General features: G+C 36.3%; 2 protein-coding genes and 1 long non-coding RNA gene across 8 annotated transcripts; 2 read left to right on the forward strand and 1 right to left on the reverse strand.

Moving 5' to 3' along the window:
* The first annotated feature begins 5,564 nt into the window (after nt 1–5,564).
* mtm1 (myotubularin 1) lies at nt 5,565–36,327 on the forward strand. 2 transcript variants are annotated; one of them, XM_030162076.1, is made up of 16 exons: nt 5,565–5,643; nt 18,309–18,390; nt 19,901–19,973; nt 21,824–21,918; nt 23,252–23,362; nt 24,341–24,442; nt 24,814–24,897; nt 24,987–25,136; nt 27,135–27,320; nt 28,679–28,861; nt 28,955–29,110; nt 31,064–31,111; nt 31,218–31,310; nt 33,508–33,621; nt 33,712–33,888; nt 35,432–36,327. In XM_030162076.1, the coding sequence occupies exons 2-16, from the start codon at nt 18,334–18,336 to the stop codon at nt 35,624–35,626; spliced, it is 1,824 nt and encodes a 607-aa protein (XP_030017936.1). In that variant the 5' UTR covers nt 5,565–5,643; nt 18,309–18,333; the 3' UTR covers nt 35,627–36,327. The 2 variants fall into 2 exon arrangements, with proteins under 2 accessions (XP_030017936.1, XP_030017937.1); XM_030162077.1 differs by having other exon boundaries at nt 35,435–36,327.
* A 13,909-nt stretch (nt 36,328–50,236) lies between these two features.
* Nucleotides 50,237–69,602, forward strand: mtmr1a (myotubularin related protein 1a). 5 transcript variants are annotated; one of them, XM_030162069.1, is made up of 20 exons: nt 50,237–50,556; nt 52,691–52,796; nt 52,872–52,895; nt 55,539–55,562; nt 56,076–56,135; nt 57,868–57,955; nt 59,201–59,295; nt 59,734–59,841; nt 60,986–61,084; nt 61,177–61,260; nt 62,022–62,171; nt 63,694–63,882; nt 63,965–64,150; nt 65,476–65,634; nt 65,723–65,770; nt 66,580–66,672; nt 67,464–67,577; nt 67,663–67,706; nt 68,285–68,417; nt 68,937–69,602. In XM_030162069.1, exons 1-20 carry the CDS (start codon nt 50,459–50,461, stop codon nt 69,096–69,098), a joined length of 2,064 nt encoding a protein of 687 aa, XP_030017929.1. In that variant the 5' UTR covers nt 50,237–50,458; the 3' UTR covers nt 69,099–69,602. The 5 variants fall into 5 exon arrangements, with proteins under 5 accessions (XP_030017929.1, XP_030017927.1, XP_030017925.1 ...); XM_030162067.1 differs by lacking the exon at nt 56,076–56,135; XM_030162065.1 differs by lacking the exons at nt 52,872–52,895; nt 55,539–55,562 and having other exon boundaries at nt 56,073–56,135.
* Nucleotides 69,283–70,516, reverse strand: LOC115438473 (uncharacterized). The gene is made up of 2 exons (XR_003938070.1): nt 70,284–70,516; nt 69,283–69,595 (listed from the first exon to the last, which is right to left on the reverse strand). It is a non-coding gene; the product is annotated as an uncharacterized LOC115438473 (long non-coding RNA).
* Nucleotides 70,517–72,089: the final 1,573 nt, after the last annotated feature.

The following is a 72,089-nucleotide window of genomic DNA, read 5'->3' on the forward strand; positions in this document are numbered from 1 at the left end:
CAGCACTGACATGGCCACAGCGGAATTAATTAAAAAAGCCATTTATTCCATGTGTTTTCACCCAGCTCCCATCACAGAGTACCAGACGATTGCACTTTATTACAAATATTGCACTATTGTCATACAGGGGTTGGACAAAATAATGGAAACACCTTAAAAAAATCAACAAAATATAATTTAATATGGTGTAGGTCCGCCTTTTGCGGCAATTACAGCCTCAATTCTCCGAGGTATTGATTCATACAACTTGTGAATTGTTTCCAAAGGAATTTTAAGCCATTCTTCAGTTAGAATACCCTCCAACTCTTTTTGAGACGATGGCGGTGGAAATCGACGTCTTACTTGAATCTCTAAAACTGACCATAAATGCTCAATAATGTTGAGGTCTGGGGACTGTGCCGGCCATACGAGATGCTCAACTTCATTAGAATGTTCCTCATGCCATTCTTTAACAATTCTAGCTGTATGGATTGGGGCATTATCATCTTGAGGTGAAGGTGTTTCCATTATTTTGTCCAACCCCTGTACATGCTGCTGGGTTCAATCAAGCAGTAACACATGGACACATTTGGTGTTCAGCAGTCTCTATCATGTAATCAGAGTAACTTATATGCATGTATTATACATATTCAAGAAGGTATTTATAAGCACTTTAACATTATGGATAACAAAATTTGGAGAGATACAATTTTTAGGTGAAAAATGTCAAATTACTGCTCAGTAACACGTCAACTTGAAACGGACATCAATTTTTTAAGCTTTACACAAACATTCAAAACATGTTCTGGACAGAAGTTGATATCAAGTAAGACAAAACCTTTTAGATATTATGTTCAACTACACTGAAAATAAATTTTGGAGAAAAATATGGAAAAGTCTGTGTTTTATTGATGTGAGAATGTGGTAACATGTGGACAGGTTGCTATAGTAATGCTTTGACGACTCTTCATTGTATGCATCACCCAAAATGTTCACTTACGTTTTAAAACGACAAAGCAGATTTAATCACAATGCTTTATTTAATGTATTTAATACTAACACAGTGGTATTTACAACTTGTGGTGGTCCATACTGATATAGGTAAATTACAGAGAAAAAGTAATTTCTCGGTAACAGTTGAAATATGACCGGTGTGTGAATTCACAAACTTCATCATTCACAATTTTAATTTCTTAAAGTAATAGACAGTTTTTTATCTTTTTGTTGATTTAATGCAGCTTAGCAGAAGGTTTGGAACTTCTCCTGTACTGTGTAAGTGGTATTTTAACAAGGATAACAGTTCCATAAAATAGAGATCTTTAGCTAAAGCTGAGCCCACTTGATAGATAATGTGTGCAAACATACTTTTTTTTATGTTGATGTTCACTTTTGCTTGATCAGACCCTGCTGTTACTGTCATATCTGATGCTGTTCTGATCCTTTTTTCACCTCATAACCGTTACTGATTGTACTACTGCTGCTGTTGTACATAGGTTTATATATATACTTTATATTCTATTAAAGTTTATTCATTATACACAGGAAATCATTCCTGCCCGTGGCCATTAAAAACTGTTTAACATCACATTATAACCACATAATTATAATTACACACAACAATATTTTTACACACTTATTATGTATATTTCTTTAATTATCATATTGATAATATATTGTCTCAAACATATTGTACAAATTGTGGTTCTAATTTTATGTTTTAATATCATCCTGAGACCCAGGAAAGTGAAAGTTTTTGGCTTTTTTTTTTTTTTTTTTTACATTAAACAAATATCTTGATTAGAAACTGTATAATCCAACAGTTTTTTCAGATACATTTTTTAAAGTTATTTTCATTTATTTATTTATTAGTGGAATGTCCTTTGCAATGGACAGCATTTTTTAAGTGAAACTGTTAAAATGTTGTGCCCTACAGAGGACAAAATGCATTGCTGGATCTCAGGAGGTTAAGTATTTATTTATTTACATACTTTTTTTTTTCTGTTGTATTCATCATTTCTTTCCGGATACTTTTTTATTATACTTGAGCGACTTTAACACCCAAAAATTCCCTGTTGGGATTAATAAAGTATTCTGATTCCACCTATTTATTCTTATTCTGTTTTTACCTCCTTTAAAAAAAAAAAAAAAAAAAAAAAGTTTGCATGGCTTTTTAATGACAAGGTGAGAAAGAAGCAATATCTTAATTCTCGGTATGTTTTATGCATCTGGTGATTTGACAAAATAAAAAATCTTTGAATCTTTGAATCTTAAAGGGCCTCATGTCATACATTCACTGATGCTGGGGTGCAATTTAAATCCGAACTAAGGTAACATGAAGCTCCAGACTGTCACACTATCGACTCATGTGGGGTTGATTTACAGATACAAAGCACTTTATACACAGAAAAATGTAATATCATCTGCATCAGAGTACCATGAGGGCACTACTGTCCTCTACTGGTAACACTGGAAACTACAGCTGATTGAAGCAGCAACTGTTCTACTATAAAAGTTAATTAAATTTTGCATCATATCACTTTTTCCAGCTTAGGAACTCCTATATTTTGAGCAGGTAATAAACAAAAAAACATCAAAGAAAGTTACAGTGATGTTTTTTCACTTGATTGCCTCCTCTTCACCCACAACACACCCTCAGAATATTGTGGATTTAAATTAGTTTCAGTTATTTTAGTTACAGCAGGTGATCTTAGGCTGCCAACATTCCAACAAATGCAGCCCCAAATAAAAAAAAAAAAAGTCAAATATAAATTAAAAAAACAAAGATTTTAATGCATTGTAGACAGCATGAACAAAATATACTTTCTGTTTTGTCTGGTCAGCTTCATTCTATTTGTAAATGCACATCCATTCCTAACATTCAGGCTGCAACAAGTGGAGTTTATACTAATAATGAGATGAAATAATGAAGTTACAATGCGATTTTTAACAGGTGATGTGAACAGATGATTGTAATCCCCATTTAGTGCAAAAGCATCCAAGAATGGTTTAGTACTTTAGGAGCAAATATGAGTAAATGATCATTAGTTTGACAACAGATGTGTGAGGAAATCATTGTAATGTTTAAAAACAATATGCCTTATAATTTTCCATATTGTCCAAACTATTTCCTATTTGGAGTTGGAAATGGGTGAATTATAAAAGAATATTTCATTTTAGTTGATAAATTTATACATAGAGCATTCTTATACATAGAGCAGATTTCAATTTGTTCAATTTGTCAACGAATCACTTAGCAACAAAATGTAAACTAATACCAGACATTCAATAATATAAAGAATTTGAGCAGTTTTATGGATTTATTTATTTATCTATCACATATGGATGCATCTACTGTTTTCTATTTCTGTTTTAAAAGCATGAAAAGATGGTGCTGTTTTAGAAAACTGACATTTTCAAAACAGGCTCATTACTTTAATACATTTGAGGGAAATTATCCATTATTATAGTTTGTGTCACTGCAAACCTTCACAATATCAAGACAGACTTCAACCTAAATGGATGACACAAAAAAACACTGAGATCCCTTGGTGAGATTGTTGTAAAAGTGTAAAACACATCCAACACAAAAAATATAAAAACAAAAAAAACAAACATTAAAAAACTGGAAAGGGGCTAACGATTTAACCAGATGAAACAACAGTAACACACTGGGTATTCTTTAAAAATATGGGACTTTTTATTCAAAAAGCGAAAAGTATGTAAAAGTTGGTGTGGTCTTTTGCTGATATTGGAAACTGATGTACACAATGGAGTAATTTTCCTTATTTTCATTCAATATTTTTTATTTGAAGTTTGTTTAACCCATAAGGACCCAAACATCCACTGTCGACCAAAAGCATCTACTGATCTAAACTGTTGATCCATGAATCCTATCAATACATGTAAATAATTGGTGTAAAATACAGTTTGTCACCCTTTCATGGTCATCAGATATGACCCATTTGGATGTTCAGAAGCTCCGTAGTTACCGTGGAAACACTGTGATCTTCTACAAGATTGATTCACCAGTAAAACCCATGGAGTTGGATCAATGACAGTGGATAGAAATGGTTGGTTTATATTCAGTTCATGATATATTTTACTGAAAATGTCACTTTTTTTTTTTTTTTTTTTTTTTTTTTTTAATTTTCTCTGTTTTTAATGTAATAACCCTTAATTTAATCTGAGCTTTTCTGAACATCTACATAATCAGTCAATTAAACATAGAAAAATGGATGATTTTCACTGGGAAAAAAGGCAAAATTCAGAGGATAAAATTATAATACATGGTGATAAATCACTTAGGAAAGGTTAAATAGAGAGAAAATTTAATTTGAGAACTGCCACAAAAGTCACACTGGGTCCTTATGGGTTAATAGTCTTCACATTCTAAAAATAGTACATGAATTGCAGTTCACTTTGCACATAAACACATCATTAGCCTCATAGTATATTTGCCAAAGTCATATTTTTGGCTGAAGAAATATGTAACTTTTGTCATTCTTACTCTGAAAATACTCTACACTTATTCTTTTTATGTGAACATTCTTCTAATTTCTGGTCTAAAATTGAAAACTATATCATATCTAAAAGTAACATCCCAAAATGTAATTACATATTTTAAACATGATTTTCACAATTGAGAATTTGTTGTAAATTTGTTCATCTTATTTGGAAAATTTCATATACATCAAAACAAATATACTAAAACACACCCAAATTTTAAAATCTTCCAATTGGAATTTGAAAATTATATTATAATCTTTAGAATTTATCTATAAAAAAGAAAAAAAACAAAAAAAGCTCTAACACCTTGGCTGTTTATAAACAGTTCTTTAATATTGACTTAACTCTCTGTTGCATTTATTTATTTATATTTGTCAGATTTGTTATTTTTTATTTATTTATTTACTTTAAAAAAAATAAAAATAAAAAATACTATTTGTATATTATGCTTTGTATCTTTAAATCTATCCATTATTTTTCTTAAACTTATATGTTCAAATGTTTTTTCCCTTTTGACATCTTGTTGTTTGTTTAAATTTTTGTACTGTATATTCAAATGTTTTCAATAAAGTTGGAAAAAAAGAATAGAATAGAATAGAATAGTCTTTATTGTCATTGTAACATGAAACATGTACAAAGGAATTAAAAAGTGTTCACCAGTCAGTGCATAATAAAAACAACTACAACAACACAGGCACAAACATCACAATAGTAAATAAATAATTATAAATAAAGAAAAAAAAAAAAGAAAAAAGAAAGTTTTAATCTTCCAAAAAAAAAAAAAAAAAAAAAAAAGTCATATTTTTGGCTAAATTGTAATATCTACATAAAATTAATCAGTAGTATTAGGAGAGTAAAGTTAAGCCTGAATCTTATCATTTTTGTTGTAGTAGTATCTATGACTGTACTAAAGAAAAGTGTGTGGACTTTGCCTCCACTTTCCCCCCATAAATCTTATCTTTTGGTAGTATAATTTAAAAAAAAAACAAAAACAAAAACAAAAAAAAAACTACATTTCCCAGCATCCTTTGTGAGCTCCAGTTTGACAACCAGCCAATCCGCGCCATGACAGCCCGGCACGTGACGTAGAGTAAGTTCCTGCTGTGGTTTGAGGGAAACAGATCGACATTCAACCACGGGAGTAAACGCACTTTGCGGGTAAGTTAAAACATTTGACCGCGATGAGGCTACTTGAGTTCATCTTAAATGTCTTTCGGAGGGTTTTACTCACGGTTCCTGTGCAAACCGGGGGACAATTCGCCCACATTTCGGCCGTTAATAAGCGGTTCTACCGTCTAGGCCTCCGCTATTTCCTGGTGCAACTCCACAGCTGTGCCCATTGGAATGGCCAAGTTGGAAAAGTTCAGTTTGGGGCTTATAGGGCAGCTTTTGTTGTTCTCAGCTTCGTTTGGAGCCCTTAAGTGTAGCTACTCGGACTCCTCTAACACAAACACTACACCGGTTTGGACGGAGTATATACTGCCGGTAGCATAAGGCGACCATTTGGCTTTGTGTTCATGCCTCAGAGCTGAATGCCCACACCGCAAACTTCTCCATAGCTGTCAGTGTTGGCGGTGGAAAATACCAAACCACACTGGAGAACCGAGTGTGTTGTGTTAACTGCTATCACTGAAACATCCCACAGTCTATTTTCATGCGCTAAACCTACTGTACATGGTCTACTGTCCGTGTATTTGGCAGATGTGTGGCATATTCTGTGCTGTCAGTCTTTATTTACAGTATTGGACAGGAAACTATTTTAGAGGTAGTTCTGTAGCAAGTGTGTTTTAGAGTATATATACTAAACTTAATGTCAACCTGGTTACTAACCCACTGTTGTGTTTTAGTCTGGTTTTTGTCTTCTTGTAATGTATGCAAAGCTGCTGAATACTTGAATTTCCCTTGAGATCAATAAAGTATCTATCTATCTATCTATCTATCTATCTATCTATCTATCTATCTATCTATCTATCTATCTATCTATCTATCTATCTAGTTTCATTTCGTTTGTTTATTTAGACGGGGACAATGCAGATTATACATTAACCTTAAACTAGTGCTAATTTCCACCTGTAGTCCCTGGACAGGCTGATGTTATCATTAAAAAAACAGACATTAATAAAAACTAAAACATAAAAAATGCATATTTATAACTCCTTTTGTATATCATTAAAAAAACAGACATTAATATTAATAAAAACTAAAACATTAAAAAACAGTTTTAAAAAAATGCATATTTAAAACGCCATCTGTATAAAATATTCATTCACATCCAATCATTCACTCTTATTCATCCCACTGCAGTCTGTCACACACACTCTGAGCATGTTTACATTACATTACATTATGCCTTGGTTTGGTTTGAGAGTAGCTGTTTTTTCACCATGCAGGAGAATGTGTGATAGTTTATAATTGTTAGTAGTTCTGTTGGTAATGTGTTCCACTGTCACATTGCCACACATGAGAATGCTGAATTTGCAAATATTGTTTTGTGTCTTGGAATCCTGCACTCTCCGCGTGCTGTTGATCGAGTAGTATCTATCTATCTATCTATCTATCTATCTATCTATCTATCTATCTATCTATCTATCTATCTATCTATCTATCTATCTATCTACCTACCTACCTACCTACCTACCTACCTACCTACCTACCTACCTACCTACCTACCTACCTACCTGGTCTAAGTAGGGGTGTGTATTGGCAAGAATCTGGCGATACCATACAAATCACGATACTAGGACTAGGGCTGAACGATATGGACAAAATTTCATATCTCGATATTCGTGCCAGATATCTCAATATCAATATGATACGATATGACTATGGGTTTGGTGAAAACCAAGCATTTTTCAGAAAAATACAAACATCATAATACAAAACAATGTGGAAAGTGCAGTTTTATTTATAGGAACTCACTGCCAGTCATCAACATTAACATAAAGTACGAATAAATGAAATTTGTTGTGACTTCCAGAGCTGTACATGCAGGGCGAGCGCGGGGGAAATCTATATCGTTTATATCGTTGCTTTTTCGATATCAATATCTTGAATGTTCATATCTAGATATCGATACGATAACGATATATCTTTCAGCCCTAACTAGGTCCATGATACAATATATCGCGATATCCTTCTGAGACCCAGCAATGCATTTTTGTCCTCTGTAGGGGACAAAACTTTCACAGCTTTGTTGAAAAAAAAAAAAAAAAACAACCAAAAAACAAAAACACTGAATTCAACATGTCCCAATACTTTTGTCTATATACTGGATGACTTAGGTAATAACACTACGAGGCTAACGATATGTTTTAAGACATTTCAACATGTACAAACCTACTGTAGCTGTTGGGTTGTTCCATTCTTGTGAAGTAGGAATTATGTTTTGATTGTTGTTCCCAGCTGAATAGATTGCAGTGCTCATAAATGAAAATATTAATCTGAGTTATCACTGTCCACTGCAAAGGACATTCCATAAAATTTTTTAAAAATGCTTCTGAAAAAACTGGTGCATCATGTTGTTTCCTATAAAGGCAATTATTTAATGTTAAAAAAAAAAAAAAAAAAAAAAAAAAAAAGCCAGAACCTGTACTTTCCTGGGTCTCAGGAGGATATATCACGATACTGTTAACAAGGCAATATTTATTGCTTGTTTTGTTTCTTCTTCTAAGAGAATATTTCCTGGAAAAATTTAATTCTACTCAGAAATATGCACAAATATTAGACACACTTTTATTTTCGTTCAGAAGAGGATTTAAAACCATATCACAAAACTTTCCTTTGTAAAAACAAAAAAAAACCCCCAAAAAACCAAAATTGAATCACAAGCACAAAACACACACAAATAAACAAAATTATATTTTACATACATTACAGTTTAAGATCCAGCTCAAATGTTCATATTCTATTAGTTGTGAATAGAATGCATAGTGGACAGTCCGTGAATCATCTAATATCATAACATTATTTTAATGCAAGGAGCTAACATCTGCCTCTCTCAGACAGTAAAAAGTGATTTTAGGATGATTGAAATAACCATTATTTAACAAAACAGTGTTATCAGTTTTAAAAAAAACTACATGCATGACCTGCAATATCACAATACTTCTGTTTCACTACAAACAACAGCAAAATACCATGTGAATATAGAAATAAAAGAGCTTGCAGGATTCTCCAAAAAATATACACATAAAAAAACAAAACATGAACCTCCGTCATCTGCATTTAAATAAATACTTAAAAATATCGATGTAGTATCGTGAAATGAAATATCGCGATATATTGCGGAAGCGATATTTTCTTACATCCCTGAGTCTAAGTGGACGTGCTTTGTTGTAATGCTGTTTATCATTGGATCATACTATTTTGTGTCTGCAGCTCATGTACAGGTCACTGGGTCAGGGTTGGATTTAACAAAGTGTAGTTTGTGTGTTTTGGCCTTGAGATCTGGTGCTTTTCTCTGCACGATTATGAAGGTGAAGGGTGCATGTGTTGTGCTTGGCTGTCAACATTTTGCAGACTGTTGCTGCTTTGAGTTACTGCACCCAATCACTGTATTGGAACCACATCTGCAGGGCCTAGCTATACCACTGACAGATTTATAGTTGTCATGTACTAGATTTAGGCTATGGCAGCTGCAATGGAGTACTTGGATTATTGCTGAGTTTAATGGTTTTGTCCATGAAATGTCCACAACCATGCCTTTCATTCAACTATTTCTCCTGCTGCTAAACCTTCTACTTTTTCATTTTGAGAGCTGATGGCCGTACTAATAGAAACCAGGGCTGTCAACATCAGGACATTTTGGTTTACAATTTTTTTTTTAGTAACCCATAGAGACCCAAACACAAACCATCTACAGATATAAACTGTTTAATACTTGTTAATCCACTAATCCTAACAATCCATGTAAATAATTGGTATAAAATACAGTTTGGCATCTTTTTATGGTCATCAGATATGACCCATTTGGATGTTCAGAGGCTCCGTAGTTACCGTGGAAACACTGTCATCTTCTACAACATTGATTCACCAGTAAAACCCATGGAGTTGGATCAGTGACAGTGAATCGATACACTGGGTTTATGTTCAGTAAGCAATACCTGTGCTGGAGAAGTAAGTTTTTCTTAATTTTTCTTTGTTTTGATAAAATTAGCTTTGAATTTACTTTGAGTTTTCATTAACATCTACATGATCTGTGAATTAAATATGGAACATACATGATTTACACACAAAAAAAATGCAAAATTCAGAGGATAATATTATATTTTAAAAAAGTGAAGATAAATCAGTTAAGAAAGGTAGAATGAGAGAAAAATTTGTTTGGGAACTGACGCAAAAGTAGCACTGGGTCTTTATGGGTTAATAGCCATTTTTTGTTAAATCTGTGTACAACCCCAATTCTAGTGAAGTTAGGATGTTGTGTAAAACAAATAAAAACCGAATACAATGATTGAATTGAATACATTACTATTAGCTACAAGATATTAAATGTTCAGGCTGATACACTTCTTTTCTTTTCTTTTCTCTTTTTTTTTTTTTTTTTTTGCAAATATTCACTTAATTTGAATTTGATACCTGCAACACTATCCTATGGTTACCACTGTATTTCATTACCTTTCTTTTTAACAACCCTCAGTAAGCATTTGGGAACTGAGGACACTAATTGCTGAAGCTTTGTAGGTGGAATTCTTTGCCATTCTTGCTTGATGTACCTCTTCAGTTGCTCAACAGTCCAGAGTCTGCATATATTGCTTTTCATAATGTGCGACACATTTTTAGTGGGGCAGGTCTGGATTGCAGGCAGATTGCCAGTCTAGGACCCACACTCTTTTACTACAAAGCCACGCTGTCTTCACATGATTTCCAAAAACAATTTGACATGTGGGCTTGTCAGACCACAGCAACAGCATTTCTACTCTGCGTCAGTCCGTCTCAGATGAGCTTTGGCCCAGAGAAGCTGGTGGAGTTTCTGGGTATTGTTGGCATATGTCTTTTGCTTTGCATGATAGAGTTTTAACTCGTACTTGTAGAGGTAGAGACGAACTGTGTTAACTGACAACGGTCTTCCGAAGTACTCTTGAGCCCAGGGGCTAATATCCTTAACAGAATGTCGTCTGTTTTAATGCATTGCCGCCTGAGGGATCCAAGGTCAAGGGCAGTGTAGGTTTTCATCATTTCCTCTTAAGTGTAAAGTCTTCTCTGAATCTTTGGATGATATTATGGACTGTAGATGATAAGATCCATAAATTCCTTGCGATTGTACATTGAGAAACATTGTTCTTAATCTTTTGGATCATTTACTCACACAGTTGTTCACAAAGTGGTGAGTTATGCCCCATTCTTGCATGTGAATGACTGAGCCTTTTGGGGATACTCCTTTAATGCCCAAATACAGCCTATTCACAATGGACTGATGGAATGTTCCAAACAGGTGTTTTTAGAATAGAATAGAACGTCTTTATTGTCATCGTACAGGTACAACAAAATTAAAAAAGTGCAATCATCCTAGGTGCTATAAAAAAGTATAAATAATGTATATAAAAGGGTATAAAAACTAAAATATAAAAGAAAAACCCTGACGGCATAAATATCTAAAAAAAAGAAAAGAAAAAAAAGCAGCATAAAAAAATGCTAGTAGAAGTATAAAGGACACATAAAACATCATCATATACTCTGGACAACATTCAGCATTCCACACAATTAATTAATGTCCAGCAGTATTCAGTGCAATTATGTCCCTGGGATAAAAACTGTTTTTTAGACGGTTTGTGCTTTGAGCATTCCATAACTTTCCAAGTCTTTTGTTGCCCCTGTCCCAGTTTTTTTGGAATGTGTTGCAGGCATTGAATTCAATATGAGTGAAAATTTCCTAAAAGAGACAAAGTTTATCAGTTTGAAAATTAAATATCTTGTCTTTGTAATGTATTCAATTGAATATGTCTGTTTTTATTTACGTTTTAAACAACGTTCCAGCTTCACTGAAATTGGAGTCGTAATAGAAGTTAAAAAAAAATTCATGCTTTCCTGCAAATTTCTAAACTCAATTCTTACAAGTGTTAAACTGACGAACATGTGCAATTGATATGATTTAAACAGTCACAAGAATTTGTCTCCTGTCTTACTACTGTGTATGTTGAAACGACAACAACACCCGAGCTGTAACTACATGTTGAAAATGGCAGGATTTGACAAAGATTTGCATCAGTCAGTCAGGAAAGTCTGCCTGGTTCCATGTGGTCTGTAATTTTATTTTATGAGGGATTTAGACATTTTAATGACAGGGCTCACTTCTCTACATGCAAAGGTTCCACCAAAACAACTTCTCCCTTTACGCTGTTCTGTGAAGGTGCCTTTGCTGCATCCTTTACTTAGCACCACCCATGACAAGAGTGACTGCTGTAAAGAAATACAAACAGACCAAATACCGCCCCTACCCCCCACAGATTACTGTGCTAGACTGTTCTTCAAAGTGTTAAGGTGGTATTGAGATAAAACTGGATCAAAAAATCTGGAGGAGAGCAGATATGTGTCATTAAAAGCACTAGCAAAGCTCAAATTCTACATTTTCAGCCAGTCCATGGATTTCCCACCTGTATCTGTCTGGTGCTGTCAGCCTCTTTACCTTCCCACTGGTGTACAGGGTGTGTACATTCCATGTCCCGGTGATGGTGTCGTCCTTGGGGGAGACTGATTCTAGTGTCCCAGTAATATACTTATAGCCCCCACCCTGGGATAAGTCAATAGGCAGCGCAGCCATTATTGATCTTGTTCCAGGCCTTGACCGATCCGGTATGTAAATGGATGACTGTTGATCTATCACGTCTGCTGGTCAGAACCGTTAACAGTGGTCAGGGTTCATAGGGGTGCTTGAAATCCTTGAAAATGCTTGAATTACGATGTTGTGTTTTCAAGGACTGAAAAGTGCTTGAATTTTAGTTTAAGTGCTTGCAATTCTAACTCTGTGATGTGATTAATTTATTTATTTTTAATGTTAACTCAAGCCAAAGCTACTTACAGAGGGGCGATACATTTTGAAAAATAAAACTTTATGTCAAAAAAGAAAATTACCAGGTGTTCTCAGGTCGACTCCAGGTAAATTTTTTTATCTTAATTTTTGGCTCAGTGTGAATGTGCCTGAAGAATGCCAACTATCTTCCCTTTTGTTGGATAAAACATTGTGTTCTCCTTTAATTTTAAAATTTTTGCTATCATGAAACATAATTACCTCCGCCAAGTAGGTTATGTTTTCATCGAGGTTTGTTTGTTTTTCTGTTAGCAAGATAACTCAAAAAGTTATGGACGGATTTTGATGAAATGTTCAAGAAATGTTGATACTGGCACAAGAAACAAATGATTAAATGTTGGTAGTGATCAGGGGGTGGATTTTTTGTTTGTTTGTCTGTCTGTTAGCAAGATAACTCAAAAAGTTATGGAAAGATTTTGATTAAATTTTCTGTAAATGTTAATACTAGCACAAGGAACTAATGATTACATTTTTGAGGTGATCGGGGGGGTATGGGGGACTGATCTGCCTTGGTGGAGGTCTGCGCTCTCTGAATGCTTTTGTAGTTTTAGATGTTTATAGCATAATACAGTATACATCCTTGTGATTAAAAGTGGAAAAAAATTATCATGAGTAGCCTAATGCTGCGTTTCCACTGCATGGAACCAGCTCGACTCGGCTCGACTTGACCTGGATACCAGATACTATTCCTGAGACCGTTTCCATTACAGGATACTACCGACTTTACAGTACCTGGACGTCATAGCTATGCAGCACGTTACTTCTGTGTTGTCTGCTCAGAGAATTAATGATAAATTCGCTCGTCGCATGTTGTCACGTCAAACTCATGCTGAATTTTTACGTCGGCTACGGCCACCAAAGAGTGACTCTCCTGACTGAATGGTGTAGTTTTGCGGGCTGTTATCATGTGGATTCACCTATATTTACTGTCAACTTCCGCATCTGTTTTTTGGAAAACGGCGGGTCACAGAGACAACTCTGACCAATCAGCGGTCTGCAGTGTTTACACGTCACGTTTTAGTATCTGGTCCCCAGTCTTGGAACCTCGGCAGAGGTGATACCAAAAAACTAGTACCGGGTACCAGATTCCAGGTCCTTTTTTGTAATGGAAATGCAGAAAGGCTGAGTCGAGTCGAGCCGAGCTGAGCCGGTACCATGTAGTGGTTCCTGTAGGTATGTATTTTACCTCAGTGATAAGATGCTGTGCTGGAAAAATTTAAAAATTACCCTTAAACGTGCTGGAATTTGATCTTGAAAAATGTGTATGAACCGTGAGGGGTGTGGCCATAGATATTCTGCTACTTGGAGGCAAAGACGAGGGCTGAGTGTTGGTGAGGACCAGTTAGGGATCAACCAGGTGTGTCGCCCAAGCCATACAGCTGTGACCCTATCACCATCTAAGGTTCCTCCTTTCCTTTACACAGCCCACACACCACCGCCCACACCTACACACCCACTTTCTTTAATAGCAGTCATAATTTGCATTCACCTAACACACACACACACAGAGCTTTATTTGTCCCTGTTCGTCTCATTTTCCACAAAACCTTTTCTTTCCCCAGACTATAATTAAATGTGTTTCTCTGAACCAAAGCTACACCCTGCTGCCACAGACTTTCATTGAAAAAGGAAGCAGATACCGCTCAGAGTTTCATTTACTAATATGAGCAGTGCTTTAGTTTCTCTGCTCCTTAAATGGTCTGCAGCAGTCTGACAAACCATGAGACTGACATGTTGTACAGGACTGCTAGGGCCATACTAAGACCTCAGCAGGGTTTCCCATCGTCATCTACCCATGTTCCTTCCTGTTCATTTGAGGCAGCTTCAGCATGTGAAGTGTTTTCCAGAGAAAGTTGTATGTTTGTTTCACTTCCCTCTGCTCGGTTTTATTTATACTAACTCTCACTTGCTCACATGTGTACTTTGTCCCTCTCTCTCCTTTTCCAAACGCTCTCCGTGAATCAGACACATTCTTCATGGCACATATGTCACTTTAAAATCACCGCTATTTGGGATGGGATATTTGACAATCTTCTGTCAAGGAGGATCTTCATTTGTCATCTGATGAGCTTTCTACAGAGCATTGCATCATTAAATAACACCACTGTCCAAAAGTTCCTTCTCCACTTACATTCCATTTTCAGTTGAAACGGGCCAATCGCCAGCTTAGCAAGTCTATTTAAGTGTAAAGAGAAGTGTAAAAATAATGTTGGCTCATTATTTAACAGTGGGGATGCATATTGGACATCTGTGTGCACAGCCTATACACAGATTTCCATGTACAACACTCAAGTTACTTTACTGCAGTAATCCTTATTAGGGTATTCCTTTGGTTTAGAGGGGGTTTAGAGGGCTGAGGTGCTGTTTGTGAATGTTAATTTCACCATATTTTCACCCATTATCTGCTCCATTATTTTTGAATGAAATCTGCTTGGTGTAGTTATATTCAAAAATGGATTTACTGTATATTCATATAAGCATTTTTACAAAGTTTGTGGAGGAGTTCGGTACACAAACTAGGCATTTTATGAGTCCTCTTTTAAGAAAATGTTACGTTTTTCAGTAACAGTAGCCTATTAAATTAAAAAACAGCATTGTGGACCATATAGAAATTTACAGTAGATAAACAATACTGCGTACAATTCAGAAAGCTTAACAAACTTTCTAAAGATGTCAACAGGATCTCAGTAAAGTCTGAGTTAGTACTGAAACATCATCAGATGTACAAGAAGCAGGTGTGGTTTAGGAACTATCCAAAAAGTATAAAGCAGCAGGAAAAGGAATATCCTCCTGAGACCCAGCAGTGTGTTTTTGTCCTCTGTAGGGGACAAAAGTTTGACTTAAAAATGCTGTCCATTGCAAAGGGAATTCCATTAAAAAATAAATAAAAACTAGAAAAGCACTCAGAGAGTGCAGACCTCTGCCAAGGCAGATCAGCCCCCCCCCCAGCTCACTACCAAAATTTAATAATTTGTTCCTTGTGCCAGTATCAACATTTCCTGAACATTTCATTAAAATCTGTCCATAATGTTTTGAGTTATCTTGCTAACAGACAAACAGACAAACCCTGACGAAAACATAACCTCCACCGTTCCTTGGCAGAGGTAATAATTTTAAGAATGTATCTGAAAAAACTGTTGCATTATGCAGTTTCCAATCAAGACAGTTGTTTTCTGTAAAAAGCTAAAATTTTCACTCTCCTGGGTCTCAGGAGGATATGACCAAACATTTAATGTAGCCATTATCCAAAGTGCTTTAACTTTTTTAACATAACATTGTCTTTCTTTCACGTACTGCAAATTTTTAAATGCATACTCATTTTAATTTATTTTTGACATTCAGGATCACTGATTCCGGTTTAAATAAAACTGTGTTAACTGTATAGCATTGTCATGAGTAATTATTTGATAAAGAAAGATAAGTAAATGAAAGTTAATTCACTGGGATTCAATCACGTGTGAGCAGGAGTGGAATTACGATGGGTCTGTGAGGCTGAGGCTTATATATATATATTTTTTTGGCCTATGGCAGCTATCTACCGCTAAAAACAACAAGGCAGCAGTTACATGAACTAGATATATCCTCACAGAATTTTTTTTTCATATAAAGATTATTTAAATATTTGAACATTTTAACCGTTCCGTAGTATGTATTCTACATTATTATGAATTCCCATTATTGTATTTTTTCCCGAGTGACCATAAAGCCAAATGTGGTCGAAACCTTCCTAGTAGCCACTGGTTTTCCATTCAGAGGACTGTCTGTGTTGTCCTGCACTGCACATGCTCTATTAATGTTATTTTCATTCACTTACGTTGTGATACATGTCAGGTGCTGGGGGTTGTTTCCATGACTACAGTGGCGTGACAGCTGTAGTAATGTCTGTCACTCAACTGTAGTGATCCCCCCCCCACCAATGCACCAAACACTGTTTACTTACCTTACCTTCACGTGGCTATTGTGTGTGATGTTGGATGTAGTAATTCAATCGTAGATGCTGGCTGCTTTGTTCATTATTGATGACAGCACCTGAGGCACAGATGTGCAACGTGGTGTCCAAAAGGGGTGTAAACCTCAGGCTGCTGGGTTCTACTGACCTGTAACCTGGGATATTTATCACTGGCTGATCCCCATTGATTCTGCCGCTGTGTGTAATTCACGTAATAATAATGTCCAGTGTTGTACATGTATGGCATTTTTTTTTTTTTTTTTTTACTGAATTCGTGCCTCTTTTGCTTATAAGTAATACACAAAGCACAATTAATGTCGCCACCATGACCAGTACAAGTACACTTGAATACTTTGGAGAAGGGAAAAGCCAGTACCCAATTAATTAACCAATATCGACAGAGCTGTAACCAGTCCACTTAGGTAATAATAATCTCTGAATCAATTCAGTTCAGTAGAAATCATTTTGTTTGTCCATGGGGGGCAATTTAAAGATACGTATGAGTAGCATGAGATGGTAACAAGACACACAAGGTCAAAGAAGGCTCAGACAGCCTTTGAGATGAACTGCAGAAAATATGATGTACTTGTCGTTAACATGAGGCAGTTTTCTGTTCATCTCCAGTGTCACAGCAGGATCACACAGGCGTCGGATTTAGAGTCCACACAGTTGGCATCTGGCTCTGACAGGCTCATTGTAACATTCCAACAGCCCTTTTCCCTTCCCAAATGGACTCTAGTGTGTTCCAGGATAAATATGCAAACTTATTTACCATATTAAAAAGTAAAGCCATTCAATTAGCTATACAGGTTGTATCAGAAAAAAAGTAGACTCTCAGAAAAAAACAACATAAAACCAAAATGTCTTCGCATTTTGGTTTTATGTTGTTTTTTCTGAGAGTCTACTTTTTTTTTCATGCATCCTTTATAAAGCTTTGTCCTGTAACCTACAACGGTATAAACTGTTAATAAAAAATGTGAATGACCTGAAAAGATATGAACAACCTGAAATGTCTTACAAGAATAAAGTGGGATTTGACCAATATTCTGCCTGTTACTAAATGTTTTGTGTATTTGTAGATTCACTGTGATCTGTAAGTTATAATGCACATGTGTAAATCATAAGATGAGTCATAATATTGTTAAAATCTCACTTATTTTTCTTTAGAAATGTCAGGTTGTTCATTTTTGTTCATGTTATTCACATTTTTTTCAAAGGATAGTTTGTCTATAGAAACACTTTCATACTGTAATTTTACTTTTTTCACTCTGACATAGAAAAAAGTTTGGATTTGGCATTATTTCCATATTAATATGTTATTATTAAACTGGTCCGGCCCACTGGAGATCATATTGGGCTGAATGTGGTCCCTGAACTAAAATAAGTTTGACATCGCTGGTATAAACCATATGACTTAATACTTTTTATTTGACCTTATTGCCTTGGCCTGGTGGTCAGTGCAGTGCGACAGTGTGTGTAGACTGTGTCGACTCAGGCTCTAAATTTCATTACACAGGCAACACCACAGTTCCGGACAAATGGATTTTTTGTTTGTCTGTCTGTTAGCAAGTTAACTCATAAAGTTATGGAAGGATTTTGATGAAGTTTTTAGGAAATATTGAGTATCGAGTGCTTTTCTAGTTGTTCTTTTTTTTTTTTTTTTAATTATTTTTAATTGTACAGTTTTTTATGTCTTTAATCTCTTCTTGTATTTTATTCTTTTATTTTGGTTTTTATTTATTCTTCTGTACAGTACTTTGGTCCACTGCAGTTGTTTTAAAGTACTTTACAAATAAAGTTGGATTGGATTGGATATTCAGTCTATGGTTGTGCGTATGTGTCTTCCAGCCTGTGGAAGCCCCCTCCCTGAGTGATGGCCTCACCAGTCTCTGTCTACAACTCCAACGCCCTGGACACACACATCTCCAGTGTAAGTCTGCTCATGTACGACTGCTACAAGAAGTTCACTCTGAAACTCTGAGACAGATGGGCCTTGAACTGGGTTTGAGGTGAACAATAAGATAGTTTTACAGGGTTTGTACGGGTGCTTGAAACCCTTGAAAATGCTTTGATTTCATAGTCTTGTTTTCAAGGTCGGAAAAGGGCTTGAAGTGCTTGAAAGTGCTTACAATTATAACTGTGATATGATTATTTATTTGTTTTTAATGTTAACTCAAGCCAAAGCTACATACAGAGAGGGGATACATTTTGAAAAATAACTTTGTCAAAAAAAAATAAATAAAAGCGGGTGCTCTTAGGTCAACTCCTGGTGCATTTGGATAAAACTTTCTAAACTTTTTTTGCCATTGTGAAGCATAATTTTAGATGTTCATCGCATAATACAACATACATCATTGTGATAAAAAGTGAAAAATCTAATCATGAGTATATGTATTCCTGTAGATATGTGTTTAACCCCCAGCGATAAGATGTAGGGCTGGAAAAATGTGAAAATGACCCTTAAAAGTGCTTGAATTTGACCTTGAAAAATGTGTATGAACTCTGGTATAGTTAAGTCCACTCCTATCATGTCCTGGACACTCTACTGGAGACACAGACTGTTTTTCAGGAGGTTTGAGAGACTGTGCTGAAATAGAATGGTTTGCAGTTCATGCTCCCTAAGTTGCAGGTTAAATTCCAAATAAGGATGAACAACAGCATTTCCAGTTTCAGCTTGCAGGCTTTGAAGTAGTGTCTGTCACAGTCTGTGGGTTCATCCTTAAAGTGGAATCATTCCATATTTAGGAAGTCTCAGCTGACTGGACCCAGGATAAGCCTGAAGTTCCCTTTTGATAACTCTTCTGATAAAATAGTAAATAATGTGTAAGCAGACCACGGTCACTGCTTTATTCAACCTTAATAAGTATTTGAAGGTCATGATCTGATTGGTCTGTTTGTGTGTAGGGATGTAACGATTATCGATATAATGATAAACTGCGGTAAAATTCCCGACAGTATTACCGCTTAAATTCTAATTATCATGATAACCGTGTTTAATTACCACACTTTGAAAGAGAGAGAGCGAGAGAGAGAAAGAGAGCGGGAGACCTGGTCCAAGCGCACAGAGAGAGAGAGAGATTATCTATTTATCTATCCATGAAAAAGAAACTAAAACAACTCAAACTTGATATGGAAAATGGTCAAACAGTGGCCATAAGGTGCCATCTTTAATGCACATGTGTATGTTTGATGTTTACATGTTAATATTTGAATGTTTCTGCCAACAGAAAGTACATTGTGCCTATTATTTTATGTGGTTTTTTTTCCCAAAATACAACTTGGTTAAATTATTTCAGTGTGTGTATAAGTACTTTTTGAACATTTTGAGCACATTTCAACAATACTGATACATAATACATGATAACTGTCATAATTTTGGTCACAATAACCGTGATGTGAAATTATCATATCATTACATCTCTATTTGTGTGTGATTGTAGACCTCCAGAGAGCCTCTGAAGATGGAGTTACTAGCTGATGTGTCTCTGCTGCCAGGAGAGGACAGAATTATAGGTGAGTATGTACGCAGCAGCACGGGCCTGGTTTTGGTTGTAGTCTAATTCATTTGTTAATAGTTGAGGCATTTGAAAAAGATGATCAGTAACTGATTAAATCAAAACATGACACATCTCAGTTATCACACAGCCATACGCTACATTCAGACTGCAGGCAGATGTGGCCCAAATCCAATTTTTTTGCTCATATGTGACCTGTATACGATCTGTTAAAGACAGTTTGAACAGCACAAGGCCACTTTCATATGTGGTTCTGAATCCGATACTTCTCTGATATTTTGCAATGCGACTTCAGTCTGAACGGCCAGGTCACATTTATCCGACCTTTGCGTCATTTAAATGCAACAAACGTCACAACTCTGTGTCCCAGGAGGAGGAGTAGCAGGAAACATATATTTACTTTTGTAAACTAGGGATGCAACAGTACTTGGGAAAACCATGTACCGTTCGGTCTGCCCTACATGGAACAATCTGCCCTTATGGACTCTATCTCTCTCTCTCTCTCTCTCTCTCTCTCTCTCTCTCACTCACTCACTCACTCACTCACTCACTCACTCACTCACTCACTCACTCACTCACTCACTCACTCACTCACTCACTCACTGGACATGCATGTGAGCACGCAGCACGGGGAAGCCCCACCCCTCCCTCAGTGAGAGACAGTGGATAGAGAGGCAACTTTAGTCTCAGCACACATCAGAGTCCTGCACAGATCCACCACTTTTCCTAACCCGCACCCGTGTACATTAGATCCGCAACTCAACCCAACCTGCAATTAAACAGATTGTCTACACAGTATCTCATTTTTAAGTACCGAGACACGCAAGGAAATACATACAGTAGATAACCGTGGCATTTTTATACCACCGTTTTCTTTTACATCCCTTTGCAGAACATGACTTTATTTATTTAAAAAAGCTCCCTTTGGGTCTTACGTGTGCACATGCCTGTTTTATACAACTGTATACAAGTAGTCGAGGAATAAGAAAGTGTTATATTGTTCAGTACAGAAAGTGTTATTTTATTCAGTACAGTGATATCATTTGTTCCTGCTGTGAAATTCAGATTTTGCTGTCAAAGAAAAACAAAATAAAAATATAATTTTGGTGGAAAAAAAACTGTTCTCTTTACGCACAAAACACTTACCAAAACCGAACTGAAACTGTCGCCCAGAAACCAACGTACGGACCGAACCGTGGGCTACCTGTACTGTTGCACCCCTACTGTAAACACAGTGCATGCCTGCGTCTGGACCTCTTTCATAGATAGAAGTCGCAGAGTCGTAGAGTTTTGGCGTGGAGTGGGTATGTTTATTTGGGTTTTCAAAATATAATCGCTTTGATAGCCACAGAATTGGGAAATAATGTTTTATTTTTCTATTGTCTGGGGAAAGCGAGAGGTTGAAAGGGCTCGACCACCGCCCCGACTCCGACCTTCACTGAATGTAAAGGAGGTTCTGTTTGAATAGATAAGTAAGGAATGTTCCATAGTGACCTTAGACTTTTTGAAGGGCTGAGGTCAGGTCAGTTTTATCCACCTGTGTTATCATATTGTACCCACATAGTCATGCTCTATTTTCATACATGACTCAAGCTGTCAGTGTTCCCCAACCATCACATCAACACAAATCAGTGTCTGTCATGTCGTTTGTGGACTCTGAGGATTCTAACTCTGAAGTACAGTTAGTATTTTTAGACTACTTTTGCTGTATCTCTCTTCCTTTTTTTCTGCTTCCCCTTCTCTGCATGTCCAAACTAAGGTCCTCATGTGAGAAAGGAACTTAATTTGTGCACATGAGAACATCTCAGTATGAAATGAATCAGTAGGTTGTGTCCATGTGTTTTGCAGACAAAGACCTCATCTACATGTGTCCATTCAACGCAGCAGTCAAAGGCAAAGTGTTGATCACCAACTACAGACTGTACTTTAAGAGCTCAGACGCTGTAAGTCCCATTTAACTATTCTGTGTGTGTGTGTTTGAAGGAGGCCGTCACAGCCAATCAGAACTGTTACATAGATGTGGTGTTGGCAGAGCTGTCCGTTCCTTTGAGCCTCAGTGTTTTATCACAGTGCACTGTTACTGTGTCTGCAGGGGAAGAGCCTTCTACCTGGTGAACACAAGGAAATGTTCAAACCTTTGCTGTTTTTCAAAATACAGACATAACAGGCGGAGTTTTGGGTTTTTTTTTTTTTTACAAATTTTATTTATTTCTCATTTTTATCAGTGTTATACAAACCAATCTCCTCAGGCTGAGGAGCAAGAAAAAAAACCCACAAGAATAGAAAACAAATGAATGAAAACAACAGCCTGTGTTGTGTGTCAGAATATGTTTAGGTCCCTTAATAGACACATTTTGCCCTGGATGTCAGCCATTTTCCCCAGTTTCTTATAAAAATATTTTCTTTCAACTTCAGAGTGTATGTTAGATGTTCCATGACAAGTATATCATCTATGATGAAAAGCCATTGTTTTTTAAGACGGAGCATCAGTCTTAAGTCTGTTCTGTGTTATGGCCTTCTTCCTGGCCACCAGGAGGATCTTGACAAGATATCGCTTACCTTTATGCACCATTTCTTCTAAATGTCCGAGGTATAGAACAAGACAAGAATTTTGGATTGCATATCCCAACACATTACGGAGAGCTGAGTGAACCTTCCCTCAGAGGGGTTGAATATTTGTGCATTTTCAAAACGTGTGTGTGTGTGATCTGAATCCATCTGATTACAAAGTCTCCAACATGGCTGTTAAGTATTCATTTGTTTACTTTTAATTTTATGTGTGATGAAAGAACGAATTCTATTTTTCCAATTAAATTCTCTCCATTTAGGTGGCCAGTCGTATTTTTACCTGTCAGTCTTTACTTTTTTAGTGATAATAAGACAGATTTAATAAAAAAAATCATTTTCAAAAGTTTGATGTCACAAAATAGAAAATAATTAACCTAATGTACCAAATAAATGTAGAGATTATGCATCTGATATGGGGAAGAAGGCTGTTTGTGCATCACTTTTCATGCCACTGCTCAAAGCAAATGATTAATTTCTTTTTACTTTGCTGAACTGAGTGCAGAACAGCCCTGTCAATGTTTTTGACAGTGTTGTGGTTTTACTGCAGGGTCCAGATCTCCAAAACCTCCAAAATCTGTGATTGACAGATCCAGTGTTATGTTTTAATGGTAAAATTGCAGTTCAGTGATCGTTTAATGACATTTATGTTGCTAACCCAGTGTTTGAGTAATTATATACAAGACTTATGCTTGTGTGTGTGTGTTGTAGGATGTGGCGGTAACACTTGATGTTCCTCTGGGCGCCATCAGTCGGATAGAGAAGATGGGTGGAGCTTCAAGCAGAGGAGAAAATTCATACGGTCTGGATATCACCTGCAAGGTCAGTCTGAGGGATAGAGTGAATCCTTGTTGATGTGCATTTACTTAAAGGCAGCGCGTCACAGTTTTTAGAATTACCCCAACCTTCATTTATCTAATGTCTTTCACAGGAAGTGATGAAAGAATGTGGCAAAAATTGCATGACTTCCTGTTTGATGTAAAGTATGAGTCGAAGAGACTTTGGGTACATCTGGGTGAAACTGAGGTCATTTTCACTCGTTTCCACTCAAACAAGCTAAAGTTTGATTGAACAGGGGTGGCGTGAATGGACCATTAATGGGGGAGCTGGATAGATGTGAAATTTTTTAGGAGACTTTTTACAATTTCTAGCAAACATAGGTGTAGGGGATGCTCCTTTCATTGGGCACTGTTTATTGGCCAGGCAGCTTATCGTGTTTAAATGGAAGAATGCCCCCCCATCATATGGACAATGGATCAGAGAGGTTATGCATCATATTCACTTAAAATTTAAAAAATGAGACGTACCTCTAGGGGTTCCACTAGATAGTTCTACAGCCATTTATCTGCTTTGTAGAGGGCATAATAGCAACCGACATATCTATGCAGCCCCAATATCTGTGTACCTATTTTCATTTATTTATTTATTTAATTACCTATTTATTTATTTACTGATCTGCCTTGGCTGAGGTCTGTGCTCTCTGAGTGCTTCTAGTTTAATCATTTTATTGTAGGGGTGTTATTGAGCCATTTTGTGGCACCAAGATTCATGGCAGAAGTATAGCACTGAAAATTCAAGAAATTCCAGCATTTAGCACCTCAGATATGCTCAGAAATGTATATTTTATGACGCTGAATGCTCAAAAATGTAATGAATATGGATGAATAGTCCTGCTCAGTACTGTAAGGGTGAACACAGTGGTCTTAAACTCTTTCCAGTCGTTCCATGGCATGTGATCTTGTACATGTCAGATCTTGGTTTTGCTGATACTTTATCTTGCTCCCTTTCATTCACTATCAGGACATGAGGAACTTGCGGTTTGCCTTGAAGCAGGAGGGTCACAGCAGGCGAGACATCTTTGAGCTACTTTTCAGACACGCCTTCCCCATCTCACATGGACTGGTAAGAGACCCCTCAAACTATGATGGTGTGCTCTTCAACCAAGAAAAAACCAATGGGGGGGGGTGTCACGTATTGTCTTTTGCAGCTTCATGGGTCCAGTTTGTGGTATTTGTGTAACTGCAATCGACATTGGGCACCCTTGATACAGTATAATACTTCATTCACAGCCTTGTTTCCTCACAGTTCATTTGTACGCCAAACAAAACCAATGTCATTATTCCGTTCAGAATGTTTTCCCTGAATACATGATGACACATTGTTTTTGTAGTATTGCCGATACACTATAAACACTTTTTTGGGGGGTTTATATATCTATTAGTTAATCCAATTACACGTACATTTAACTGAAGTGTCCTCTCTCCTTCTGTCAGCCGCTGTTTGCATATGTGACACAGGAGAAGTATGAGGAGAGTGGTTGGGATGTGTATAAACCCGTCGAGGAGTTCAGACGGCAGGTGAGTGGACCGTTATAGTGTATATCTGTACGCTTTAGAACAAGTTCCAGTGTTTTGAGTCTGTAGTTGACGATGCTTCTCTTCCACAGGGCTTACCTAACAACAAGTGGCGTATTTCGTTCATCAATAAGGGCTACGAGCTGTGTGACACCTACCCCACTGTGTTGGCCGTACCATATAAAAGTAAAGAGGAGGACCTGAGGAGAGTGGCTGCTTTCAGGTCCAGAGGACGCATACCCGTGAGTGCAGCATGTCACACATATAGAGGGTTTATACAGAGATCCAGAAATGTACAACATATTGTATGTGGTGTGTATTTCATTCCATGTAGATTTTAGTTTTATGGTCAACAAATCTCATAAGGAAAGTCCAACATGGATTCCACTCACATCTCTGGTGTATAGAAATTACATGTTATATTTGGAATGGTACTGGGTTACAGGTGCGTTTGTAATATTTAAGTCATCCACATTCAAACAAAGAAAATATACAACTGTAAGTTATATATTTTTAGATACTGTAGTTATTGGATTAGTACAAAGTACAAAGACAGCACTTATATAGAATTAAAGTTAAGTAATAATCGAAGTTATGGTTCTCAACTTTGTACTCAGCCAAACCTACTTTCCCAGGAATAAATAGGATAAAAATGTATAGATTTTGACTCCTCAGATCAACCATTTGACGCCATCAGAGCCAGTGGCATATTTAGAAAGGACTTGAAATAATGCTGCTCTTGGTGTGTGAGCGCTTGGTTGTGTATATACCATATATACAGGTGTATCTCAGTAAATTAGAATATCATCAAAAAGTTGATTTTAGTAGTTCAATTCAAAAAGTGAAACACAGCCTTATATATAGATTCATCACACACAGACTGATATATTAAAAGTAGTTATTTCTTTTCATTTTGATGGTTATAACTTACAGCAAATGAAAACCCAAAAATCAGTACCTCAGAAAATTACTGAAGACCAATTGAAAAATGGATTTTTAACACAGAAATGTTGGATTACTCAAAAGTATGAACATGTATAGCACTCAATTCTTGGGTGGGGCTCCCTTTGCATGAATTACTGCAGCAATGCGGCGTGGCATTGAGGTGACATCATTAGCTGTAATAAGAAGTAAACACTTGAAATATATCAGTATGTGTGTGATGAATTTATATATAAAGATATGTTTCACGTTTTGAATTGAATTACAGAAATAAATTAACTTTTTGATGATATTCTTATTTTTTGAAATGCACCTGTGAATATATGTGATAAAGTTTTTGAACACTTGTTATTATGTATGTTTATTTTATTATCATATTGATGATATATTGTCTATTACATATTGTACAAATTGCTGTTCTAACTTTATGTTTAACTTTATGTCTACTAGAGTGTTTTAATATGTATATTTGGTGTGTGTGTATATATTCATATATTTATATATTTTTTGTTTTTCGGTTGTATTGATAATTTCTTTCCTGCTACTTTTTTATTATACTGGAATGGAGCGACTAACACCCAATAATTTCCCCCTGGGATTAATAAAGTATTCTGATTCTGATAGCGAGGCATATGAGCCACTACTGAGTAGATAACAGTTCCATAATGGGACTTGGCAGCTCTGAAAAAAAACAGAGAAACTTGAAAGTAAGCTGCACCTTAATAAATCTGGGTTTGTAGTGTATACATTCTCACGTGAATACATCTTAAATGTGTATTCTGTAACCCCAAAACATAACTTACATGATAGCCATCTTGATAATCTTAGTGTGTTTCTTTTGAAGAGCCCATATAGTTCTGTAGTCATGTGCTTCTACGGTGTCTTTCCATGGCAACTGTAAGAAATAGGTGTGAGATCACCTGCATTTTTGGATGCCATGCAGTTAAATACTTAACAGTGTAAATGAATGCTGTTTACACTTCATCTTATTTGCGTCTACCACCTGCCATTTTCTTGCAAGTGCATGATGAATGTTGCACATATGCATTTCTCTGATATCCTGCCTACTTTCATCATCAGCTCAGGATAAAAGGCTCTTTCTTTTATTCTCTATGATTAGTGCCTCTTTTATGTTTCCAACCGCATATTTGTTTTGTAGAGCCCGTGGTATGTTGTGTGTCCTTGTAGGTAACAAAAGTTACTCTTAGTTGTTTTGAATGTGAGTTCTAAGCACAATCTAGTGACCTTATAAAGTGACTGCTCCTGAAACGGCTAGATAATATGTGTTTGTTCCTCAGGTTCTATCATGGATCCACAGGGAGAACCAAGCAGTGATCGTCCGCTGCAGTCAGCCTCTGGTTGGCATGTCCGGGAAGAGGAACAAAGATGACGAGCGCTACCTGGACCTGATCAGGGAGGCCAACGAAACTACCAAACTCACCATCTATGATGCTCGGCCCAATGTCAACGCTGTAGCCAATAAGGTCAGGAGGAGGGAGAGTACCACCGGGGTTCAGAGGGGCTCATAGGAGCAGATGTCCATTTAACCTTGAAATATTTGTCAGCCCTGTCCTTTTGAAATGGCAGTCAGCAGTAATAAGGTGGGAAATTGGAGTGACATTTAGCAGAGATGAAATCTATGAAAACATGATCCAGTAGAACTCACCAGAACCGAAGATACTTATTTTGTCAAATCATCACATCATAGAGTTGAATAATGTAACTTACAGTTTTATTTGTATTATGTTATACTTTCTAAAACCAGAGTTTTTTTTTAAAGCTACACTAGTGTAGGGGTGTCAAACATATGGTCGACAGGCCTAAACCAGCCCTCCAAACGGTCCAATCCGGCCCCAGGGCTGAGTTTATAATATTTCAAAAATTACACTGAACATATTAACAATCAAGGATGTTAAAATCTTTTCAGCTCAAGTTCCACATACAGAACAATTTGATTTTAAGTGGGTCAGACCAGTAAATTACTATCATAATAACCTAGAAGTAATGACAACTCCAGATTTTTTCTCTTTGTTTTAGTGCAAAAAAAAGTAAAATTACATGAAAATGTTTACATTTACAAACTATCCTTTCACAAAAAATGTAAGTGACCTGAACAAATATGAACAACATGAAATGTCTTAATAGAAGTAAGTGTAATTTTATCAATATTCTGCCTGTTACTAAATGTTTTGTGTATTTGTAGCTCCCCTGTGATCTGTAAGTTGTAATACACGTGTGAAGATAAACTGAGACATAGTATTGTTAAAACTGCGCTTGTTTTTCTTAAGAAATTTCAGGTTGTTGTTCTTCTAAACATTTTCTTTTTTTGACACTTAATTTTTATTAATTATTTATCATTTTGTCATACAGAACATAGCAAACAACAGTCAACAACAGATAATAGTCACAGTCTAATAGTAATGATAATTTAGGTTACAGTAATGAAATAGCAATCAATTTTCCTAATTAATACAACTTTAGAGCAGCAGTTTATATAACATTTCATAAGACTATGAGACAAACCACACATTAATTGTATTTAAGAAACTAATCCGTTTGCCCCATCTTATTATGTAAAGTTCATCTTGCAGCCTCAGCATAAATGTTAATCTCTCCATTTTGTGAATTTCATCAACAATTTTCAACCAGTCTTCCATAGATGTAAATATTTTCATAATGTAATTTTACTTTTTTCATTGTTATTTTACTGATTTGGGTCAGTTAAGATCAGACTGATCTGAATGTGGAACCTGTATTAAAATGACCCCCACACTAGTAGTATTTTCCACATCAACTTTAAATCCTGTTTTATAATTTTTCTCTTGTCACATTGAAACACCAGGCCACAGGAGGAGGCTATGAGGGGGACGAGTACCAAAACGCAGAGCTCATCTTCCTCGACATCCAGAACATCCACGTCATGAGGGAGTCCCTGAAGAAACTCAAAGACATCGTCTACCCAAACGTGGAAGAGTCCCACTGGCTGTCCAGTCTGGAATCCACACACTGGCTAGAACACGTTAAGGTCAGAAGAAGAGTTCAGTTGTACCCGTGAATGGAGGTATTTGATCAAAACCTTTTCGAGCATGACGTGAATCCTGTGTTTGTGCGTGTGTAGCTGGTGTTGTCAGGAGCCATCCAAGTAGCAGACAAGGTTTCCAGCGGAAACTCGGTGGTGGTCCACTGCAGTGACGGCTGGGATCGCACCGCTCAGCTCACCTCTTTAGCCATGCTGATGCTGGACAGCCACTATCGCACGCTCAGAGGATTCGAGGTCAGAAGCTACACACACACACACACACACATTAATAAAAGGAATTGGTATTATTTGTGCTGTCGTTGTTTGTGATATTTTGTTCATGTTTTCCTTTCTTATATCTCTCATTTAATAGGTCTTAGTTATTTTATTTCATTGTAATTTCTTTCTTTTTTTTTGTTTTTTTTCTGCCCAGTTTACTCAGTTCTGGTTATAGTTATTGCTACCATTATATTATTATTATTATTATAATTTTTACCCTGGTTGTTATTGTTGGTATTGTTGATATTCTGTTGTGAGGGTCTGCCATCTTCTTCCTTTTTCTCCCCTCTTCACTCTTTCCTTTCTTCTCTTTCCCCCTGTTCCTTCATGTTAGGTCTGGCATCAAAATGTGGTTCAACAAAATTCAAAATAAAGACAGTAGAATGTCAATGTACTGTATGAAGTTTCCCTTTGGCAAAGCAATTTTTTTCAGCACCAAAAGGCAGCCAGATTATCATTCTGCTGTTATGATGCTGGGCAAGACAAGTTTATGAGAAAAAAATAAAAGGAATTGTAGGCTGTGAATTCTATTTTAGTTAAATCCCACCCCTTTTTGGCTGCCATTTCTATGTGATACTCATGCCTTGACTTCAGTTCAGCTCAGTTCACATATTTATTTCCAACCTGCTACCACAGTATAACACTTAACAGATGACAACTTGACAGACAGCGAAACACATAGTTTGAAAAGGGGATGGAAGAAGTATCGCTTTTAGAATTCCAACCCCTCACACCACACAACATCTCACTACACCAATACAGAACAATACAGAACATTACAGAGCAATACAGTTAGACTTCAATACCAGTTCCTAATCACTACTTCTTAAAGGTGGGGTAGGAGATATTAGAAAAACAGTTTGAGCGAGCTACTTTTTGAAAATACTCAATTCAAAAGTCCAAACCCCTTTCTTCAGACATCCCCCCGAGGCTGACAAAGAAGTCCGTTCTGACCCACTGTAGAAACATGGCAATTATTTAAGAGCAGATTCAGCTATTTACTGCTGAAATGTCATATTTACTTCCTTTGTAATTGATACCAGTACTGATGTGTTGCATGGCTGCTGTAGTCAAATAATCAGGTTACAGCTCAAAATTGTACTCTGGTATCACTAAATGAATCTTAATCAATCAATTAATACTGAATCGAATCGATATCGAAACGAATCATAATTAATCAATTCAGAACCTTATGAATCGAAATCGAATAGGAAATTAGCCATGATACCCAGCCGTATTCATCAGGGTGACGGCCTGGGGGATAAAACTGTTCATATGTCTGGGTGTTTTGGCGTACAGTGCTCTGTAGTGCTCTGTTCAGGTTGTGAATGAATGTGTGATGTGTGACTGAACTTTTCTACTACACACAACAGGTAGAATCTGAACCAAAAAAGTAGGGACACAAGTATAAAAGTACATAAAGTCAAGGTCTAGGAGGAAAAAATTAGCAGTTTTGAAAAAGTCTGGAATTTTTATTTGAATAAAGAGTAAACGCCCTGTGGAAGTACACAGTTGTAAATAACATCATTTGAATATTTATTTAAAAACTAGCAGTTACTTATGTTTAAAGTTCAAGTAAAGTTACAGAGTTAAGCTGCATCATCACCTATAACCTGAGGCTACAGAAGGATGTAGGAGAAGGACATTGGAAAAAGTGGCCCCTCTTCTTAGCTCAGTAACTTCAAAAATGCTACCTGCTTAAACCTGCTGAGGCAGTTGTAACTTATATACACATTTACACTGTGTGAGAACGCATATTTATCTGTGTAGTCATTTATTATTTTTCCTTTGTAAATTGTGACTCCCTGACCCTGCTGTTTGTGCTATGTATGTTTAACCAAGTTTGTTGTAAAATAAGAAAAATAAAGTTAAAAAAAAAAAAAAAAAGTTAAAATTGCATCCATTTTAATAGTGTGTTTGTTACTTTAGGGGCTGATTGAAAAAGAATGGATCAGCTTCGGACACAAGTTTGCATCAGTAAGTAGACTCTTTCTCTGCACGACTGAGTTCTTCTCTTTTGTCTTTCAGTATTAAAAGGGTTGTTAAGGTTTGTTGTCAATAATTCGACTGTGGGTTTGTGCAGAGGATAGGACACGGCGACAAGAACCACGCGGATCAGGACAGATCGCCCATCTTCGTTCAGTTCATCGACTGTGTATGGCAGATGACGAAGCAGGTATGTTTTAACACCTCTGTCTGAATCACAAGACTGCTCTTGTGTGGAGGAGGAACCTCAGCGGCATGTGCATCATTTGGCACTTCGGTATCTGTTTAAAAAAAGAAAAACTGACTGGCTGTGATTATGTGGAGAAGGCACGCTGCCAGACAGACCATGGAACAGAATGAATAGAAAATGATGAAGGCAGCTGTAAAAGAAGGAAGCAGTTTGATAGAATGTTAAGAAGAAACAGAGGGTTCTGCTGTCCACCTCTTCTAAATCTTTCAGATCATTAAACAAATTATAATATTAGACAGATAACTTGAGTACATTTTTTGATTGATTGATTGATTGATTGATTGATTGATTGATTGATGTATTTATTTTGAATATGAATGTGAAAACAGAAGAAAATGAATAAACCAAACACTTAAATATAAGACATATAATACATATTCGAAAAGGAGTGAGAAGAAGCATAACTTATAAACTCCCACCCCTTCTCCTTAAATAATTAATAACTAATAATCTTCCCAAAAAAAACTTGAAAAAAAGTTTTGATTTCATTTATTGGGGAATAAACATAATTAAACATACCAAGCCCTGACACTAAGACCCTATCTGATCATTCTTTCATTGTGTGTATTTTATATCATTTACCCTCTTTTTGACTGACACTCTTTTAATGACATCATCTCATCCTTCTACAGCTCCTTTAATTGAGAACCAAAGTTGTCATTCATTTACATGTTCCCAAATTTTATCTCAATAAATACCTCTACTTCATAAGTTGCATGTGCATAATCAGAATATTATTAGACTTACTCTACAGTAGTGAAGTGAACAGAATGGAGAGTAATATTGTTTAATACTGTTACTTAGTGTACATTACAGATTACTTGTTATTATTATTTAAAAGTAGCCTAATTCCTTACGTTGCAGTATTACCGTCTCAGAAATGGAATGCATTACATGACTCCCGTATTACTTTTGAGTTACTTTAATCAAAATTACTAAAGAAGTAGAACTTAACATTCTAAAATGTACTTCAGAGCATTTTACATCAAGTAGAGGGTGTAGAATAATGACTGTGGCCTATCCATGCTACTGACAATATAGTTACTTTAGAACTGGCAAAGTGAAGGATCAAGGCAATGCAAAAAAGGATGACAAACGGAAAGCATATCACTCTCATCCTCCTCTATTTTCTGTCTCTTCTCACTAAGTAGAGTGGTCACATGGCACCGTTCCAGATGCTTTTTTTAGTTGCTAGTGCTATTTCTCAGCGTCGATAGTTCTTTTGGTTTTGGACAACGGTTGCATTTGACTGTTACGTTTTTCTCGTCCTTATCTCTGACAAACTCGAAGTAATGAGCATATGATGCGTCCATCTCACAAATGTACTGTCTTTTGCCATCATCACCCATTGGCTGATCATGAACAGGAAATAGCCGTAGAACTTTCCTACACATTTTTGATATGTTAAGGTCTTGCTGGTTTTTTTTTTGTTTTTTGCTTTTTTCTTCACTTGAGCAATTAAATTATGGCCTGAAAGTGTGTTGTAAGGCAAGCACTATTGAAAATGTGCTGAGTAAAATATTACTGAAAATTTATAAGTAATGCCTTACACAACTGCGTTACAGCAAAAAGTAATCTGTTGCTGTAATGCATTACTTTTGTAAGGCAATACTCCCAACAATGATTACTTACTGTTACATTGAAGGTAGCAGTATTTTTTTTTTTTTTTTTTGCTCAGTTTACTCAGTTCTTGTTATTATCATTATAATTATCACCATGATTGTTATTGTTAGTATTGTTGATAGTTTCTTGTGAGGGTCTTCACCACCTTCATCTTCTTTTTTTTCTCCTCCCTTCACTCTCTTCTCCCTTTCATCCCCTTCCCCCTGTTCCTTCCTGTCAGGTCCGGCATCAAAATGTGGTTCAACAAAACCCAAAATAAAGACAGTAGAATATATTACGAAGTTTCCCTTGGCAAAGCAAATTTGTTCAGCACAAGAAGACAGCCAGATTACCATTCTGCTGTTCTGATGCTGAACAAGACAAGTTAGGAAAAAAAAAAAAAAAGAAGGTAGCAGTAACAAAGTTAGCACAAGCCATAGATCCATTTCCAGCAGGTCATACCTCCTCTGCCATCCTTTACTGTCATATCCTCTTGGTGATACTGATGTCTCCTCTTACCATCTCCTCTTTTCAGTTTCCCACAGCCTTTGAGTTTAATGAGCGCCTCCTGCTGACAATCCTGGATCATCTCTACAGTTGTCGCTTTGGGACTTTCCTCTACAACTGTGAGAGCGCACGAGACCAACATGTAAGACAACTGCGTACCCTGCTTCGTCCTCATGTCCACGTATGGTTTGTCCACATGTATTCTCACAGTCGCGCCATGTGTGTCCTACAGGAAGTGAGGTCGAAAACAGTGTCTCTGTGGGCCCTGGTCAACAGTAAGACGGACATTTATCTAAACCCCTTCTACACTCCAGAGTCCGGCAGGGTCCTCTACCCTGTTGCTAGCATGCGCCATCTAGAGCTCTGGGTCACGTATTACATCCGTTGGAACCCACGCATTCGACAACAGGTAGGATCGGCACTGTGTCTATTCTTATACGTTTTTTTCCAGACCTTGAAAAGTCTGGAATTTTGTGTGAAAGTTATAATAAAGTATGGAAAAAAGTTTCTCTTTCAGTCTAATTTTAGAGTATGCTCAAAGGCACATAGTCTTGTAAGATAAGAAATACATGAGGAAAGCATATAAAAATCCTTATATGATTTTACTAACCAGTCAGTACTGAAATGATTCTAGTGAAACTTTTGAACTGTTGTGATTTTCATACGTTTTGAAAACATTTCTCAGTAAAATATAATCTACTGTGGATGTTGCATTCATTCATTCATACATTTAGTAAAATAACTTTTCTACTACACAAAACAGGTACAATCTCAACCAAAAAAGTAGGGGCGCTAGTATAAAAGTACATAAAGTCACGGTCTGAGGGAAAAAAGTCTGGAGTTTTTATTTGGATAAAGAGCAAACACCCTAAATGCATTATGTAACGACAGTCATTGAAGTGGTTTGTACACAGTGTGACACGTTGTTTCCTCCCGTACAAGTACAGATTAAAATAAGTAAAAAATAATAGAAGTGAAAAAAGACATTTTCTGAAATTCATAAAAGTCAAAAACAAGCTTTTGAAGGACAGTGCAGAGAAGACAGAAAATAGAAAACAGAAAATATACACTTCATACTCAATTATATTCATATCATAATTGCCCAAGTCATACACTATATGGACAAAAGTATTGGGACACCTTGAATTCAGGTGTTTCTTTTCTAACAGAACAAAACAATAATGACTAATGCCATAATATAGTTTTATACTGTGATAAATATTGCATTGGTTAGTTTTGTTTAAATTCTTATCTTTGCTTCCAAAATACCTCAGAGATGATGTTAACTTTCTTTTTAATTTCTCTCAACACTGATTTTTTTTTTTTTTTATGCATAACTATGGTTTTAAACATTCTACCTCTAAATTTCTAAAATATTTTTTGTGCTCTGACTGTAAATATTTTTCTACAACAACTAACCATCTACTTTCTTCACATCTCACTTACCAATTAAACTTAAGGCAATACTGATGTTTATAAACTGTATGGACAAAAATATTGGGGCACATCATGGCTACAGCTGTAAGATGTCCTGTTCATGCTGATTTGAGATATAAACATCAATATCAATAATTAATATAATATTTATCACAGCATAAAACTATATTATGACATTTGTATCCCAGACCCCTGGTATAAAGGAAACAGCTGAATTCAATATGTCCCAATACTTTTGTCTATATAGTGTATGACTTAGGTAATTATGCTATGAGGCTTACGACTTGTGAAATGTAATATATAAAGAGAAGAAAGAAAAATTTTTATATAAATTTAAATATTCTATGCATATTTACATTGTGGATACGTACATCTTGTTCAGTATTAGTTTCACCTGGTTTTGTATGTCAATCCCATCATTTTTCTATAATGTCTTATGTCTTCTTTCATATACTTTTCCCTTGTTGAGTATTTTACTAACCTGTTTGTGCATGTGTGTGTGTTTGGCGTTGCAGCAGCAGAGTCCGGTGGAGCAGCGCTACAAGGAGCTGTTGGCGCTCAGAGACGAATACTTGAAGAAGCTGGAGGAGCTGCAGCTGTCTGACTCCACCCCCTCCACCCGTCTGGCTAACAGCTCCACCCCTAACACCTCCTCCTCTAACTCCTCCACACCTTCACAGCAATACACACATCTACAAACTCCCTTCTGAGGGCTGCACACACACTCTCACTCTCTCAGATATACTTGTTGACTTGCACTTACGTCGTCCTCATTCAGATTTGTGTCAGTCTCGCACGCAGGGAATAATTAGTTTTGTGCAGTCCTAACTGTGGATAACTAAGAATGCTAATAAGAATTAGATTTGGTTAACTCTTAACACCACAGTGGTGATGATGGTGAATATGCAATATGTCACAGTACAGCCTTGTCTCAAGACTTTTCTATATACTCACTCATCATACAGTGAAGCCTTAAAGACATTCAGATAAGGGCTTGAACACACAGGACATGCAGCAGAGGTGTACCATCAAAGCGGCACTCACCACACAGGATCACCCCAAGAGCACTTAGTCTGTACAATCAGCACTATGTCAGAAGGACGAGCTTTTGAACGAACCCACCTTTTATTCAAGCGTCTCTTACTACCTGTTTCTCAGGTTTTCTTATCCCCGTCTGTGAGCTTTTACAGTATCACATGCTAACTGACTGAATTCGGTCATGCTGTGGCAAGAGTTGGCACCTGATGAAGGTTGTGAGATACAAGCGGAAGTGCTGGATTTAGTTTGAAATATGCAAAAACATCCAGCAAAAGTGTTGTTGTACCCAGGGTTGCAACGGTATTTTCAGTACTGTTGCAGTATTACATAATTATCTTTATCAATTCCAATGGCCCAGAAAGGAACGAAAATAGAAGGGTTTTTGTTTGTCGAAAATGCACTTTTTTTAAAATTAAGGTTGAAAACTAAAACATTTTTAATATATGTTTAAAAATATAGCCGTTCAATAAGCGCAGAGCTCTTACATTCTCAGTCTGGATGCATTTCTTTATTACTTTAGGTCAGGGGTGTCAAACTCATTTTAGTTTAGGGGCCACATTCAGCTAAATTTGATCTGAAGTGGGCCGGACCAGTAAAATAATAACATAATAATATATAAATAATGTCAACTCCAAAATTTTCTCTGTTTTAGAGCAAAAAAAAAAAAGTAAAATTACATTATGAAAATGTTTACATCTACAAACTATCCTTTAAAACAATGTGAATAACATGAACAAACTGAAAAAAAAAAATGTAATTTTGACAGTATTATGCCTCAGTTTATCATTTACACATGTACATATGTACATTATAACTTACAGATCACAGTGGATCTACAAATACACAAAATGTTTAGTAACAGGTGGAATATTATGTCTCTCAAGACTTTTCAGGTTGTTCATACTTGTTCAGGTTATTCAGAGTTTTTGCGAAATTATACTTTGTTTTCATCTAAATACATGAAAACATTTACAGAGAGAAAAATTGGAGTTGTGAGTATTTATAGGCTATTATGAGATTAAATTGACCTGAATGTGGAACCTGAAATAAAATGATTGTTAATATCTTAGTGCAATTTTTGCATTTCACAAATTCATCCCAGGGGCCAGACTGGACCCTTTGGCGGGCCGGATTTGGTCCCCGGGTCACATGTTTGACACCTGTGCTTTAGGTAAACATATGTACACCATACCACAGTGTACCATGAAACGGTACCGCTGCAACCTTTGATATAACAGCTGCCAGAATGGTACGCCACGTTGTCCAACACGGGGTGATTCTGTTGAAAGACCTGCGAAAAGCTAGTAACTGAATCTTGAGTTCTGAGTTTTTGACGAACTCCATTATGGAAGATGGTTGCTTTTCACGTGTACATGTGTATGGTGTGTAAGGAGACAAATAACCTATGGGCACACTGGTATGGGCTGGGTTGCACTGATTATATTTAAGGTATGAATAGAGCTGAACAAAACTAGGTTTAATGTGTAAATCCATATTTAACTCTTTCATGCATAGTGGTCACTCCAGTGGACAGCTATTCTATAGCTGTTCTCTTGTATATTCATGGATTTTATTGTTTTAGTTCCATATCAGCCAACACTATGGACGTCTATGCATCATCCCATACACTGACAGTCCTACCATTACTGTAACTTTGCTGTTCTTGATAAATCTGATCTGCACTAACATGTTTGAGTGTAAATCAATTGCTTGTTATTGTTAATAGACTGTAATCAACCATTTTTCTTAAACAAAAAGTGCATATTATCTCCATAAAGTGAATAATAACTAATATTAGAGTATTATTAGAATTATTAGAATGTGACAAAACACCAGATTAGCAGCATTAAAAAAATTATTTCATACTTTTCACACAGTATATCTGTAAATACATGTTTCTTTGCTTCAAAAATTAAAAGCATAATGTCCAGCCGAGTGAATATTTTTGCAACTCCATGAAAAATAGGTTTATAAAAAAATTTTCAGTCGCACTGTTTTTTTCATGCCTAAAGAGGAATAAAAACACTCGGAAAAAATAGCTTGATTAGGGTCAAAAAATGGTATTCAAAATCTCTCTGAAGGGACATTTTAGAGACAATTTGACCCACATTTTTACTTTTAAATTCCTTTTTGCTTTAGTTGGACCATAAGGGATTATCCAAAACAAGGAGCTGCTTTATATTGAAATAAATGTTTGAATGGCAATCAATTAAATTTCGCTCTCTGATGGGACATTACTGCGTTTTGACCCATTAAGGTTCTCATAATTCATGCATGAAAGGGTTAAAATTAACCACAGCCATGGTGCATAAGTTCAGTAAATGCAAGTGATTTACACTGAAATTAGGTTTAAATTGAATCTTAATATTACTTCAGTGCAACCCAACCTTATTGTGTCCATTATCACCTCCGAGCTTATGAATTTTGGAACGTTGGGTGTTTGTCAGGCAGGTTCGTGTCCCAGTCCTGGTGCACAGCCGTCGGTGTTCTGTGTGAACAAAGCGTAAAGCTGATCAACATGTACAATCCCCACTTTCTCCACTTGTTCCTACTCACTGCACTGCTACTGAATGTCACCCTGTCTTGTGAGGAAATGATCGGAACTGCTGCAAAGCTAACGAGTCGGGGGGCTGGGGGGGGCCTTCTATAGCGCACGTCACTGTGCAAGTCCACCTACATGTACATAGCGAGTGTGTCAGATTTGTATGGGTTGATGTGTAATTTGTGGCTTATCACCTGAGGATGTAAGCTAGAGCTGTTTCTGTTGGTGTCGTTTATCCTTTACTATCAGCTAAACTTACCTAAGCAGTATTTCCAGCACTTCGTAAGCTAAGTATCTGACGGGAAGTACAGTTCTAGCCAAGAAGTGGGTAAGGCAAGTGCGTCAGTGTGGCCTTGGTCGTGTTGGATCCATATTTTAGGCGCTCAAGTTAGTGTAGGGAACTGACATGATGTTTGCCTCTGATCCTGGGTCACTGCTTGCACTGCTTGACGTCCTTTCAGAATACAAACGCTAGCCCAGGTCCGTAAAACCTCACCTTAACCTTACTACGCCAAGATGTTTTGAACCAGCAGACAGTTGTAGGGACAGTGAGTGGAAATAAAGCAGCCAGCACTCACTTTTCCTGAAATAAATCTCTCGTGAGTCATTTCAGAACCACCCTCGTTGAGTCCACCTGAGAACGCTTTTGCTGTTTGGACATGGGTTCCATTAGTTGGCACTGAAATCGGTCAGAAATAGTTTGGTTTGAGAGGAATGGCAGGGGAATTACAGTCGCGGAAAAATTATTAGACCATCAAAAGTCATCATAAACAATGGTTATGCAATCAAGTACTAACTCCTGTGTGTATCATGTGACTAAAACAGATAGAAAAGAAAACATGGAATGCCTAAAAGCACTGTTTTTGTCAGTACAATGCCATAGATATTGATGTAAGAACTGAAGTGATTTTGGTTATTATCAAGAAAACATGGAAAATGGTTAGATATCAGCTCTGAAACCATTATATTTGTCCGAACAAATCTACCTTTAGTAGTACCTGGTACTTAAATCCTACAATATAATGCACGTTTCGGTCCCGCCCCGCCCCATGTCCATCCCATCGATGTTGCAGCACAGGACACGGGAGGGCGTTTGGGTGCAATGCCGCTGTTGCACCACGGGAGGGTGCCATCGTACAAGGCACCATGGGTACAATGCCGCTAGTTAAAAATTAAAAAGAAATTCAAGAAAACAAGGGTGGTCTAATAATTTTTTCCGCTACTGTATATTGTACGGTGTAAACTAATTCTGCAAGAAAAAGAAAGCAATGCATCCAGTTTGAATCCACAATTTTACCCTGTTTTTGCCTTTTCTCATTCTAGAAATTAGAGTCTAGAAACCCTAGCGACTTAAAGTTTCGTCAGTTTTACCTTCTTGAATGGTTTCGCCGTGGCAACACAACACAAGTTTATTATCCTCCATTGAAACACACATCAGCCAAGCTGTCCAAATGGCGCTAACTTCAGTATTTGTGACGTCGTTGCGTTCATGGACCTGGTGTCACAGAGGCCAGTTAAACTCAGGACATCATTTGGATAGAGTGTATGTGTCAATAAAAAGAAATTCTATTTGAAATGTGGATTCAAAGTTTAAGGATTCGGAGAAAAAGCCTAATAAGAGGATTTTGCTGCTGACTTAAAAATACCCATTTATTTAGTTTGAACACAGTTTGCACAAGCTCCTGTCAGAAATAACGCCAGTGTTTTGGTCATGTGTTCTGTAATTCTAAGTACTGTAGGGTTTGGTTTATTACAATCAGTCTTGAGTTGTTGCTGTTCATTACTGCTGCCATATTTGATCATTCGTAATAGTAATATCTAGTTATACGAAGATCGTATTTTATTGTACTCTTATATTTAGGCTTAGTTAGACCTCAAGCCCAAATCCTTTTTTAAATTTTGTATCCAGATAGAAATTGAAAGGTTAAAAAAACGAAACAAAACTATATTTGGAGTTGATTTGAAATGTGATTCTAATCCGATTTCTAGATGTTGCAGAGTGGATTTCTAAGATTTCTCTTTGACCTACTGTGGATGCCACCAGGGGGAGGTTGAGATATTCGCATTTAAGATTTATGGAGCGTTCAGTAGGTATGTTTCCATAAATGTATTTCATGCGCATTTTTGTTTTTTGCTTTCTTTTCAAAAAGAGCTAATGGACATATGACAAATAGAAACACTTGAATGTGAGTGAGTACTGATGTAGTGTACATTTAACTGAATTATCGCCTGTATCTTCTTGGATGTCCCCACACTGTGCTTAAACATCCTACTATAATGGACGTTCTGTGTCTGATCGATGTCCCGATGTTGCAGCACGGGAGAGCGTACGGCTGCAATGCTGCTGTTACACCACGGGAGGGCGCTATCGTACAATGGCACCACGGGTACAATGCCGCTAGTCAAACAAAAGTATAGACTTGCAAGGAGATCATATTATTCCTTAGTCTTATCTGTGTAAAAAAAAAAAACACTTCACATCCATTTTAGACGTAAATAAGAATAACTTTTTCACTCTGTTCATTAGAGTCATGTCTGTAGAATATACGACCACTTTCTGTCAACATTACACAAACTATTACAAGGACTTTCACTCCAAACGCATCTTTCTTTTCTGTTTTTGCTGCAACTTCTCTCGACATTTTATGGAAATGCAGCTACTGTGTTCATCTTTATAAACAGTCTATGGTGTGGGCTCTCTTGCAACTCGAGCCATATTTCAAACTTCAAAGCGGAAACCTCTTATGTCCAAAACGGTTATTTTTCAGGAAACTAGAACAACAATGTATGTTCTAAAAAATAGAGTTAACCCTTTAAACCTTCAGCCTAAAATGGTCTACCTGGACTTTTTTTTTCATATTTTGGCTATAAAAAGGTCAGAAAATATGCTATGAATGAGTCCATTTGTCCATTTCTTTTCCAGATCTTTCAAAATCTAGCAATCATTTCCAATTTATGGCATGTTATTATACTGAAAAAACACCTTCTTCTCTAGACTCTCGTACGGGTGTGAGTGAAATGACCGTAATGACGCAATAAAGCCTTTCAAGCGCAATGTTTCAGGTTTCAGAAACTGTTGGAATTTTTCTAAGTGCACAAACAGCCATCCAAACTGCATACACTACAAACAAAAAGTTAAGGATATTTCTCTTTTCCTTTTTTGGTCTTTTTTTTTTTTTGTCATTTTTGCCATTTGTAAATAATACTGTCTTTAAAAAAAAAAGTGTTTCAGTTCACACACAAAAAAGTAAAAAGCGCTGTGCAAGAATCCCAACTGAAAACAAGTGTTCAGAGAATGCAAACCTCCGCCAAGCACCCCAAACGGTGTGCATGTGTGGATCGACTATTTCTTTTTAAATTAAACAGTTTCAAGGTTGTTCCATACAGCAGAAAAAGTTGAAGCTTGGTGCCAGTCATGTGTATGTCAAATTATATTCAATTCCAATCAATATTTGTTGAGTTATAATGAAAAATGTGCCGTAAATGGGATTTTCAATTTTAAATTGAAATGTCCACAGAGTCCACATTCCACAGTGGATGTGGACAATTTTGTGCCAGATACAAGATATTGTTATAAGCTACGAGTGTATCAAATTGGAGGCCAATCGGAGTCATTTTGAATTTTTTTATGAATTTTCGAAAATTGCTCAATGATGAGAGATAGGAAAATGTGAGATTTTGTGACCTTGCTGTGACCTTGAACTTATGCCTACTTGGCCCAAAATTTACTGGGTTGGTCCCAGGGCCTAGGCCTATCTGTGGGTAAAATTTGGTAAAGATGGTTGTAATAGTTTTTCTGTAAATTTGCTAACAAACATGCAAACAAACAAACAAACACACAAAGCAAAATGATCACAATACCTCTTGGTGGAGATTAAAAATAGCCCAAAAATGTAAAATATCCTTAACTTTTTGTTTGTAGTGTATGCGCAGGGTGTGTCAGCGGTGATACGTCAGGTTTTAAAGAGTTAAGAGATACAGTCACAAGCCGTTTTCAACACTTCTCATTGGTTAAATATTTCTAAAGCCATCAGGCTAGCGTGAAGACTGACTGACTGACTGAATAGAATCGTTTTATGACAAAAAAAAAAAAAAAAAAGCAAAACAAAGAAGACCAAAAATGGACTTAAGAGGTTTCCGCCTGACAGCGATGATTTGCACTGCTCATAAAAACACACATAAATTTCAATTCCAGTGTGACAGAAGTGCTGAGTTGAATCCATGTGGTTAGAAGACGAGTGTCGGTCTGTGGACACTTTTTAGCTCGCATACCCAAATAATTCCTGTTAGTCAAAGCCAACTCAGTCTATAATCCATTTTCATTCAATTCATCAAGTTTTCAATGTGCTGTAAGCACCGGTGATGTAGTCTGAGGATGTGTGAGTTTTAAGGTGGAATCAGATTTGTTTTGGAAGTGCGTCAGGGTTGTGTCCAGATTTGTGCCTTGATTCTTCTTAGAATCACCTTCACCTCATCAGAGGGTCCTTACTGTGTCAGCTGTCCTGGGTCATGTTTGAGATGGACCACCGGGTTGCGTTCATTGTTTCGGGATGTCGCTGTTCAGTTTGGGATGAGTCTGTGCCTGTCTAGTGGAGAGGACGTGGAGAAGCGTTCGTTAGGTGAAATCAGAGCGTAGGAAACGAGACGATGAACCTCCAAACTGAACGTTGTGTGATACAGTGGAAGATCAGCCACAGCAGAAACCACTGCAGATGTGTCAGTCTGAATTTAACCTTTTAACATCCACCCGATTGGTCGAAGAGTTTAATTTGCGTTTTCATCATGTCTTATTTGAAACTTTGAAATTTGGAAAAAAAAAAACAAAAAAGCAAAGACATGAAATTGATGTCTCTGTTCTCTTTGATGCAAGAGGAGGAGCTTCCTGTCAATCAAAAGGGACCAGACTGCTGATTGGTCCATTAAATACTGCTGCTCTTACACTTCAGTCAGCGCAAAAAGCCAAAGACATATTTCCTTAGCCTCATAGTATAATTGCCTAAGTCATGCACTATATGGACAAAAGTATTGAGACACTTTGAATTCAGGTGTTTCTCTTCTAACAGGGATCTGGGATACAAAATAATAATGACAAATATCTAGAAATGTTTGATTTAGGAACCCACTAACATGCAGTCCCCAATGTGGTGGTGCACCATCTACCTGGAAAATGATGGTTGGTTGAAGGTCTTCCAGTTGTAGTGCCACGTATTCAGTCAAAAGGTTAACATTTGCAGTTATTGAAGAAAAATGGACTAATGCAATGTGATTAAAAACTTAGAACAAATCTGATGAAAATATCTCATTAATTGCTTTTGTAACAAGTGGTGCCAGGCACAACAAGCCCCGCCCCTCGCATGTATTGTAGCTTATTTTGGCATCGATCCAGCTGATGTCATCATGTCTATGCGTATGCTGATGTCAGCATATCAATTCCCTTTATAATATGTGCCAGGTTTGAAGTAAATTGAAACAAAATTCATTTTTGTATAAATGTGAAATTTGGCCCATTATAAGTAAGTGGGGAAAAAAAAAAGATTTAAAAAAATTCATAAAAATTTGAACTTTTACCTACTTTTCCCAAAATGTAATGACATCTATTCTGGGTCACTGGCAATCTATAAACCAAATTTGGTATGAATTCTACAAATAGTTTTGTTGCTACAGATATGTGAAATTATATATCGCTCATTATAAGTAAATGGGGGGAAAAAAAATACTTTTTTTTTTTTTAGAAATTCAGAAAAAATTAAAACTTTGACTTACGTTTCCCAAAATGTAACCACATCTATTCTGGGTCACTGGTAATCTATAAACCCAATTGGAATGAATTCAACCAATTGTTTTGCTGCTACAGACATTTGAAATTTCGCCCATCATAAGTAAATGGGAGAAAAAAAAAATTTTTTAAATTCAGAAAAATTTTGAGCTTTTACCTACTTTTCCCAAAATGTAGTCGCATCTATTCTGGGTCACTGGCAATCTACAAACCCAATTTAGTTTGAATTCAACCAATTGTTTCTGCTGCTACAGACATGTGAAATTTCACCCATTGTAAGTAAATGGGGGAAAAAAAAAAGATTTAAGAAATTCCTAAAAAATGTAAACTTTTACCTACTTTTTCCAAAATGTAACCACATCTATTGTGGGTCACTGGAAATCTATAAACCCAATTTGGTATGAATTCAACCAATTTTTTTTGCTGCTACAGACATTTGAAGTTTTGCCCAGTATAAGTAAATGGGAGAATCTGTTTTTTTTTTGTTCTTTAATTAAAAAAAATTTGAACTTTGACCTAATGTTCCCAAAATGTAATCAGATCTATTCTGGGTCACCGGCAATCTATAAACCCAATTTGGTTGAATTCAACCAATAGTTTTTGCTGCTAAAGTGTTAAACACACCGAACCAAAAACAATACACCTTGCCTCCTCTTCAGGGTATTAGTATTTTTTTTTTTTTTTTATTGTAAAGAAACTTTTTAGACACCCTGCACTGATTTTAGACTTAATTTAGTTTCTATGGAGAGCAGTTTGACAATTAAGTTAAAACCCAGTCTAAACTACATCCACCTAAACATGGCTCAAACATAATCCTACCTCTAACCCCTGCTTTAATAATAATAATAATAATAATAATAATAATAATAATAATAAAAATAAAAAGTATTCTACTTCCAGATAGGGTTAGGATTCCATAACATGGGTGGTTGATAAAAGGTTATACTTTCTGCACATTTTCAGTGGCAAGGGCTAGCCAGCAGGTGTCACCATTAGGCTTGTATCATATATGGTTACAGTGGTAGTCATCCCTATAAACCCACTTAAGTATGGAACTGTCCTTATGTGGGCGAGTCGGTAATCTAATCAGTGTGTCCAATTTCAAACATGACCGCGTTGTACATGCCTTGTAGGTTCAGAGTGGACAGAATGTGTTGATCATTCTACCAAATGCATATTTTGACAATGTTTTTTGGATTTGTTCTCAGTGATGAAGTTTCAGTTGAAACATCAGAGACAAGCAGAAGTGACAGCAACGTAAAGTGTGTGAGTCAGATGGGTGGTTTTGCTTTTTTGGGGAAAAAAAAATACAAACAGATAAAAGTCTATTTTTTTTATTTTTACTTTGTACAAGCACCATGTTGTAATTACCTCAATCAAAACCTATTTTACTGTCTAAAGTTCTATTGTTGTAAAATACAATTATTTTATGTAGTGTAAAATCTTACAGTTTTATAAAAGGAAAGTAATGTCAGTTCAGAAATTGTTGGTGAATTGTGGATTTCTGCTCCATTGGTTCAAATCTTTTTATTTCAGAGGGCATTTTTTTTTTTTTTAATCGTTAACCCTGAATGAAAGGACAGAAGCTTCTAGATCACCTGCCACAAACTTGTTTTCCTTCCTCCTCTCAGTTCTCTCCGGGTCTTCAGCCATCACATTCACTTTGGCTCTGAGAAGTACTCTGTTCATTTCACATGACTTTTTCATTATTGTAGGGAAATGTAGTTGTTTGTGTGTGTGTGTGGGAGGGGGTGGGGGGGTGGGGGTCGGGGTCATAATATAGCCTGCTTTTTAACAAATACATGTGAAATGTGTGCCAGGAGCTCTTTGACATCAATAAGGGAATATGTCAGAAGGTGAAATCAGAATGCATTTCAAATGTATTTCTTTTAATCATGTTATATCTTCTCCACAGTTTGTTGGATGGCTCCTGTTATGTAAATAATACTGATTAAATTAATTTAAGGATTTCTGACTATGGCTCCTTGACTCTGCAGTAATTTTTATTTATTTATTTTTATTTAACCGTTATCTAACCCAGAACACACAACCATAGCTTAAAAATGACAAGACAAAAATGCAAGGTTATTAAAACGGTACAAGAAGTAAAAAATAAAACAGACATAAAAGGATAAAAGATCTCACATTATTAGGATGTTATTCTCATGTCACTTTTTACCCCATGTATTATTACAAGTTAAGTCTGATAAAATCATGAGTTTATTCTTATAATGTGACATCATTATACATGTGATATTACAACTTTATTCCCACAATATTAAGACTTTATTCGGCCAATTTTACAACTTTTTTTCCACTTAACATTATGACTATTCTTATAATTTTTCTAATACAAATTTTTCAGTTTTCTCCTCAAATATTATAACTTTACTGCAATTTGCATCATTGTCATTTCAGCTTTGATTCAAATAACAGATAGGCGTGGATCGTTTTAATGATAATCTTGGATTATGTTTTCATTTTCAAGCAGAGGTGTAATGACTAATCGACTCAACTCGATTAAAAGAATTATTTGATTTAAAATTTCCTGAATGGAAGCTGCTGAATTTTGCTGTTGGTAAAAACTGGTTCAGCTGATGCTTATTCTAACACAAGATGTCAGAATGGCCTCAAAGTTGTATGTAAGTTTCATCTTAAAGTGTTACGATGAGCTTAGTAAATTGTTTATTGTTGACTGCGGTGCACACATTATTTGTAGATGTATTAGATGTGGATGGATGGATGGATGGATGGATGGATGGATGGATGGATGGATGGATGGATGGATGGATAGATAGATAGATAGATAGATAGATAGATAGATAGATAGATAGATAGATAGATAGATAGATAGATAGATAGATAGATAGATAGATAGATAGATAGATAGATAGATAGATAGATAGATAGATTTATTTTATGTATACTGTCATGTTATTTCTATATATAGATATTTTATATACACTTATACTGCTGTTATTGCTATTTTTTATATAGATATCTTTTTACAGTCGCTTTTACTTTCATACTTTTTGTGTTGTTTTTTTTTTTGTTTTTTTTTTTCAGCTCGTTCTGGAATAAAGGTCAATTTGTTAATCATTTTTAGAATGTGTTGAAAGTTCAATTTACATGAAGAGTTATTTCTTGTGTTTATAAAATTATTTAAATCAATCCAAAATATGTGTGTAGGTGCAATCCCAAAATAAATGGCATATTGTTTCCTCTGCGTTGCTACAAAAAAACAAAGAGTATCAAAATTTTTTTTATATTTACAACAACCGCTTCCTTTTTTTTTTTTTTTTTTTTTTCCCTCATACTTTATTTACAAAATATCGTATACACATAGACCAGAACATGGCATGGAGAAAAAACACAACATAATGCTCGAGGTGATGCAGGATGAAATTAACCCTTTCATGCATGAATTATGAGAACCTTAGTCAAGATTTTTTTTTTCTGGAGTGTTTTTATACCTCTTTTGGCATAAAAAAAAAAATTGCAATCGAGTTTGTTTTTTTTCATGGAGTTACAAAAATGTCCATGCATTTAATTTTTTAAGTAAAGAAATATATATTTAAAACCCAATATCAGAAAGTAAAATGAAAACAAAGAAATAAAAAATTTTTTAAGGCTGCTAATTGGATGTTTTCTCACATTTTACCATACTCTAATGCTAGTTATTACCTCATATAATATGCAAAAAAACAACTCTTTTTGTCTAAGAAATAACAACTGATTCACACTTAAACATGTTACTGCAGATCAGGTTTATCAAGAACAGCAAAGTTATAATAATGGTATGAATTGCAGTGTATTATGGGATGTTGCATAAGTGTCCACTGTGTTGGCTCATATGGAAGTAAAACAACAAAACCTATGAATATACAAGAGAACAGCTGGAGAAGAACTGTCCACTGGAGTGACCACAGTGCATGAAAGGGTTAAATACAATTACATAAATAGGTAAGTAAATAAAAAAAATAAAAGTAAAGGAATAAACAAGAAGAGAGAAAAATAAATAACTTAACCCTTTCATGCATACTGGTCACTACAGTGGACAGCTATTCTACAGCTTTTCTCTTCTATATTCATGGATTTTGTTGTTTTCGTTGTTTTGTTTTTTTTTTCCACACATATCTTTATTAAAGTTTTAAGACACTACATATCTTTTCTGACATGAATTGGTAACATTTTGTAGATCTCTTCTGAGCATAAACCCCTAGAATCACAAGCCCTCCCCATAGTTTTCACACAATTTATCAGTAAATACATGTTTCTGTGCGTCAAAAACTAAACGTGGTGTCCAGCTGAGTGGACATTTTTGCAACTTCATGAAAAATAGGTCCATAAGAATTTTTTTTTTTCATTATTATTTTTTTTTTTTAATGTATTTTTAAAATTTTTTAAATTGTTTTTATTTTATTGTATTTTTTAAAATTTATTTTTCAGAAGAAAATTTGCAATGGCGTTGTTTTTTTCATGCCTGAAGAAAAATAAAAACACTCAGGAAAAAATTTTGATTAAGGTTCTCATAATTCGTGCATGAAAGGGTTAAATTCATCACATAAGGCTTTAGTTTTCACAGCTTTAGGGTTAGTGCAAAAGTTAAGTGTGTCTAGATAGGATTTTAAATTAGATTTAAAGACCACAAAGCTGGGTCTCTGATTGGCAAATTTGCTTGTATGTTTATGAAATTTAGCTCATAAGGAAATGAGATTAAGAATAAACAATTTTTCAGTAATAAAGAAACCAAATAAAACAGCTTCAATTTTGAAGTTAAAAGAAATATCCAGCTTTCTATTAAAAAAAAAAAAAAAAAGACTGATATCACACCAAAATATTTGACAAAAGGCACATTCCCAAAACAAATAAGTTAATGTTTCATCCGAATTATGACAAAATGAGCAAAAAGGGTCGACACTGATCTTATATTTACAACTGCTTTTTTTTTTTTTTTTAACCCTCCGGAATCCGGGTGCACCTTTTAGGCACACTTTGCACTTCATGTTAAAAAACTTCATATTATTTTTCACAATTTAAATAAGGTTAGAATTCAAAAGTTGCTCATTTTTGCATGATCTTTAAAATTCTGGCCACCAACTAAAATTTGCACATTGTAAACAAAAGAAAATTACAAGACTAGCATCTGTCTGCCAAGTGTGCCTAAAACACACTATTTCTTCCATTTGATATGTATGATTAGGGCTGACCTTGATTTACCAAAAATAAAATAAAATTAGAGCAGAAAAATAAATCAGTATATAATATTTAATAGTTTGATTTATAGGTGACTTGGTGACAGATGCTAGTATTTTTGATCATGTGACCTAGCGCCTAAAATAATCATGCAAATTAACCAATGTTGCTGTTAATCATTGACATATGCCAGGATGAAAAAATCAAATAATATGTGATCCACTTTTTATGTAGTATATAGAAAAAACTTATTTTTTTGTGTTTTTTGCATCCAAAAAATGGTTTGTTTACGTTACAAACACAGCATTTAAAGGGTTAAAAAGTGTGACAGTTATTGAGTATTTGGTATTTTTATTTACGGCTCAAGTTGATGAAATAGAAAAAAATGTAAAAGAATTAAAAACAAACTGTATGAAAATTTTTTTTTGACATTATTCCACAAGTGTGCCAAAATTGCACACTTGGTGCTTGGTAAGGGCCTACCTGGACGGGATACCGGAGGGTTAATATATATATAAATATTTCTTGACAAAATATACAAAAATAACAGTATAAGAGTGCCTTATAACAAACATGGCATTGTGAATGTGCATCGGCAACAAATGGGAACAATTAAATTTCAAGAAAGACAGACTTACAGCTGCTTCCTCGCGGACCTGGTCTGGTGTCTAATCTGTCAGCATCTCCGGCGCGTGCGAATGGGCGGGGCTACAACAGCAAGGAAGAGATGCTAGACAGTGTGAGTCTGGAGGAAACATAAACACAGTACAAAACCTCATAATAATAGAAAGAAACACACCAGGGGGCTCACACAGACAGATAACACACACTTTATAGGTTCATATCCGCAGCTTCTACTCATTATTGGAAGATTAGGAGAACGCTGGGATAATATCCGGGCGGTATTTTCTCATCTGCATCCTGCTTTAATCACAGAACATCGGTCGCCTCCGCCCCTGCTGACCCAGAAAGTCAACAGTTCTGTGGCAGATGGAGAAGCAGGCCGGGCCGGCGGATGGAGCGGGCCCCAACAGAAAGCCCTGGGGCCCGCCGGGTTGTGGACCATCCACCGGTGAAAGCCTGGACAGGTGAGTACAACCGAGTTAGTGAAGGAAGTGAAAACCGGCGTCCAACTAGCTGTTGTTTTTGGTCATGTTTAATTCCTGGTTAAATCTCGCTCTGTGTTTTCTAATTTAAGTGTAAAATATCCTAAATGCTAAACGTATGTGTCTCAAATGCTCATTTAAAAAAAACAAAACAAAAAAAACACGGATATCATTACGAACATCTTTACCGATAAAAAAAAATAAACTTACGCTACGATGTAATTGCGGAAATTGAGTATATTTTGGAGTAGAATTTACTATATCAACCGCTTTATCCTTAAAACAACGAACAATGCTAACATGTTTGTGTGAATGTAATAATATTCCGGTTTACAGTCCATACTATGTTTTCTATCAGTGTTTGACAGCGGGCTAACTAAGCTAACGGTCCCAGCTAGCTAACAGGCCTGGTTTAGCCAGATGCAAACACTACAGAAATGAAGGCGACATTAGCATTAACTAACATAAGATACACATAAAGGACAGAGTTATTACTCTAATATTATAGCGTGTATTTGACTGATTTTATAGTTTTATGTATTGACATTCTCATTTAAATTGTATTTCCCTATAACGGACGCAGTTGTAAACATCTGTAGGGCTGTACTGTGGCTGTCAGTGTTCCCCATCTGAGAGAGACACGAATACACCAAAACACACCACAAATACCTGCTTAGAATAGGGATACATAAACATGATTGGTACTAGAAAACGTATTATGTTAAAGCACAAGTAATGTGTGGTTATGAAATGACAAAAATGTGATATAAACAAATTGAAAGCGACCATTTCTGACCACGTTAAAGAACACTACAAATGGAACCTGAATTAGTCACAGAATTCACTCTCATCTACACAGCTGTGTGAAAATGTTATTGCACCTTTAGCTTTGGTGTTTTTGCAGCTTGGAAATTAACATATTTATTTATTTATTTCTCATTGTCTCTTGTTCAAATACAATAAGAAAATCCAGGAAGTATGCGCTTAATGTCTTAAAAGATACACAAAACTAAACTGCTAGTTTTAAAAGATACACAAATTCTCAGACACGTCCACAATCATTTATACATGTAGATAAATGTGTGTGCATGTAAGTAAATGTAAAATATGTTTGTGTACATGTATAATCTTTATTATTATTCATGTTATTGTTCTGCAAAAGTAGGTTGACCATGAAAAGCATTGATTTTCACGTGTTACTCCTCTGTTTTGTGTTCCACTGGAAAGTCATGCATTCATTCACATGTTTATTTTAAACCTGCTACCACAGTTTAACACTTAACAGACAACAACTGGACACACCGATAAACACATGGTTTGAAAAGTCTATATTTATATGACGGTATTCATGCAACAAATATCCACAAATTACTTTTTTTCTTTGTGAGAAATATTGACATCCCCTTTTCTTTACTTCTTTTTTTTTTTCTTTTTTAAAAAAGATAACAGTGTACTTGGTATCAGTGATGTTTTGTGTAATATGTCGTTAGACTGTTTTGAATAAAAATTTGAATTAAAAAAAAAGATGCACAAAAACTAAACTACATGGGTTCTAAAAGTTAAGGTTAAAGTTATTATTTGGTGTGGCCCCTTGCCCTAAGAAGCAGCACAAACAGCTGGAAAAATCTGATGTGTTGAGTGAAAATTGTCACATTTTATTCATTTTATATTTGACCTTTTACACATATATGTGTATATTTCGTATATAGTTGTAAAAAGTAACCTGGATTTTTACACAGCTCTGCCCTATTACCCTCAGGAGCTTGTTGAGCAGTAATTCTTAAGGGAATTAATTTCTATATTATACCTAAACAGTAGACAGATGTTGTTAGTCTTTTATACCATACAAACCTTTCCACATCTCCCATGCATATATATGTTTTGATAGAAATGCATTTAATTAGTAGTCTCACGCATCACTCTACAATTAATTACCCATACCTTTACTTACGGAGATTTTTCACAATAAAAGTCTACCATAGATGTGAGTGATTATGTCCTCTGTACCCTGAAGAGGCATTTAATGGAACACATGAGTGTAGGTGGGCTGTAACTTGTGTGGATGAAGGTGTATATTCTTGTATAATGTATAGTAATGTTTGAGATGTGTGTTCAGTCCTACAGGTTCTCATGTGGAATGGTGTAAACAGCTGATCGCAGCCACCATCTCCAGTCAGATCTCGGGATCAGTTCCTCCTGACATCAGCAACAGAGATATGAAGGTAGGTCATATTCACACAGAAAACACACACAGACAGTCCTGACAGTTTTTTCAATGTGTGTTTTGTTACCTATAGATTGGGAGAAGACCAGATTTCATGGTAAGACCGGTTTAAACACCTGTAGCACATGTGTTGAATGTGAGCGGAGCTTTGTATGTTGTGTGTTGAACTGTGTGGAGGCGTTCGATCACAGCTGTTCTTACTCAGCTGAGCTCCTGTGCAGCTTTTCCTCTGCTTTCTGCAGAAACAGCTGCCCTCTATTCAGATCAGTCTTCCTCTTTTTGCTTGACCTTTTTACTTTTCATTGTTCTTTTTCCAACAGCAGAATATGTAGAGTAAAAAACAATGTGTGGTGTAATGTGCACCTGAGAACTTTTTGTTGGAAGATTGATAAATTCCACAACTGATAGTCATTATTAGAGGTGAAACACATTTTGACGTGAGCCAAAACCAGAAGAAACCAGAAAAATGAGCCATAGGGTTTTTTTTATGATTATTATTTATTTTTTAAAAAGATAATATTTGGAATATTCTGTCTTACTATGATAATTACAGTAATCAAATGCGGTCCACTGTCAATAAGAAATGATCTGTAAAAACTGTCCATTAAAGGGCTAGTGTGGAGGACTTGCAGGAGGAATTAATTATAGAAATTGAAGTATAGTACAGAGCAGGGGTGGGCAATTAATCTTCTTAAGGGGCCACATGAGAAACTTTGATAGTTGTTAAGGGCCGGTCCAATGCACATATATATCTCTATAAAAACAGTAAATGGAACAATACAATGATACAATAAAAATGTGGAGCACAGATTACAACTATTTCATGAATATTCACAAAAACATTTTCGAAAATGTGCAAAACCAGCTCCACATTAACTTGACATGAAAAACAATAAATGCATCCAGCTTTGTTTGTTTGCATATCTCAGTTCTTTTTTTTTTTTCTTTACCTCTGACTTCGGTGAAGAAATACTTAGAAGTCCATGTCTTATTAAAAACTCTTTTTTGGCATTAGCTGATATCTTCATGGGCTGAAACTGACCAACAAACCAATTAACGAATAAGCCTTATGCTAAGCACGAAAAGTATGTGTGAAAGAAATGTTCCTAAGATAAGATAAGATATGACTGTATTTATCCCACCATAGGCAAATTTTGCAGTTAACAGCAGCAAACATACAACAAAGACGTGCAAAGAAAAGACAGGTCAAAAAAAAAAAAAAAAACAGCGAGAAATGAAATATAAGAGAAAATGAGAAATGTGGTGTTTATATAATCATGGATGCATTATTGGGTAGTTGCAGGCGGGCTGCATTCTCACTGCTAGATGCCACCAAATCCTCCACAGTGCACCTTTAATTGTGTTACCAAGATAGGTAGATACTGAGACTTGTGTTTAGGAGGATCAGGGAGGACTTTGGCACAGACTGTGTTCTGCTTCAGTTCATGCTCTTTTTTGTGGGTTTGGGGGTTTACTTGTTTAAATGTACCTGACATACCAGATTTGTGCATCTCTGTTGTGATGTTGTCTCTGCCTTTGTGCTTTTTGGGTTGATCATTTGTGGAAATATGCTTTTACAAACACAGCTGCTTCACTCCACTGCAGGTTTTTTTCTTTCAAAGCATTTTGCAGTTATTTTGTTGCTTGACATTGACAGATGAAGTGGCAAGCATTACTTTTCAAGCTGCAGCGCATTTTCTCAATGCATTTTCATTCTTTTGGGCTTTTGTGTGTGTGTGCCTGTAGTAAAATAAGACACTGTGTATTTTGACACATACAGGTGAAAACTTTTTATCATGGAGCAAAGTTCATTTTAATGTCAGACATTGAATTGCTTATTAACGAGTTTAAAACCATTATGGTGCTACTGGAATGTCACAATAACAGTTGGTGCTTTGTATTAAGAGTTGTTTTGCTGTCGAAAAAAAGAATTAGGATACCTTTTGAGGTGCGTGAAAGCTTTTAAACAAGCTTTTGAATTGCTGTAGCTTAATGCTTAACCCATAAAACTTCATGTTACTTTGGTGGCAGTTCCCAAATATTTTTTTGTCTATATTTAACTTTTTCTTAAGTGATTTATCACAATTTATCCTCTGTATTTTGCATTTTCTCAGTGAGCATTAGGTAATTTCCGATTTAATTTATTGATCATGATGATCTTCATAAAAGCTCAGATTGAAGTTGAGGGTAAACTGAAGGAGAAAACTGAAGAAAAAGTGACTTTTTCAGCAAAATCTCTCATTAACTGAACATAAACCCCGTGTGTCCATCCACTGTCATTGATCCAACTCCATGGGTTTTACTGCTGAATCGATGTTGTAGAAGATGACGGTGTTTCCACGGTAACTACGGAGCCTCTGAACATCCAAATGGGTCATATCTGATGACCATGAAAAGACAACAAACTGCGTTTTACACCATTTACATGTATTGGTAGAATTAGTGGATCAGATGTAATTAAACGTTTCAGATCAGTAGAGGGTTTTGGTCATCAGTGGCTATTTGGGTCTTTATGGGTTAAAGGAAAACACAACAGAGAAATGCTCACACTTTTATTTTATTAACTGTATTATTGTATTATTATACAAAATAAAACACCGATATGACTGCAGTGTGACGAGGTGAGTGAGATTCAGAGGACTACTGTATGCTCTTAAAGCCTCTGCTCTGTCTTCCATATGTGACAGTGTTCCATTGTACTGTGTATGTAAACTGTGTCTTTGGCATGTTTAACCTGCAGGTGTCCAAGAGGCTCAATCCAAGGGTAAGACTTCTCTGTGGTCAGATTTGTCCTTCATGAGTGCAGAGCTTATAAATGCAGCTACACTGAACATCCAGTCATTCTAGTGTGTGGTCAGTCATGTGAGGATCCACACAGGTCTGGACTGGGTTAGTTTTTGCAGAAGGTGTGAAGTATGACAGGTGTGTGAAGGTAAATGTTTCCTCTATGCGGTTAGATGAGTCAGATATGTGGAGGTGAGGTGTGTTTCCTTCACACTGCTCACTGTGCTGCTGCTTCTTTTCAGTCCTCTTCATCTTTCCATTTCTCACTTGGCTCTTTTTTTTCCTTTTCAAGCGGTGCTGTTGTGCTCAGCTAGCTCCAGTGGACTTTGAACAAACAAAATATCTAGTGTTATTTGGTGTCCAGACTCTGACCTCCTCCCTCTTCACAGGGATTCTACCAATGTCCTCCATACTAAGTGCTGTCCACTTACTGCTCTGTGTCCCTCTGTCTCTGTTTGTCTCTTCCTTTTCTTCACGCTCCGCTCTGCAGCAGGACTCACAGGATGAATGTTTCCAAGGGGAAAGTGATTCTGAGCATCCTACCAATGCTTTGGCAAGTCTCTCTTCCTCTGTCTCCTTCTTTCTCTCTCCCTCCATCTCTCTCTATGTGTATCTCTCTCTCTCTCTCTTGCTCTTTCGTTCTGTCTCTCTCCCTCTGTCTTTCTCTCATCTGTCTCTGTCTCTCACTGTGTCTCTCCTTCTGTCTCTCCTCTCTCTCTCTCTCTCTCTCCATCTGTCTCTGTCTCTCTCTGTCTGTATCTCTGTCTCTCACTCTCTCTCTCTCTCTCCTGTCTCTCGGTCTCTCCTCTCTCTCTCTCTCTGTCTCGCTCTCTCCATCTGTCTCTGTCTCTCACTCTGTCTTTCCTCTCTCTCTCTCTCCCTCTTTCTCTCTTTCTCTCTCCATCTGTCTTTTCTCTCTGTCTCTGTCTCTCTCTCTGTCTCTCCTCTCTCTCTCTCTCCATCTGTCTTTCTCTCTTTGTCTCTCCTTCTGTCTCGCTCACACTCTCCATCTGTCTCTGTCTCTTCTTCTCTCTCTCTCCATTTATCGCTCTCTCTCTCACTCTCTTTGTGTGTGTGTCTCTGTCTCAAACATGGTGTTGCATTATGGCAGAAATGGGATCTTGCCCTGTTTCCTCCTCTGCTGAACATAGTGTGTTTCATTAGTGTTAGGGGTATAACGGTGCACTCGTTTGTACCGAACTGTTTTGTTTGGGGCAGTTGATACAATATGGAGGTGTATCGAACAAATACATGTAGCCTATGTGAAGTAGGCAAACACTCGCCTCAAGTTTGCACGCAAACCCTGACGCAGAACGTACACAGTATGAGCCGGGTGGACGCAAACAGAACCCATGTGCAGGGATGAACTTGAAAGGATGCTATTACATGGACATGTGCAGTCACACAATGTAAAGCAGAGCTGTCAAACTTATTTTAGTTCAGGGGCCACATACTGCTCAATTCGTAAAACTATATCATAATAACCTATAAATAATGACAACTACAAATTTATCTCTGTATTTGTGGGAAAAAAGTAGAATTGCATTAGGAAAATGTTTACATTTAGAAATGATCCTTTCACAAAAAAGGTGAATAACATGATGACTCATGAACAACCGGATATTTCTAAAGTAAAATAGGTGCAATTTTAACAATATTCTGCTTCAGTTTGTCACTTACATATATGTGTTACAGATCAGAGTGGATCTATAACATTTAGTGACAAGCGTATGGAATTGAGAAGTGTAGTATTAACTATATGATCACAACATTTAGTCAAGACTCAGTGACTTTAGGTCTTCTGTGTAATTTTTTCATTTTGCAAGTTTATCCCGTGGGCTGGATTGGACCCTTGGGTGGGCCAGTTTTAGCCCACAGGCTGCATGTTTGACACCCCTGTTGTGAAGGATTATTACCTTGGTGAGTGTTGTGAGCACAAGGCGGGTCTTTTGGAATCCATTCAAATCAGTTGATTTAGCGATGCTTGGATGTCATCTATATAAATGTTACTTGTACCAGAATGCTTTGCTCTCTCTGGTCTGTGTTTACCTGGTGTACAGTGATAGTGACCTCTGATGTACTGCCCCCTGCTGGACTGGAGTGTTGCTACACTTGTCTTGAACGTCCGCATCAGTCTGAATAACAGATGTATTTGTCCTGTTCATACCATCATACCATCAAATTATCAGTATTCCCCTCAGTATCAGGGGAATTACCCACCATGCATTGCTTGTATTGTATTGTATTGTATTGTGGTGCCTCTGAATTGCCTCTGTTTTGTGCAGAATCTTCCAGCACTGAGGTACGGTGCACAGGTCAGAATGGTCCAAAACCAGGTCCCATTGTTACCTGGAGAGAACATCCAGACTACAGGTATGTTTGCTTTGAATGATGTGACTAATTGTATCTGAGCATGTGCAGGAATTAAGTGACGAAAAACTGGTTACTGTAAGGTTGAATCCTTAAATGTTACTTGTTTTATTTATTTATTTAATAGGGACAGTGCATATTAATGAACATCTACAACAATTGCAGCTGTACATATGCCAGATTGTAGCAGTAGTGCTAATTTCCATCTGTAGTCCCTAGGCAGGTGACAAGAAAGACAGTTGACAAAAAGGCAAAACATCGTAAAAGACATCATAAAAATATACAAACTACAAAATATACAAACTTACTGAGAATTATGCAAGTTCATGAATGAAAATGGAAACATATTACAGACTAAGAAATAATATGTTGTGTGAACGTCACATATTTTCACATTCCAAGGTAAATAATTGCACATTTCTGTAATAAACATTTGGAAATATTGACATGAAGAAGACAGAGGAGAACGCCAATATATATATGTACATGTGAGAGTTACACTGATTATATAGCCTTAATTTGCTGGAGTCAAAATCAGGGTAAAAATGCCAGATTTTCTCTGTGGGAGCCGTATATTGTTTCACTGGTGGATTATTCTCTTTTTATTTGTTTGGTCTGGTTGCCACGGTGATATACGGTGTAACCAGAAAGCCGCTGTCGTAGCCATTTGTTTTTCATTAAATGAAGTGAAGCTTACCTGGACTTGGCATGCTTCCTAGAAAGTGCTGTAGTGTGTCACACAAATATACATATATACATTTTTTTTTATTTAAATCTTTTTTTGAGCAATGTAACAGTACATACAAAGAAGTGGAATTACAGTGCATATATTATACATTGCCTTTTATATCATTTTCCCCCATGCCCAAACCAACCCCAAGGCCCTCTGAGAAGGACCAATGGCAGGAATAAGAACATTATAACAAAGTCCCTGTGCAGTTGAAAATCAATTAAGTACTATCGATTTTAAAAGGACCGGAAAGCCGCAACATTCTCTGTCTCTCTCAGGCCAACTCAGAAAACTGACATGAATATAGACGCCAAGCTTCTCAGTAGAGCAGTAGGGTTGTGTCATTTTCAGTAATAACACTTATTAATGACATATTTGAATACAGACTCTTTTAATATTCAGAACCGTTTTAAATGTATTAGTTATTCTGTGTTTAAAATGAACATATTTGTCTTCTGTCAGTCAAAGTGTATCCTCTCCTCTTTGTTCTTTTTGTTTGTATATGTTGTATTGAACAGTGAAGGATGTGATGTACATCTGTCCGTTCAGTGGTCTGGTTACTGGGACTCTGACTATAACAGACTACAAGCTCTACTTCACCAGCGTGGAAAGGGTACTGTATGCTCCTTTTATTATTTTATCAGTAGCTCTTTAACACTGAGCCACATTAAGATAAAACACTAAAGCTTTTAGCTGCAGTAAGAGTTTACACTACAGTCTATTCACCACAGCAACTATGTGTGGTTTTATACATAACCTTTTAGAACAAGGGTTCTATTTGATAACAGTGTTTCCCTGACTCTGCAGATTTGTTTAATGTTTATTCATTAAAAACTCACAGTCACAGTGAAAAGAGGTTCTGCAGCATTTGAAAGCATTTTCTCATTTATATTGAAGGACACTCATGGAACTGGGGTTAATCTACATTCCATTAATCTACACACATAGACATGATAGAGTGTGTAGACACATAAACCAGACTTTAATTCTGGTACAGTTCAATATCCAGTATGTCCTGCTGCTGTGTGTTAATCAGTGTTTGTACATCCAGGAGTCTCCATTCATTCTGGATGTGAACCTGGGAGTCATCAGCCGACTGGAGACCATCAGTGTTCCCAACCAAGGAGAGAACAATAAAGGACTGGAGCTGGTCTGCAAGGTATCACACACACACAGTCACTATGACTCACTGAGTCTCCGTTTCAACTTGTGTAGAAAGTGCAGTTGTAATAGTAGTATGTAGTTTTCTCAGTTGTAAAAATGGTTCAATGAACATGCTTGTTGATCATATTGTGACACCAGATTGTTTTGTAAGTACATGTATAGAGTTTTTCTAAAAAAACGCCTGAGGCATTCCTTGCATTTTCATGTAAGTAGTTGTATATAACTTTATTTTTTTCTACATGTGTAATTTTTTTAAGTGGTCTGTTCATTCTAAGTGATCAAAATGGTTCGATCAACACATTTTTGGTGAAAAACAGTAAAAAAAAAAAAAAAGTACTTTTTCCTAGTGGGATTTCATGTTTTCTGTGTGATTTTAGGGTCAGTTTGTCCATATAGCATGTCAAATCAAAAAAATAATTATACAGTCACACAGGTGAGGTTGTACTGAAAAATTAGACCAAATTAGGTAAGGTGAACAGTGTCAAAATCAAAAGTATTCAAAACCAGCCAAAATACACTCTACAAAAGCCTGTTTATGTGCTGTCAAGACATTGTAAGCATAAACAAGGAGAAAGCTGTTAATTTGGGTATAAAATTTGCATGCTTATGATGTCAACTGAAAATTTTCTTTCCTTTATTGAGTGAATTATAAGCATGGGTAAAATATATATATATATATATATATATATATATATATATATATATATATATATATATATGATGCTGTTTAATCAAGGTGTTCAATAACCAGATTTTAATAAATGAATTAATACTACACTTTTGAACCTAGCGAGCTAAAGGGGAGTGAAACCATCCATTTCCCTACTAACATTTTAGCTAACTAGATGCTAGCAGTATGGACAAATAATAGAAGAAAAACAGGCCAATAAAAGACATCCAGGCAGTAACTATCAGACTGTTTTGGTCATGTTTGACAGTTGGACCAGTCTTCATGTTCAGGATGATTTCCTTGTTGAACCGGAGACTGGAGAGAAATTCTGCAGCATCATGACATTCATTTGATTATTCCTAGTTGGTGCAACTGGGCATAAAGTCTTTAAAAGTCTTAACTCTTGTCCTTCTTAAAGTATAAAAGTACAAAAATCTAAAAACACTCTCTAATTTCTCTTCTCCATCAGGATATGAGGAGTCCAAGGTTCGCCTACAAGGCCGAGGAGAGCCATCCAGACGTGGTGGAGGTGATCACCAAACACGCCTTCCCTCTGTCCCACAACCTGGTCAGCTTCTCTCACATCCTCCTGAACATTGATATGATGTTGGTGTATGATGCTGTGAGACTGGATGGTCATAGATTGTTTGTCCTGTGCAGCCTCTGTTCGCCTTCCTGTACAAGGAGCAGTTTCCTGTGGACGGATGGAAGGTGTACGACGCAGCAGCAGAATACAGGCGGCAGGTAATGGAGCATCAGCAGCATATTGGATGAAAGCTGTACTGTGAAGTGACAATAACTCACTACTTTTATGATGTTTGGAGAATTGTGTTGTAATCAGCTGATTTTTGTTTCATTATTATTTATATATCAGTTTAACTTTATCAATAATACCTTTTCCAATGTTTCTTATTAACCCATAAAGACCCAGTGCTAGTTTTGTGGCAGTTCCCAAATGAATTTTTCTCTCTAGTTAACTTTTCTTAAGTGATTTATCACCATTTATTATAATATTGTCCTCTGTAAAGCATGTATTTTACTATAATTAATGTAGATGTTCATGAAAACTCAGAGTTAATTCAAAGGTTATTATATCAAAACAGAGAAAACTGAAGAAAAAGGGACTTATTCAGTGTGAACGTAAAAACAAGTGTCTCCATCCACTGTCATTGATCCAACTCCATGGGTTTTACTGGTGAATCAATGTTGTAGAAGATGATCGTGTTTTCTTGGTAACTACGGACCCTCTGAACGTCCAAATGGGTCATATCTGATGACCATGAAAAGATGACAAACTGCATTTTACACCAATTATTTACATGGATTGATAGGATTAACAGTTCAACAGATATTAAACATTTTAGTTCAGTAGATGCTTTTGGTTGCTGGTGGACGTTTGGGTCTTTATGGGTTAAACGTTTCACATGAAGACTGGAAAGGGTGGATAAAACATACTTCTTGACAAAGTTACAAATGAATACGCCTTGTACCTTTATGTTTTTCAGGGTCTCCCTAATGAAAGCTGGACCATCAGTAAGATGAACAACACGTATGAGCTGTGTGACACCTACCCCTCAGTCCTGGTCATTCCCACCAACATCACAGATGAAGACATCAGACGAGTGGCTGTGTTCAGAGCCAAACACCGTATACCGGTCAGTACATGTTCTCTGACAGATACGCACTTTATTATTACCTAACTGGACTCACTGTGCAGGAGAGCATCATTTACACTGTCTTCAGAAATGAAACAATGTAAACTATGTAACCACCACACAGTTATGTTTAAGAACAGTATTGTCAACTTTTAAAAAATGTACATATAAACACAGTAATTAGTGCCCACTGAGATAGTTAACAGATTAACTGACAGACCACATGCAACATAAACTAATGCTAATGTAGCTGAAATTGGTTAACAGTAGGGGCATTACAATACAGTTAAAATATACTGCTCTTACACCATGGAGAAAATTACCAATCGGCTTAGAATGAGAGTGTCTTTGTGACTAAGTGGCAGAAATGGACACAGTATGACAGTGAATGATGCTTAAGGATTGACAGACTTGAATGTATGTACTTTATTTTGGATGATAGATATCAGTAACCATGACTGTTATTTCCTGTTTTTGTTTTTTTTTTTACTTAACACATCTGTTCTTTTCCTCTTACTCTATAGTGGAATACGTAAGTTTAATATGTATCTCTTTGTTAACCCTTAGTGGTCTGAGCCTATTTTGGCTGTTTTTGAGTACTTTTGATTTTCCCTTCATATACTATATGAAGAAATGTTTACTATACCCATGTTTGGTGTCTTTTTTCAGCACAGCTTCATCTATCGAATCTGACTATTATTTTTTTCTTTTAACCTACTATATCAATACAAAAGGACAAAAAAACAACAAAAAAATACAAAATCTGATTTGAAAAATGTGTATAATTTATTGCATAAATAACACAAACATGCTTAACGAACCTTTTCAAAGACTTTAAAAGTGAAAATTGGTTCCAAATATTAGGTATATAAAATCAAAATTGTAATAAGTTAAAACTATACTCAAATATTTGACATAAAAGTATATCTTTACATAGGCGTTTTCTCTGGACAGACAACAACAACTCAAGTCACCTGCGCTTAATTATGCATAACTTTGAAATCTAAATATTTACAGTTTTCTAGAACTAAAGAAATGAATAAGTAGGTTAATTGGTTAAGCTAAATTACTCATAGGTGTGAATGTGAGAGTGACTGGTTGTTCGTCTGTATGTGTTTTATTGATTATGTTTTAATTCTAATTGTGTGTTTTTAACCTGTCTCTTTTCCGTTTTTGTAAAGCACTGGGAATTGCCCTGTGTATGAATTGTGCTATACAAATAAATCTGCCTTGCCTTTCCTTGCCTTGCCTATGTCAGCCAGGCGTCGAACTGGCAACACATCCAGGGTGAGCTCCACCTTCGCCCAATTGTAGCTGGGATAGGCTTTAACACCCCCACAACTGTCTCGAGGATAAAGTGGTTTAGAAGATGAATGAACAGAACTGAAGACGAAAAGTTGAATTAGATGTGTCAACCATCGTTGCATCACAGTGTTCATGCAGGTCTCAGTTATTAGCAGTTAGGTATAAAATGTGCATCTATGTGGACCCCTCATCCTAACCTAGTCCTCCTCCCCCATAGGTTTTGTCCTGGATCCACCCAGAGTCTCAGGCCACCATTGTTCGCTGCAGCCAACCTTTAGTGGGCCCCTCAGACCGCCGCTGCAAAGAGGACGAACGCTTCCTGCAGATCATCATGGACGCCAACGCTCAGTCCCATAAACTGACCATCTTTGATGCGCGGCAGAGCAGCGTGGCGGACACCAACAAGGTACAGTCACTGGTGATCATAGCGACACTCACCCGCTGCCTTTCCATATCCAGTTTAAACTAATCTCCTCCACCACACACAGGCCAAAGACGGAGGATACGAGAGTGAAAGTTTCTACACCAACGTGGAGCTCAACTTCCTGGATATTCCCAACATCCATGTGATGCGGGAATCTCTGAGGAAGATGAAGGATGTGGTTTATCCCACAATAGATGAAGCCCATTGGCACTCAGCTATCGACCAAACACACTGGCTGGAATACATCCGGGTAAGGCTCTCACAAAATGACACACACTGGAAAAAATGAACATCTTACCAAGTGTATTTTTTTCATTTCTAGTCAAAATATCTCATCACACTTAAAATAAGACATAATCACCTGAAGACTAACTTTTCAGTGAGATATAAGAACTTATTTTTAGACAGTAGATGTTGAAAATTTATTTCAATAATCTATTTATTTATGTATGTATGTATGTATGTATGTATATATGTAATGTATTTCAAGAAATCTTACCAAGATAATTTCCACTTGTTCCATTGGCAGATTTTTTTTGCTTAATTCAAGCAAAAATATCTTAAATAAGCATTTTTTCAAGTGCAGCAGAACTAAAGACAAAGTAACAAATACCTTAACACTGCACTACAGTAAAGCTTTTGTTTTGCACCATTGCATGTTTAAACAAAATTAAAGCTGATTTTACGAACAGCACAATAAAAATTATTTAAAAAAGACATAACAGGACAAAAAAAGACAAAACCAACATGATGCAAGAGATGTAACAAGAAAGTAAAAAAAATATTATGTGGACAAATAAAATTGATGTGAAATGAGATATGACAAGACAAAAACAATATATATGATGTGATGGAAACAAGCTAATGTTAAAAACAAAATAAAATTGATACCTAACCAGAGGGAAATAATGTAACAAGATGAAAATAACATAAAAGACAAAATGACTAAAAACACAAAAAAGCAAAACAAAAGTAAAAGACATAATGGCAAACACAACATGTACATCATAACAACATGAAAATGAGACAAAATATAACAAAAATACTACAAATAGCTTAACTTATTTCTCTTAGAAATGTAAAACAGCTCTTGTTGCTGATTTTATGAGCTACCATTCATTTTATTCATGTTCTGTATTTTCTTTACTCTCTTATTTTCTTCCAGGTTTTTTAATGTTGTGTAAGCCCACATACAGTGACAACAATCTGAGTTCTTAATCAACAAGACAAAAATTATATAAAAAAGCAAAACTTAAGGTAGAAATGTATAATGAAATATAAAAATTAAGCTACCATATATATTTGAATTTAAATATCCATAATGTTTTTATTTGTCCTGGGTAACATTTATTTGTCCATTTATTTCCTTTTACACAAAGAGAGTACAATGATGTTCTGTTCTGTTCATATGAAGGGGTGGGTTGGGGTACAGACAGTGTATTTGAATACATATTATTCAATATGTACCAAAGTTCAGTAAAGATTAAAAAAAAAAAAAAAAAAACGTAAGGTGGGCTGTAACTGGAGCTCGTTGCTACCTCCTTCAGCTGATTCCCCGATCCACTGTGTGTTCAGCTGTTATTAGCAGGAGCTGCAAAAATCGCCGATAAACTGGAGTCTGGGAAGACCTCGGTGGTGGTCCACTGCAGCGACGGCTGGGACCGCACCGCTCAGCTCACCTCTCTGGCCATGCTGATGCTGGACAGCTACTACCGCACACTCCGAGGATTCCAGGTCAGAGACACGCTGGCAGCATCAGCTCCGTCCTGAAGGATCACTGAGAGCTCAGCGTTAATGTCAGTTTGTGTTTGTGTGTGTGCAGGTTCTGGTGGAGAAGGAGTGGATCAGTTTTGGACACAAGTTCGCTGCGGTAAGAATCTACAACAGATGTTTAAAGCACATCAGATCTCTGGTTCTTATCCTCAGTCTGGCTGATTTTTCACCAACTCTGGAAATATTGGAAGTACTCACTGAAAAAATCTAAATCTTACCAAATGTATTTTTCTCATTTCTAGTCCAAATATCTCATCACACTTAAAATAAGACATAATCACCTAAAGAGTAACTTTTCAGTGAGATATAAGAACTGATTTTTAGACAATAGATCTTGAAAATTTTACTTCAAGAAATCTTACCAAGATAATTTTCACTTGTTCCATTGGCAGATTTTTTTTGCTTAATTCAAGCAAAAAAATCTGTGAAAATTATCTTGGTAAGATTTCTTGAAATAAGTATTTTGGGGCACATTTCCCTGCAGTCTGAACGTAGCCTAAATTACACACAATTAATCAAAATGTGCAGTCAGCCTGCAATTATGTAATCACAGAAAAGTGATTGTCGTGTGGCTGCTTTACACAAAACTCCTGTAGAGGTGTTAGTTGTTGATCTGACCTGTATGGTCTATTTGCCTTTTTCTGACTTTCTTTACTCTTATTTTATTCTCTTTTATGTTTTTAGAGTGTTTCATATGAAATAGTTTTCTGTGTAAAACTATTTGTTGCTGCTATTTAAACCATGACTCTGGATTAGAAGAGATTTTCCATCCCGGATAAATAAAAGACAGATAAATGACTTAACATTACATTTAGTCCAGCATGTATTCGGCCCCTGCACTACTTGTGTGTGTTCTATGTGAATGTGAACAGTTGTGTGCACTGACAGTACTGTTATGTTTTGCAGCGTATTGGTCATGGTGATGAGAACCATGCAAATTCAGAACGCTCCCCTCTGTTTATCCAGTTCATCGACTGTGTTTGGCAGATGACTCGACAGGTCAGAGCTCATGTTGTGTAATATTTTGTTTTTTTTACATACAGTTGTGGAAAAAATTATTAGACCACCCTTGTTTTCTTCAATTTCTTGTTCATTTTAATGCCTGGTACAACTAAAGGTACATTTGTTTGGACAAATATAATGATAACAACAAAAATAGCTCATAGTAGTTTAATTTCAGAGCTGATATCTATCCATTTTCCATGGTTTTCTTGATAACCAAAATCACCTAAGTTCTTACATCAATATCTATGGCACTGTACTGACAAAAACAGTGCTTTTAGACATTCCATGTTTTCTTTTCTGTCTGTTTTAGTCACATGATACACACAGGAGTTAGTACTGGATTGCATAACCATTGTTTTTGATGACTTTTGATGGTCTAATCGTTTTTTCTGCGCCTGTATTTGTATTATCACAGGCTGATGAAGGCCTAATGAATGCCTGACACACTTTAAAACAGCTCAGTTATTTCTTTAATGAACATTTCTAAACAGGGGTATGTTCTATTGGACAAATTATTATTTAAAAAATGAATCAATTTATCCCTGCTAATATTTAACTTCTAATGTTGTGTTTATGAAATGTTTCCCCTTTTATGCACTGTATAGAAATACAGAATGTGTTGTTTTGTTGTTTGTTTTGTTTTGTTTTTTTCAAAATATAAAATGCTGACATTCCTGCGCACACTGTACTTTAAAGAACTACATGTATATTTGTATTCGTATAGACTTTATGAATGACTTTTGAACCTGGCCTGTCTTCATGCGCCTTTGTTTTTTGGACTCCAGTTCCCATCAGCCTTTGAGTTCAATGAGCTGTTCCTGATCACGGTACTGGACCACCTGTACAGCTGCCTGTTTGGAACCTTCCTCTACAACAGTGAACAGGAGAGGATGGCACAGGTACATACTCACATATATTCATTTAACTCAGACCTAGTCCTGTCATGGTCTCCCGTTCATGTCTCTTTGTCTTGTTGGTCTGCAGGAGGTGACCAGTAAAACCATGTCCCTTTGGTCCTACATTAACAGGTAAGTCTATTCACTGGTTTAACCCAGAAAGACCCAGTGCTACTTTTACGGCAGTTCCCAAATGACTTTTTTTTATATTTAACTTTTCTGAAGTGATTTAACACCATTATCCTGAGTATTTTGCATTTTTCAATGAAAATCAAGTATTTTCCTACATTTGATTTACTGATCATGTAGATGTTTATAAAAGCTCAGTTTAAAGTTGAGGGTTATTATATAAAAAACCTAAGAAAAAGTGACTTTTTCAGTAAAATCTCTCATTAACTGAACATAAACCCAGTGTGTCCATCCACTGTCATTGATCCAACTCCATGGGTTTTACTGGTGAATCAATGTTGTAGAAGATGATGGTGTTTCCTCATTCACTACGGAGCCTCTGAACATCCAAATGGGTCATGTCTGATGACCACGAAAAGATGACAAACTGTATTTTACACCAATTATTTACATGGATTGATAAGATTAGTGGATCAACAGGTATTAAACAGTTTACATCAGTAGATGGTGTTGTTTAGTGGTGGATGTTTGGGTCTTTATGGGCTGTGATTGTCTCTGACTATGACCCTGTCTCGCTTCAGTCAAGTGGAGGACTTCACCAACCCCTTCTATGTGGACTATGAGCACCATGTTCTGTACCCACTGGTCTCCCCCAGACACCTGGAGCTGTGGACCAGCTACTATGCCCGCTGGAACCCCCGTATGAGGCCACAGGTAGGACCACAGAACACCTGATAGGATGAGGTGTTTGTCCAAGAGGAAGTTCTGATATGTGTTTGTGACTTTACTTAGATGGACTCCTGAATTCCATGTATTTTGTATTTATTTATTTAGTTACAGGACAGTGTGTATTGGCATTAGTTACAAGAATAAGATGCATGCACCAGATTTAGCGGAGAAGCTAATTTCCATCTGTTGTCCTGGAAAAAATGACTAACAACAAACAACACTTAGATTACAAAGTCATAATATACTGGAGGAAAACAGTTAAACATGGCAGATACAGAAGAGTCTGCTCAGATTGAACAGCCTCAGCCAAATACATAAAATGAGGCTTACATTCTAGAAATACACTAACTTTCCTAGCGCAAGAATAAGATATAAAAAATAGAACAAGGAGAGAAGAAGAGAAAAAAAAGAGGGGGAGCAAGAAGAATAAATAAATAAATACATAAATAGGCTAATTGTGCAATTGCATGTATGATGTATGATGTGTGTTATTGTGTGTTTCAGGTTCCAGTCCACCAGACCCTGAAGGACCTGCTGTTCCTGAGGGCAGAGCTCCAGAGGAGGGTGGAGGAGTTGCAGAGGGAGGCCTCCTCCCACTCCTTGTCCTCCTCTGATCACTCCCCCTCCCCCACTCACACAGGGACTCCTCTCCACACTGCTGTGTGATGCACACATGTACGCACACGACTGTCCGGACCTCGCAGACTTCCATGACCTTTACAGCGTATGGCAGGTTTCAAATATAGATTCACCAACGTATGTTCACGTTTGTGCAAAAAGATCTCTGACGCAGTGACGTTATCTCACAAATGTGTCTGTAAATATGTTTTTATTCCAAATAATTAAAAAAAAATACCCAAGACAACCGGCAGTGACCCACCTGAACTGCCCTGTGCTTCAGATTTTACACTGTGTTGGTGGAAATGTTCCTCCCCATCTGAGTAAGCACCTCCCCATCTGAGTTAGCACCTCCCCATCTGAGTAAGCACCTCCCCATCTGAGTTAGCACCTCCCCATCTGAGTTAGCACCTCCCCTGCACCACAAACGTAGGAATTCTGTCATCCACAGTTGGTAGTTTATGTTTTTAAAAACAGTTGTTACCATGTCTCAGGGCTCGTATTCAGATGACTGCAGGACACAGAGGAGTCAGTCACATGACCACCTAGACCACAGGTGTCAAACATGCAGCCCGGGGTCCAAAACTGGCCCGCCAAAGAGTCCAGTACAGCCTGCGGGATGAATTTGGAAAAATTGTGCAAAAATTACCCTGAAGATATTAACAGTCAAGGGCATCAAACTTCAAAATAATAGCATAATAACCTAGAAATAATGACTCCAAATTCTCTTCTTGGTTTAATGTGAAAAAAAAGTAATATGACATTATGCCTATAAATAAGGGCAACACCAATTTTTTCCCTTTGATTTATTGCAAAGAACATTAAATTCTGATATCCTTTAACAATAAAATGTCAATAACCGGAACAAATATGAACGACCTGAACTATCTAAAGAAAAATAAGTGCAATTTTAACAATATTCTTCCTATTTTATGCCTTGGTAGATCTGATCTGTAGTGCACATGTAGAAATCATAAGTTGAGGCATAATAATAGTGATAAAATTTTGCTTATTTTTCTTCAGAAATTTCTGTTTTTTTAGATTATTCTTTTTTTGTTCTGGATGGTTTGTAAAATGTAAAAATTTTGATAATTTAATACTATTTTTTGCACTGAAAATTTTGGAGTTGTTATTTATACACTATTATGCTATTACTTTACTGGTCCGGCCCACTGGAGATCAAACTGGGCTGAATGTGGCCCCTGGACTAAAAATGAGTTTGATACCCCTGACCTAGACAGACAGCAGCTCCCATTTCATTAAGTCCCACCTCCCAGTTACTGCTGCTACACCTTTTCAGCTTTCATACCTGACATTTTGCACTATGAATGAGATCAGTGAGAAAAGGAATAATAGTAAATATCTGTAATGATAGTGAAATATCAGAGACTAAAGACTACACCTACATTTACATAAGGGTCAAAACACAGTAATGTCCCGTCAGAGAGCCAACTTTAATTAACTGCCATTCCAACATTTATTTCAATATAAAGTAGCTCCTCATTTTGGGTAATCCCTTATGGTCCAACTAAAGCAAAAATGAATTTAAAAGTAAAAATGTGGGTCATTTATCAACACTAATCTGTCAAGTTGCCTCTAAAATGTCCCATCAGAGAGACTGCAGATACTGTGTTTTGATCCTAGTGTTAATTTGATCTGTCAAGTAGTGGAGGCAAACATGAGCTAGTACATTATGATCTCCAGGTGTGAACATGACATGACATGAGGTCCTCAAAGGGAGACCAGGGTCTGATCTGTTTAAACTGAGTCTATGGGAGATGTGGCGTAGTGCCCTATTTGGTGATGACTTGGTTTCATACATTTCATCCATCTTATCCAGAACCTCCTTCCCACCGTCAACACTGCCACTTGTCTTAGTTGAAACTAGAAGCAGGTTCCCACAAACCGACCAAAATCGTGTGTCCTGGTGGACGGCGGCTTCTTTCTGGACTGTGCCATCAATATTTTCCTGTATTTGTCTAAAACCTGAATTTTAAATATTGTGTGTTTTTTATTGTTTTTGTACTAGGCTGTTATCGCAGTCATGATGTGATACTTTCACTTTGTGTTTTACAACTACTTTGTCTTATACTGTCATTAATTCACTTGAATTTCAGATGATGCTTAGTACAGTGGCCCTTCGGTTTAACATGCTGTACTGAACACACTGACCCCATAGGCTACGTATATTTGATATTTGTGCCCAGTGTATCAGAATATTTAAAAAAGAACTTCTGTTAATCCAGGCAGAAAACAAGATAAACTAGAAATTTTATTATAATTGGAAAATTTATATGTTTACAAAATGATGTATTGCATTGCTGTAATAAAGTGAAATGTTAATAAGCTAATTAGATGTAGCAGCGGGGCTAAAGGTTTGTTCATACTGAACACAAAGTCCTTCTGTTTTCATTCATTATTAATACAGTTAGATTCAACAGATTTTTTTTTCTTTTTTATGAAACTAACATGTCAGCATGAAAATACTTAAAACCTTCGTAATGAGCCATAATCACTTCTAACATTCCACTTTAAAAAAAAATAAATAAAAAAGAAAGGATTCAAAGACCAGTCTGGTGTGTTTTCAAATGCTTTACATCCAATGTGGCATTTTCAACATCGTCTGGAAAAGGAAATATTACATTTAAGTTGTGTTAGTGATAGGTATGAGGTATCACTAAGATGTAATTGGAAAGGACTACAATTCATATTTGATTTACCGTTGCAACATAGTTATTTTATCCATTGAAATGTCTGTTTTTCTCCAAGGTAGCACAATTAATAGCAAACACAGTTGAACAAAAGTAACAAATATTCAATCTCGAATCTTGAATTCCAATATTTATGTGAATTTCTGGTTTATACTGCTCACTTATCTGATGTACACAAAAAAATGAAATTACAGCAGCATAAAGGAACTTCTAGAGCAAGAATATTAATAGATTTATGTTTAACAGATTACAGAATTTGTAAAATGCAAAAAGCATATTAAAAAAGATAAGATTTTGAATCTTTTCTGTTCTTATAGAAATATAAAAT

The sequence above is a fragment of the Sphaeramia orbicularis genome, chromosome 18 (genome assembly GCF_902148855.1).
Source record: "Sphaeramia orbicularis chromosome 18, fSphaOr1.1, whole genome shotgun sequence".
Taxonomy (NCBI): Eukaryota; Metazoa; Chordata; class Actinopteri; order Kurtiformes; family Apogonidae; genus Sphaeramia; species Sphaeramia orbicularis.

Coding starts and splice junctions, on each gene's coding strand:
- mtmr1a (XM_030162069.1), top strand. CDS start 50,459: ATGGAGAAGCAGGCCGGGCCGGCGGATGGAGCGGGCCCCAACAGAAAG. Junction 52,896..55,538: donor GGAGAAGACCAGATTTCATG/GTAAGACCGGTT, acceptor TTTAACCTGCAG/GTGTCCAAGAGGCTCAATCC. Junction 57,956..59,200: donor AGAGAACATCCAGACTACAG/GTATGTTTGCTT, acceptor TGTATTGAACAG/TGAAGGATGTGATGTACATC.
- mtm1 (XM_030162076.1), top strand. CDS start 18,334: ATGGCCTCACCAGTCTCTGTCTACAACTCCAACGCCCTGGACACACAC. Junction 28,862..28,954: donor ACTGGCTAGAACACGTTAAG/GTCAGAAGAAGA, acceptor GTGCGTGTGTAG/CTGGTGTTGTCAGGAGCCAT. Junction 33,622..33,711: donor AGAGCGCACGAGACCAACAT/GTAAGACAACTG, acceptor TGTGTCCTACAG/GAAGTGAGGTCGAAAACAGT.